The sequence below is a fragment of the Mya arenaria genome, chromosome 15 (genome assembly GCF_026914265.1).
Source record: "Mya arenaria isolate MELC-2E11 chromosome 15, ASM2691426v1".
NCBI lineage: Eukaryota > Metazoa > Mollusca > Bivalvia > Myida > Myidae > Mya > Mya arenaria.
Window position 1 is genome coordinate 46,618,021 of NC_069136.1, and position 58,533 is coordinate 46,676,553.

General features: G+C 34.7%; 2 protein-coding genes across 6 annotated transcripts; both read right to left on the reverse strand.

Annotated features, from left to right (window-relative positions):
• Positions 1 to 1,145: 1,145 nt before the first annotated feature.
• On the reverse strand, positions 1,146 to 10,122 carry LOC128219621 (D-beta-hydroxybutyrate dehydrogenase-like). The gene is made up of 8 exons (XM_052927499.1): positions 10,062 to 10,122; positions 7,012 to 7,139; positions 5,801 to 5,923; positions 4,574 to 4,677; positions 4,155 to 4,227; positions 3,099 to 3,160; positions 1,647 to 1,700; positions 1,146 to 1,300 (listed from the first exon to the last, which is right to left on the reverse strand). The coding sequence occupies exons 2-8, from the start codon at positions 7,070 to 7,072 to the stop codon at positions 1,208 to 1,210; spliced, it is 570 nt and encodes a 189-aa protein (XP_052783459.1). The 5' UTR covers positions 7,073 to 7,139; positions 10,062 to 10,122; the 3' UTR covers positions 1,146 to 1,207.
• A 31,991-nt stretch (positions 10,123 to 42,113) lies between these two features.
• Positions 42,114 to 56,468, reverse strand: LOC128219618 (protein toll-like). Of its 5 annotated transcripts, none has more exons than XM_052927492.1 (4): positions 56,433 to 56,468; positions 54,396 to 54,836; positions 46,234 to 46,388; positions 42,114 to 45,839 (listed from the first exon to the last, which is right to left on the reverse strand). In XM_052927492.1, the coding sequence occupies exons 3-4, from the start codon at positions 46,386 to 46,388 to the stop codon at positions 42,485 to 42,487; spliced, it is 3,510 nt and encodes a 1,169-aa protein (XP_052783452.1). In that variant the 5' UTR covers positions 54,396 to 54,836; positions 56,433 to 56,468; the 3' UTR covers positions 42,114 to 42,484. The 5 variants fall into 5 exon arrangements, with proteins under 5 accessions (XP_052783452.1, XP_052783451.1, XP_052783450.1 ...); XM_052927491.1 differs by lacking the exon at positions 56,433 to 56,468 and adding an exon at positions 56,318 to 56,423; XM_052927490.1 differs by lacking the exons at positions 54,396 to 54,836; positions 56,433 to 56,468 and adding an exon at positions 51,032 to 51,172.
• Between the last annotated feature and the right edge of the window lie 2,065 nt (positions 56,469 to 58,533).

The window sequence follows — 58,533 nt, forward strand, 5'->3', positions numbered from 1 at the left end:
AATAAGAGGGAACCGGAATTACCAATTTATCTAAGTTTCATTATGAGGGCTTAATGCCAAACTCGAACAAAGGCTTTTGAGATGACGCAGAATACTTCTTTACCCTCATCTAGAGCGAGGCAGAATGAATGATTAATAGATACAAGCTGATTAACAGTGGAGTCCTTAGGAACAAAACCTGACTAAAATGGTGTAAGGAAGTCGCTAGTTTTTTATGTAGTATGTATTCATTGTGCTGTTTGTGAAGTTTTGTGCTGTTCTTCAGTGTTTCTTGTTTGTGATTTTATGTTCTATGTCTTTGGCGTTTATCCAGTGCCATTAAACCGGGTTTATGTTTAAACCTTTTGCTACTGAGCATGTTTCTGTAGCTTTTCGCATAAATATTGACGTAAGAAATTGAACATGTATTTATGCAAAATTCTTTCTAGAACCTTACTTATAGCATTCAACAGGGATATTAGTCGGTAATTACTGACGTCTTTTGGATCTGACTACTTAAAAATCGCGCATACATGAGCCAGTTTCCACTGACTAGGTACCTTACCAGAACGAAGACCTTACTGCTGTTCCAAGTAGGTTAGTCTGTATATGAATACACTGATATTCATCAACGCCAAAGCCATCTCCAAGCTACCTGTTTGCATATCCAAATTATGATAATGGCGTCCTTAAAGGTTGCATGTGTTCGACAAAACTAAACGTAGTTGTTGCAAGTTGTTGTTATGTAATTTTCATGCAATTGATCTTATGTTGCAAAAAAACGAGAATGAAATTCGACTTTAATGGATGAGAATGTATGAAAACATGAGAACGGTTTATAGAAAATGTTTATTGACTGTACTGTAAAATTCAACGCTGTTTAAGACCCCTAGCACCGGCTTTGATGACGGTTTCCATTTTTTTTAATAATTACAAAGACAAATTAAAATATCCCAAAGGACTAGAAAACAAATTATATCTTTGTTAACCAATTCATTTACCTCAAGTTGTATACTTTAATGGATGGAAAAACACCCTCGGAAAATACCATGCACCAGTCCGTTAATGTACCATTCGTATCCACATACAATAACATGATAATAAATACAGACATATGGTTTAAATATCATACTGTTTATTTATCAATATATTTTACTACACGGGAATATGGTCAATAGTATATCTGTTGTAACGGGTGTGTTCTATCTAGTTGTGTATCCGGCGTTTTTTATCTAGCTGTGTATCCGCCGTCAATACTATGAGCTGATCCCGTTATACTTGCGGCCTCTTCGCTGCACAAGAACCCTACCAGAGCAGCGACCTATAATAATAATAATAATAATAATAATAATAATAATAATAATAATAATAATAATAATTATAATAATAATAAAAATAATAATAATAATACTTTACTACTACTACTACTACTACTACTACTACTACTACTACTACTACTACTACTACTACTACTACTAATCATAATAATAATAATTTGGAATGATCGTAGATGGACGATTACGATCGTACAATGCCTACTTTTATATACGTTCTCCGACAGAAGGCTGTCATGTTTTGTGCCGGACTTTGTAACTTGTAATTTCGTAATTTTTTTATAATTAGCTTGTAATTAATATATTAAAACTGTACAATAAGAAGGCGCTGACCTGCTCAACAGACACTGGCTTCTTGGTAGGATTGCTTCCAGCAAACCATTGGTCCTAGAAGATAATTAGTAATAAACAAAAGCAATACACACATGCCATTTTAAAATAAATATCATTTGACGAAACTCTGTTATGTAGAGACGTCGTATTGCACAAATCATGAACAGGATAAACGGTGTATCTTTCAGTCTTATTTAATTCATTTCGTAGTCTTGTAGACTGTGAAAATTCTCATTATTATGAATAAACATGGACTATTCGTTTAGGCGTAGTAATACATCAACACAGTTTGCTCTGTTTTTTGGTCCTCGAAATTAACGTAATACTACCAACAGTGTAAAGTATATAGGCGTTATTTGTTGATTTCAGTGTAAGAGAGTATTTTATTTCCCGTAGAAAGGATTGGTCTATGTTCACGAGTGAAAAGAAACGACCGTTCATCGAAATCATCAAATGTTCTATTTCTTGTATCTTTTTCATTTATGCCCAAATTAATATATAACTCACAACCGGAGCATCTGGAGAAATTATTTAAATCATTTTATAACCACAAGTTAAAATAGTTCTCCAGCAATCTAATGGTTTTATCATTGCGTGCTGTTTCATTTAAGACATTGTTTTTATCAGTATTGAAGAGTTAGTCTTTACTTATTATTTTGACAATCTCGAAACAATATAGTTAAACTGCGCATGGATACAAGTGGTAGCCATGTGACAATATCTATATTTATTAGTGGGGTTGCTAAAAGGTCAACTGAACAAAACATTTCTCGATTAAATCATTTTCAGGATTTATCACTTTCAGAACAATATCATGGTGCAGTTGAAACTCGTTTGCCTGCTGGGATCACACAATGCGGATACATATTACAAGATTACAATATAATTATATACGTTTCGTTGTAAACATTTGACGTGTTTCAGATAATGGATGAGTTATTTTTGTGTATTTATTGTTTCTTGTGTGTCTGTTGCCGGTATTTCAAAGTCCGACAGTTAGAAAATATAATACATGTGTAATTTTTCACCGAATTCATATTGAAGCTTTTCTTTTTGCGTTTCTAATAATACTGTACAATGCCCAAACGAGAGAAAGTTTTCGTGCAATTTGCTTTTTTATAACTTTTGAAATATAGGATTGCTATTTCCCTTATAAACGGTAAGTATTGTTTAGTTCCTTTTTATAATTAATACAAAAATAGATCTGTTTGAATATCAAATTACATTTTTGAACATTTATTTCCCGTTTGATTTGCTGTTATGACAATTGAATTAACAGTAATTCATAAATTTGTTATCTTATTTCATGATAAAATGCGATATTTCACAAAGCATGAACGAAATAGTATTACATAGTCCGACTTCTTTCAAAGTAAACAATAAGCCAATCTGTTTTGAGAAACAGATACAGACATTTTAGTGATGTTAATGATAATAGTTCGACAATCTTACCCTTGCTATCTCATAAGAGATTTGCTTTTCAGAGGCCATCTTCCCGATCTGAATTTTCAGCACTGTGAACAAAATGCTGATAATTATTTATTTTACAAACAATGCACATTTTCCTTTGGGCTTATTAGTACTGCGTTTTAATCCTGGATGTTATATTCGAATCATGTGGATTTTTGCAAAATCAGATTTGAATTAAACTCCATGATACATTACTGGTTTTAATTAAGGAATGAATTACGGGATTGATGTCATTATCGGGGTATGAACGCAATTGGGCTGGTCAAAGTGTGTGGAGTCCGAAGGACTCCACGCGTACTTTGACCAGCCCAATTGCGTTCATATCCCCGATAATGACATCAACCCCGCAATTCAGTACTAATATTTACACCAATAGTTAATTATTTTTATTCAAGAATAGTTTAAAAAATACTCATTTAGGAAAACCTTTAAGTAATCTTTTTTTATCCATTTTGTAAATAGAACGACCCGACTGTAACCGGAAACATTTTTTCAAATGACGTCACAATAACGCGGAAATATGTCAATCACTTAAGATCACTTTTAAACGTAAAATTGAAACACTTATGACAACAATACATTTAAAATAGAATAAATTAACACTTTCTGAAATGTTGATTTATATTTTACGGGACCTGCTTACAGACAATACCAAGATCAATAGTTTTCAGGTATATTGTTATGCGATGAATTGCGATCCGAACATATCCGAAGATGTTGCGTTCATCGATTGATAAACGCAATTGCTGAAAGGCAGTTCATTTAAGGAATGGAAGTTGAGGTGTAAATATTCATGAATAAGATAGACAATACCTTAACAAACTTCGCTTGGTTTATAAATGACCACTATTGCTAGAGCTAAGGTAATGTAATCGAAAATAAAATAATACGTGGCTACAAATACGTCAAATTCGCAATAACCTTAACGATTATGCGTAATGTACATGATTTGCAAGAAGCAAAGTCTTCACATGGAAGCATATTACTGATGCTATAAACATGCTTTTAAAACAAAGAATAGCTGAAACAATTACGTACGATCTGTCTCGACGAATCCAGGACAGATGGCGTTACACGTTACCCCGTATTCCGCTCCTTCTAGCGCTGCGCCCTGTGTTTTTTTATTGATATAAGCTATTAATATATTCTTTTATGAAGCATACAGTAGGCGACTACTAATATCATGTCTGGAGTTTTCTGAATAATAGTCTGTCAATAAAAGAAATTTGCAAATAAACATAAGAATATTCGGTGTGTTCAGAAACGGGTAAGCTCGTGGAGCTAAAATTAGTCGAGCATATCAAATAAATAGCTAATTAAGAGTGAAGCAAATTTATTACACAGAATACTAGAGAGGAATTTAGCAGATGAACTGATGAGGCACAAGTTTGTGTTACAAATGCGACCTAAACTAAGTATGTTTTATGTAGTACAATAGCTAGCGTGTATGTACGTACCTTGGCTAGGACAATGAGGCCCGACTTGGCACAGCCGTAGGGTACTTTACCAGGGGTACTAATGAGGCCCATCTGGGAGGACGTGTTCACAATACGACCCCAACCTGCAAAGCAATAACAGGTTGGCAAATAAATTAGTGATTTCCTAATGAATTTCCCCTGACCGTGCCAAGGCGGTAAATCGGAAATTCACAATTGACAATATAATGATGGGATGTTTTATGTTAATTATCTCCCTCCAGCATGGATTTGGGGCATCTGATTTATTTGGAATTAAATATAAAATAAAGTGCATTTTGAGGTTTTTTTTGGATATTCTATTTTGGAAAACATACTAATTTCATGCCACCAAAACAAAAAATCTCAAAAGAAAAACTTAAATAAGTAAAGGCGGAACATATATTCATCATTATTCATTGAAATATGCATACAGCGCACATGTGACCACGCTGACCAGTCGAAATTCGGCCAGTAAAAGCTGAACTGTAATCTAGGATAATAAACTTGAAAAACAAAACGTGCAAAATGTCATTTATCACAGCAAGCTGATCTAGACTATTTCGTTGTTGATACGTCAACACTTTCTAGCAAAAATAACATTAATGTTCAAGCCTTCGGTGGTCAGTATATGCAGTCACCGCTAGTCAAAGTAACATTCTGTTTAGTGCTCAGACACCACCTTGGGCTGTCAGTGTCACCAAAGACATCATATAAATAAAGTCTAGTGTTTCTCGCCTTAAAACGGTCAAAACATTATTTCTTCTACGAGCATAAAATTGAATGACTTGGTCAGCAAGTGAACTTAATAGACAAACTAGTAGCTAATTTAGAAATTACCATCATCAGTTCTGCCAAGTTTGAAAAAGGCATGGTTTTTGTAAATCATTACATGACACTCTATAATCTTTAGAAAGGCCAAAGAACACCAAAACAACCAGTGACTGGATGCTGAGTTTTGTAGCCTGATCTTCTACGACATCCCGAAAATGACACCGCAACAACAAAAGAAGCGGAGGGCAAGGTCACCCATAGACCGAAACCTGTCCCAGCCACTTATGGAAAGGGTGCGAAACAGTTAAAGACGTACTAATCCAAAACGTCCTTGGTCTTTGACATGTGACAAACATATGCAAGACAAAAACACCCAAGAAATATTTGCATAAGTGGACAAATTCTCCATATACGAATTACTATGATATGTGTTTGCTATATATATTTCATAGATACCTTTTTTCTTCATGAGCGGTAATGCCCATTTTGTGAGCATGAAGGCGGATGTAAGGTGCACGGCTATCATGCGATGCCACAACTCCATGGAACAGTCCTCTAGTAGACAGACCTCGTTAAAACCTTATATAAACGAAAGTTTTCAAATGAGTGTATGTCAAAGAACTGAAAATACGATTGAAACTACTGGAACAAGCCAGGTAACTCGTTTGATACGTTTTTCAAATCTTAAAATAGATATTGCTCAAATATATTAAAATCCCCGATACAACAATGTTATGTACGTTTAACGAATAATAAAAATAAATTATGCAAACATGAACGACACAGCAAACATATTCATGCTAAAATGTATGAAAATAATAGTACGATTTTGCTACTTAAAGGGACCGTCTCACGTATGATAAAATAGTGAAGAAAAAAAGAAGAAAATTGTCGAAAACTGACATTAACTTGGCATCGATGTGTACAATGCATTGAAACTTACTAACTGAAGTACCACATAGTTTACATAGTTTACAATTCATTTAAGTTTAGCAGTTATTTCGCATTTTCCATTAAAACAGATTACTGGGTATGTCTACCAGGTAGAATTTATTCTTTATGCGTGATTGGCTAGTCGGTGTTATCACATGATATTACCGAGGTTGGTGTATAGCTTAATTATGTCACCCGATTAGAACAAGCCTTTTTAGCACAGTGAGTAAGACGCTGGACCACAATTTTGGCGACGCGGGTTCGAACCCGGTCTCCGAAACAATTTATTTTTACATTTTGGTACTTTTTTACAATTATAATATCAAAGCGTAACACATTCTATTAGATAATTGTCCCGAGATTCGTTGCAAAAAAACCCTTTTTTTTTTGGTGCCAAACTGTGACACAATCCCTTTAAGCTATAAGGTTTCACCCATTAGTCGTTTTTGAAACTACGAGTATTTAAATATACAATATCTGTCATACTTAATTTATGTTTAGTTCTTAGATATTAATCTATGAGCATACACGAGCCATCTACAAAACTATTTTGTTTAAAATATTTAAATTTGCCCTCTAAAAGCACTCAATTTCCGCAATATATATGCAATGTTGCCAGATCAAAACTAGAGGCAGAAAAGATGTTTGTCAATGTACATAGCAACAGTTTTGATTTAAGCAATGAATGGCTAGTCCCTGTATTGTGTATATATGCTTGTATTGTTTTTTTTTACCTGCATTGTTAATGAGGATATCGATGCCCTTCGGGTAGAGCTTGAGAACTTCCATGCACATGGCGTCTATTTCATCTTCTTTCAAGAAATCGGCACCCGCAAACGAGATCTTGCAATCGTTATGTTGGCTAATAAAGGTAATGTTTATATATATTTCGGTTGTACATATATATTGTAGAGGGAAAAATAGTTCAATTTGAATATCAAAAGCTTGTTGTGATTATTTGTGATACAGAAAAATACTATCGACTAATTAGTTTTCCTGATCTGCAGTCCAGACGGCAACCTTAATATGAAACTGCAACCTATCTCTTCAAAAATCGGAGCTGCAACCTATCATTTTATTTTCGTTCTCATATCTTTTAAACTCATTTAAATATTCGTTCCCAAATGCATGTGCCTGTTATGTTTAAACAAAACTTAAGTGTTTTATGCGATTTCCCAAATTATAACCTCATTTTCCGCTAAATCCGAGCCAAAATGATAAATGGAACTGTAACCTACCAGTCGGATTTCGTACATTTTGGAAACATTGCAGAAGTGTTTTCGATAACGGTTAACGTTTCGAGGAAAACATGGATATGTTTATACACACTAGGTAGGTGGGCATATGATAGGCTATGTTAAAAGGTAAAGAAACTTTTATAATTATATGTATTACTTGGATTTTCGGCACGAGTCGAGCGTTTTGGTGACGCCATCTTGCACTGAAACCTACCATTTGGTCACGTGGATTCCCTGCCGTGTTTATTTACTAACAGTTTTACAAAAAGAATGTTTCGAATAAAAAAAATATGAAAATATAAATACTTGGATAAAGAATAATGCCCAAAATATTACCAAATATCATTTCTGATCCTGGTTTTTAAATGTCCACATACTTCAAATTTCATAACTATTCCCACTAAAGGTTGAAATGTAGTCCTCACAATAATTTACTTTATTATCAAACGTATATACATAGAACAAATAGAAAATTCTAGAAATATTATGGGAAAATGGATGATATTAATCAATGTAGTTCACTTTACAATAAAACTAAATAATTGAGCAATGAAACGTTGAATATCAAGCTTTAATATTGATTTGACAATAAAAAAAACACACCTAAAACAAATATCATTAAATCGACTATTTGTAGTATTGTAAGAAAAGCCTTTTCCAAAAAATGTAAGAATGAAATAGACATTCTTAGTTCCGCAAGAGCATCATCGATGATGTTTTGGGGTGCAAATCCATGAACTATGATGTCACATCCAGCCGAAGCAAGACGATGGGCGATTCCGAGGCCGATTCCGCTCGTAGATCCTGTTACCAAGGCGACGCGTTTTGTTTTTTCAGCCATCTTTAGAAATAAGTTACGGCATATATTTTTACATTCAACACTGGACAAACTGATATAACTTAGTTTAAAAAAGGCAAATACGAAGTGAGCCACTATCCAAAAGAAGTTTGTTATTATTTGACCAGTTTTGTTTAAATAAATACGTAAATGATTCTAAAGCAAAGAGTATTCTTACCTTTAAACGATAAATTTGTACTCCCCTTTACACTCAGTGTAAGTTACTGTCGTTTTGTTATCACAAACATTGATAAACATTTAAATCAAGTTTAAATAAAATATGTATAATCACAGTCACATATAGAAGTCGCTGATTGCATTGGTGTAATTCAATTTTATCTTTCACTAGGTGTTCATATATAAGTCATAAAGTAAGTAAGTATATTTTATTTCATTGGCATGTGTTATACACATCGGTACATGAAAGACAAAAGGAGAACACCCGGCCCCGTCGGTCTATATGTCACCATTATATTAAGTAAGACATAAGTGTACAATAGTGATCACTATCGTTATACGCAATACAGTTGATACGTCAATATGGCATTGTCATACTTTAAGCATATTAGCTACAACATGTGTATTGATGGGGAATAAACGTACCATTTTTTTCTATGTAAATGCTATTCTAAGATATATTGTCGAAGTAACTCATGGCATGGCAATAGTGAGGAATAGAAAAAAAATCAAATATAAAACAGAAATATGCGAGGGGCACAGTATCAACTGTAACTGAATCTGGTTCTTCGTTAATATTTGAGGTTATGACTTTATATCTCGCGTTGTTACAAATTCTCTATTATGCATACACCATATAAAATGTCAAAATTTACGGTTTTTTGGTTATTATTTTAAATTTATGACCACGAAAACTGCAACATTTTTGTAACGTTAGTTTTTACAGGTAGTTAAGCTAAATAATATTTCTTTATAGGAATATACTAATGCTATTGTCTACAATGGATGTTTTGGTTTGATGTGTATTTTTTAATATTTAGGGTATTTTGTAAAATGTTCCAGTTAAAATCAAACACATTTTGTAGGCTTTAAAACCCGTATTATTCAAACAATCCTTCGCACTCCTAAGCAAGATATTCATTCTTTGCGCTCCTAATTTTAATACTCATGTATAGAATATATGTTTTAATAACCAAACACAATGAAATCCTTAAGCACCGCTTTTCATTTTTTAAAAGCATTGGTTATTAAGCAAAGATTGCTTAAGATACTGAATGTACGCCGTGTCAATCGATGTTTCAGAACTGGTGATCAAGCTTATTTGATACTCACAAGCTTAGCACAGTGAAGTAACATTGCTAATAAATTTATACTTTACTTGTAGAGATATGTACTGATTTTGAATATTTAGAGTTAAAATTTCATTTCCAGGTCACCAGATCTTTGTTATGTTTTGATATGTTGTTATTCTTGTCGGAAAATAGCTCTTTGAGCTAATGTTTCTTGTTATCACATACCCGACTTTAAATAAAGATTCTTGTATCCGGAGATGAAACCAAAAACGTCAGAATACAGGCTGAACGTAAACTTCTTATTACAGATCATTTCGAAATTTTCTTATATAATTGGTGAAAATAAGATAGTCAAAAAGGAAGAATATATACTAATATTAGCACATCAGCTTTAACAAAGAGTAAAATGTTATTTTATATAAGTTCTTAATACATTCTGAAATAATAAGGATTCTTACTTTTTATGCGAACAATTTCGAAATTCCCTTTTCACGTTATGAAAGTTAATGTCGTTTTGTTTTGAAAGTTAATGTCGTTTTGTTTTGATATCACATAATCTGAATCAAGTGTTAATAAATTTATGTATACACACATTCCCATCACAGTTTTAGAGTTTATATCACACCGACCCAACTCCGACAAGACATGGAGTGATGAGTTAAGTGAGAGTGTAGTGGCATCCAGTGGTTCTATGAAACTACATAAAGTTACGATTAAATGTCTCCGGCTACTATTCCATTGATTGGTATATTTAAAGTGTTTCGTGTGAGTAAAATACATGTGTAGTTGATATGTGTGTTACCCTTCGATTTACAGTCAGTTGATTTATCACTTGACCACGATTCCGCCACATGACCAAGTATTACGCATACCCGCCGGATTCAGCGCCACATAGTTGAATTATTAACAATCACTCTCAGCGCAGCATAAATCCAGTATTAACCTATCACTAACTTCGTTGTAACTAACATTTTCATTACATGATCGAATTATTTTCCGATATTTTTTTTTCAAAACAGGTAAGGTTCTAAAAGTATTATTTATTTACTTTGGTGGCTAAAAGATTCGCTCTATGTTCTATCAATGGCATATATTTTATCATAAAACATGGCACCAGTCCACTTTGTTAAAATTCACTCTGAACGATTGCGTGGCTGTTAACAATCGGTACAAGCTGTTACTGAACGTAACGCTATTATTTTACTGAAGTTATCGTTTTATTTTTGACGAAGCTGAGCTGGTGTGTACATTATCTTTCGACCGTTTAACCAGGTAGCTGGGGGTATACTGCACATGGTATCTAGATAACGACAGAAATATTTTGACCTGATTTTGTCTGAGCATTCGCAAATTAACTATTCTTTTAACCTCTATACACATTGCGCCGTCCTATTATCGATGTCTAGGAATAAAAAAAGTTTATTTTAATTTGATAAATTTATGTTATTAGTACATGTCCTATGTTTGATCAAAGTTTAGGCGTTGTGGTGATAGGTCATGCGCTTATTTTATATTTATTCATCCATGGAAGCGTTTTGACTGGACACCGGAATATTCACATCACACCTTTTTAATTAGTTTCATTTATATGTATGTTCGAAGTAGGATGAAAAAACTAGGGTGCCATGGAGTCATTAAAAACAACACAGCAAATTGTTCCACGAAACATTTTAATTAAACTGGGATTTCTAAACTATTATGACGAAAGCAATCCGTTTATCCGTTTAACTGATATTAAACATACTACTAAGGACCTTCAACAGTGCAATCGTTGGCGGAAAAGGCCAACAATTAAGATATTTCAAAAGATAACAGTTGTGTAAAGAGGCCAAGGCATGCAGGGTTGTTTCACGGTCAATTATTTATTAGATATGTCTGATATGTTTTGCAGACCAGTCTTTGCTGTGACGCTTAACACTGTTGAACGCCAGGTGCTGAGTAAGTGAGGATGCAGAAGAGGTAATATCTGAATTATCTTTAGTTGCATGTGAAATATCTCTTTGTGGCAGTATTATGTCCATAAAATTTAGCTGTTGAAAGCAACTTTTTGGTTTAAACAGTATTTGTTTTAAATAACATTATAATGATATACATAGTTCAATATATTAGCATATTCAATATTAAATGGTTGATGGAGGTAATAATACATGAAAGATAGACAAATGAAATTTGCACAAAATAATTTGACAGAACTGAGAAGGAAGCTATGGTAGCTTCTACTATGCCTCGCATCTGTCACTCTTTTGAGCTGCCTGTAATCATGGTGTAAATGATGCAATTATTTGTATATTTATGAAATCGTTATAATTTGATGGATAATGCGAAAGGTGAACGTCAAAAAATAAAGTAGTAGGTGGTAAAAAGCGCTCGGGGTATGAAAAAGAGTAATGTAAAGAGCAGGAAGAGGGGGGGGGGGGTTGGCATGGATAGGTCAGGTCAGTTGTAAGGTCAAGGTTGTTCTGATTTATCTTAAGGAAATTAAAAACGTTTAGTCTGACGGATGTAGTGTTAAAGGTGATTTGTTATCGTTGAGTTTGTCTGGTCCTTGGCGTTTTTGGAGCCACACAATATAACTTGAAGTGACATAGACCTTATAGCAGGCAATTTGTCGAATAGGTGATCACTTTGTGCATGATATAAGGGACAGGTGAAAAAGAAATGGTAGGTGTCCTCAATTTCACCACATTGGCAATTTTGGCTATTGGTAATGTTTTTAATGATCAAATGTTCATTAAGATTACTACAGTGCATCCGCAGCCTTGCGTGTGTGACACTCAGTTTGCGTTCACCCTCATAGTAGAATTAAGGAACTGTTTGTTTATTCTTGTTAAGGTTGAACTTGAACGAGGGCAAGGGTGGAGATGAACGAACTGTTTCCGGAAGTGCATTCCACGACGATATTGTTGTTGGTAAAAATGAAATCGGTAACAGTTGAGTTTTACAAGAAATATTACGAAGGTAAACATAATTTCGAAGATTGTAGGAGGTTGTATCACCAACTCGGTACGGAATAAATGAAGTGAGATAGGCTGGCGTAAGGAGATAAACATCTTGTAAGAGTGTGAGTTTATGTTCTTCTCTTCTTCAGAGGTTCAAGTCCTGTTTCAATATTAAGATTAGAAATGGAAACGAGTCGTGTTGCTCCGGAGTTGTTTCGCCCTGCCTCATGCTGAACCTTCTCTAGGTATTCTTCATCAGCTTGCATCAGATTGTCCCAAACAACGCCGGCATATTCTAAAAGTGGCCGAATAAATGTTTTATATTGTACTTCTAGCGATTTGCGATCATGGACGTATTTGAATGATCGCATGAGGTAAATACGTTGCCAAGCCTTGGTTTTTACGGATTGAAATGTTCATGCCATGAGCAGTTATTGGAAAGTGTGACTCCCAGATGTTTATGAAAAGTAATTTCCACTATTTGAACATTATCCATAAAGATGGGTGGATGAGCCTGTCTGTTTGTTTGACTAGAGATAGGAAATGATTCAGTGTCGCCGGGTTGAATGATACAAGCCACCTTTCTGCCCACATATGGATCTTTTTTATGACACCATTTAATTGCAGAGTAGCAGACAAGGGGTCATCGACAATGCTATACATGGTAGTATCATCTGCAAAAGACGTATGGGTGAATTTATTTCACGAACGATATCATTTATGTATACAAGAAAGAGTAAGGGTCCAAGGATTGAACTTTGCGAACTGCGGCAGATATTGAAACCGTATCAGACATAGTACCAAACATGACAACGCACTGTTTTCTATCACTAATAGAAAGTTAATCAGTAAATCATAAGAGGGAACCGGAAATACCACTTTCTCTAAGATTCATTATGAGGGCTTCATGCCATACTCGAACAAAGGCTTTTGAGATGACGCAGAATACTGCTCGTACTTCTTTACCCTCATCTAGAGCGAGGCAGAATGAGTGATTAATAGATACAAGCTGATTAACAGTGGAGTCCTTAGGAACAAAACCTGACTAAAATGGTGTAAGGAAGTCGCTTGTTTTTTATATAGTATGTATGCATTGTGCTGTTTGTGAAGTTTTGTGCTGTTCTTCCGTGTTTCTTGTCTGTGATTTTATGTTCTATGTCTTTGGCGTCTATCCAGTGCCATTAAACCGGGTTTATGTTTAAACCTTTTGCTACTGAGTTTGTTTCTGTTGCTTTTCGCATAAATATTGACGAAAGAAATTGAACATGTATTTATGCAAAATTCTTTCTAGAACCTTACTTATAACATTTACCAGGGATATTGGTCGGTAATTACTGACGTCTTTTGGATCTGACTACTTAAAAATCGCGCATACATGAGCCAGTTTCCACTGACTAGGTACCTTACCAGAACGAAGTCCCTACTGCTGTTCCAAGTAGGTTAGTCTGTATAAGAATACACTGATATTCATCAACGCCAAAGCCATCTCCAAGCTACCTGTTTGCACATTCAAATTATGGTAATTGCGTCCTTAAATGTTGCATGTGTTCGACAAAACTAAACGTAGTTGTTGCAAGTTGTTGTTATGTAATTTTCATGCAATTGATCTTATGTTGCAAAAAAAACGAGAATGAAATTCGACTTTAATGGATGAGAATGTATGAAAACATGAGAACGGTTTATAGAAAATGTTTATTGACAGTACTGTAAAATTCAACGCTGTTTAAGACCCCTAGCACCGTCTTTGATGACGGTTGCCATTTTTTAAATAATTATAAAGACAAATTAAAATATCCCAAAGGACTAGAAAACAAATTATATCTTTGTTAACCAATTCATTTACCTCAAGTTGTATACTTTAATGGATGGAACAACACCCTCGGAAAATACCATGCACCAGTCCGTTAATGTACCATTCGTATTCACATACAATAACATGATAATAAATACAGACATATGGTTTAAATATCATACTGTTTATTTATCAATATATTTTACTACAGGGGAATATGGTCAATATTATATCCGTTGTAACGGGTGTGTTCTATCTAGTTGTGTATCCGGTGTTTTCTATCTAGCTGTGTATCCGCCGTCAATACTATGTGCTGATCCCGTTATACTTGTGGCCTCTTCGCTGAACAAGAACCCGACCAGAGCAGCGACCTACAATAATAATAATAATAATAATAATAATAATAATAATAATAATAATAATAATAATTATAAAGATAATAATGATAATAAAATAATAATAATAATAATAATAATAATAATAATAATAATAATAATATATAATAATAATAATAATAATAATAATAATAATAATAATAATAATAATAATAAAATAGTAATAATAATAATAGCATGCGAAGAGCATACTGAAAAGCAATATGATAGAAATGAAGAAGGTGATGATAATAAAAGCAATATTAGCGATAGCCATGTGTGTAACGTAAAACGAGCGAAGCCCCCTTTTGTTTAATGATTGTAAATACGATCGTACAATGCCTACTTTTATATACGTTCTTTGATTGAAGGCTGTCGTGTTTTGTGCCGGACTTTGTAACTTTTAATTTCGTGAAATATTTTGTATTAGCTTGTAATTAATATATGTAATCTTCACAATAAGAATACGCTTACCTGCTGAACAGACACCGCCTTCTTGGTAGGATTGCTTTCAACAAACCATCGGTCCTACAAGATAATTATTAATAAGCATAAACAAAGCACATATGACATTTTATAACAAATATCATTTGACTCTATTATGCAGAGACGTCGTATTGCACAAATCATGAACATGATAAACAGTGTGACTTTCAGTCTCATTTAATTCATTTCGTAGTCTTGTAGACTGTTTAACATTCTCATTGTAATGTATATATATAGACTATTTTAATCATATTAAGGATATATCACTGTCAGAACAATTTATTGTTTCTTGTATGACTGTTCCAAAGTGAATTTCAAAGACAGAGAGTAAGAAAATATATTAAAGTTTTTGTGTGTGTGGATTTAGCTTCTATATTAAGGCTAAAAAATTAGATTGCTATTACCATTAATAACAGTAGGTATCGTTTAGTTATTAGTTTTTAAATAATATAAACAAAGAACATCTGTTTTTAATATCAAATTAAATTTGGAAAATGTTTGCTGTTTAATTTGCTGTTAATGGAAGGGAAGAAGAAACTCATCAAATGTTTACTTAGTTCATGATGTAACGCAATACTTTACTCATCAGCATGAACGAATCAATATAACATAGTCCGGCTTCTTTAAAGTGAACATTAAGTGAAGCGGACCTCTTGATAACATGTTAAGCATGTTTTAGGATAACGTATTTACATGCAGTATTTTCTCGATACAGCTATAAAAGACGTGAATTTTTATAACATCATCACAAAGTGTTCCTTGTCAAACCCGGATACAGACATATTAATGAAATAAATGATAACAGTTAACAAATCTTACCCTTACTCTCTCATAAGGGATTTGTTTTTCAGACGCCATCTTCTCGATCTGAATTTTCGCCATTGTGGATAAACAATGAACAATTTCTTATTGGCTTTGTTGTTCTGCGATTTAATCCAGGTTGTTATATTCGAATCGTGGGGATGTTTGCACAATCAGATTTGAATTAAACTTCTGCAAACTCCATGAAACATGAATTTTTAAATCACAAATAAGACTATACTATAACAAACTACGTTGAAATGACCCACGTTTGTTCTGAAGTCGATTTAACTTTGTGCAATAAATTATGACGTGACGTCGGCAGAATAAAAAACGGTAGAATTGCCGATTATGTGTACTGATTCATGATGCATAAAAATACACATTTTATTGCTAAGTTAAACGTCGTTGCTTCGGCTTGAAGAGCCAGGGACTTATACAGTATTTGATGATCAGGAGGGCGCACTTACGGGTCGAAGCTTAGAAAGTGCGCTTTGGTTTAATAGTTGCCACTATTGATAGAGCTTGGTAATGGAATCGAAAAAAAATATACTTAGGCTACAAATACGTCAGGTTCTCAATACGAATATGAGTAATCAACATAAATTGCAAAAGCAAGTCTTCACATGAAAGCATATCATTGTTGCTATAAACATGCTTTTAAAACCAAGAATAGCTGAACAATTACGTACGATCTGTCTCGACGAATCCAGGACAGATGGCGTTACACGTTACCCCGTATTCCGCTTCTTCTAGCGCTGCGCCCTATGTTGTTTATTGATAAAGCTATTATTATATTATTTTATGAAGCATACAATATGCGACTGCTATTATTTCAACTAATGTTTGGTGTTTTAACTAATCTGTCAAACAAATGTGCAAATACACATTAGAATAATCGTTGTGTTTAAAACGGGGAAGCTCATGGAACTAAATTATTATATTTATTACAAAGAACACATTACAGAACTAAACAATAAGTACTGATGAGGCATATCTGTGTATTATAAATACGACCCAAACTAAGCATATCTTTATGTAGTAAAATAATTAGCGCATATGTACATACTTTAGCTACGGCAATGAGGCCAGCCTTTACACAGCCGTAGGGGACGTTACCGGGGGCACTAACAATACCCATCTCGGAGGACGTGTTCACAATACGACCCCATCCTGCAAAGCAATACCAGGTTGGCAAATAAAATAGCTAAATAAAATATATCGTATACTTTAAAATTTAAACCCAAATGATTGCGTTATAAATTACCCCTGACCGTGCCAATGCGGTAAACCGGAAATTAACAAATGACAATATATATATTTTGTGTTGTGTAAGTTATATCATCTCAGCATGGATTTGAGGCTCTGTAATCTCTTTAAAATAAAATGTAAAATCAAATGGATTTTGGATTAATATTTTGGATATCTATTTTTGAAAACAACTAACTTCATGCCAGCGAAACAAAACTCTCAAAAGGGAAACTCAAATACGAAGAAATAGCGAAGGACAATTCACCATTTTTGTACACAGTGCGCGCTGAACAGTCAAAAACCGGTCTGAATATTTCGGCCAGTAAGACCCCACAGACAAAGTCTCGGAGAAAAACGTGAAAAAGGTCATTTTCAACAGCGACCTGTTCTAGAATATTTCATTTTTGATACACCATCATTTCCTAGCATGAATTTTTGAGCTTTCAGTGGTCAGTATATGCAGTCACCGTCCTTTTCCGATCAGTTCAACCCGGCTAGTCAAAGTAACATCCTGTCTAGTGCTCATACAACACCTAGGCTGTTAGTATCATCGAAGACATCAAAAAACTAAAGTCAATGTTTCTCGCCTTGGAACTGTCGGAAAATAATTTCTTAATCGAGCATAAAATTAAATGACTTGGACAGCAAGTGGACTTGCAATTGACAAACGAGTAGCTGATGTAGAAACTACCACTGTCACTTCTGCCAAGGTTGAAACTAAGCATGTACAAGTTTCTTGAAAATCATTACATGACACTTAAGAAAAGGCCCAAGAACACAAAAACAGCATGATATTGGATGCTGAGTTTTGTAGCCTGATCTTCTACGGCATCCCGAAAAAGACTGTTAAAAAACACCAGCAGCCGAGGGCAGAGTCACCCAGGGACCGGGACCAGTTCTTGCCACCTTTGAAAATGAAGAGTCGCGAAAAAGGGAAACAGTTAAATGCGTAATCCAAAACGTCCGTGGTCTCGACGCCACCAGCATGTTATTTTACAAGGCACACAGGTTGGCCAATATCGAAAGGTCTGGGAAACACCGCCCTATTATAACATATAAATGTTCACTATTTTAATGATCGTGAACTTGTCCGCCATACGGCTGTTTCTGAACAAATGAGGCATCTGTGTCAGGATCTAACAACAAAAGGAATAACACGACGCGCGAAAGAAACTCTATCCAGATCTTCAAGCTAAAAAACAGGAAGGATATGAAGTGAGATTTACTGGTTATAAACATTACGTCAAAAATAAAGAGACCACACACTAAGCTCACACAAATCTAAATAAAGGGATCAGGAAGACCCTCTAGACAGACATTAGTTCCTAGAATATGAACGGACCGTGAAGAACAATAGCGGATCCAGACTGTGTGGATCTAATTGAAACACACAATATTTGCTTTTTCATTGAAACGATTCAAGTTAGATATACATGGTAACTGTGATGATAATTTTGGTAATAAGTCACCGATTTCCAAAACGCGTCGTTGTTCTAATGGAATATCCATTAACTTAAAATCTGAATTAAGTGATAAAATTAGTTTTATAAAGAAATTGTAAAGAAAAATAATTGTAGATCTCGTTTTCATTTTAATGATAATATTTATATATGATGTACATATATTCCACTACATGACTTTAAATGTTTAAGTAAAGCTATTGATATTTTTGAGGAATTAGAAATAGGCGTAGAAAATAATAGGGAAAAAAATCATAACTGTAGTCCTATATAGTCGAATTTCAGTTGGAAATAAAGACCATATGTTAGATATCTTTGACAAGCGACAAATACAATAATGCAAATCAACTAACATTTTAAGAGGCAATGATAGATTGCATCATATACGGATAGTGGCGAATTTATATGTTTAAATACAAACGGGTCAAATGTCGTAGATTACTAAATAGTAAACAGTCTTGTTTTGTAAAAGTTAGGCTTTTGGAAGTAATGGAGCCTTGCGTTTCATAAAAACATACGAAAAAGAAAATTTGGTTAAATGGAATGCTTTGAGACACGCAAAACATTTAACAACTCCAGAAATAAGTTTTTACATAACTTGAACGATGAAAATAAACTAATACTTCTTGATCAAAACAGAAAATATTATAACATTAAACGCATTTAAGGAAAAATCCAATTTATGCGCAATGAGGGCGACTGTATTAGTTAACTTTCAAGGAAGATTCAAAGTTTTTTTGACAAATATAAACGGATACATTAAATACAGAAATTGACTCATAGATAGGCATTAAAATGGGAGACCCTGCTAGCAGCATATCGTGTCTTTTTTTCTAAAACGACATTCCAGATAACAAAAACGACAGCTTAAATTGTATTACAGACGTTGACGAACTGAAAATAGTCTTTCTTTTTATTCACTAAGTCGTGGTAGTTTCTGCAATTGACACAGACACTTTACAATTAATGTTGAATAATTACGAATATTGCCGAAAAATACTGTAATACTCGCGTCTGATTGCTTTACAGGATAAGGCGTTTACAAATATAACTAAAGGGTCGGCACAGTATATTTATTCAAATGTTTCAGTGTATATCTTCTAAAATGATGGAAACTGGTGCCGCAACTCGGCAAAGATTAGCATAACATGCATATTTCTCACTCCATTATCTTTTTGCCGTTTACAAAAATTTAGATTTTGCCATCGGAAATATTATTGAATTGTTTAACTCGCTTATGTTCAACTTACCATTCATCCTGGTGTAGATATATGAGATCTCCATTGAAGACCTGATGTTGAAATCATACACACGAAATTTTGTCTGAAATATAAGGTGTGCGACGTCATCCTTGTTGTGAAGCTCTTTCTGATGATCTTTGTCGAGTACCCGTATCAAAATACAAAAAATCTATATGATCAAGTATTAGATCAAATTGATCACATAAAACGAAATCACTATGATATATAAAACGTATACTATGCTTAAATATGCCACTGGTAACTGGACATCTGAAATAAAACACACTCTTACATGATTCCCATTTTGAACGTGGTCGATACACAAATATACCAAGATCTAAATAACTATGTTACAACTGTAGTCAAAGTATGATTAAAATCATTTTGTGTTACGCCAATAACATTCAGACTTTAGAGCCAAATATTTAAAACCACATGATTACACATTGAAACAATGGAACACATGTCAATTTACTATCTGAAAAATCAACAAAATCTCTGAATACTCTGTCAAAGTTTATTATGCAATCATCTTAAGAAACTAATTAATATTTTTCCTTTATCAATAATACTATAAGTGTGCTATTCTGTGAAACAAAACATTACAATTTTGCCTTTGTATCAGTTTTATTTGCACAAGCATGTTTATATGTTATATCGAATTAACTGAGTTCAGTGTAAAAAATATTGCTTTGTAACTAACGCGGCCTTAATCGTTATGTCTTTACACATGAATAGGCCATATCTCCATTGTTTTATTTAAATGTTTTCATTAATTGGGTGCGCGCCAAATGTCATGGATTTCATAAATTCCAGACTAATTTCCTTTCAAATGACGTATCTTTTGATCTGACATGTGTCATAAAGTTGCAATATTGTCAATGCCTGCGACGGCAAAATGCCACCACAAAAATCTCCAAACAAATATTTGCAAAGGTGGACAAATTCCCCTTAGACGATATACTATGATATGTATTTGATATATATATTGCATGCATACCTTTTTTCTTCATGAACGGTATTGCCCATTTTGTGAGCATGAAGGCGGATGTTAGGTGCACGGCCACCATACGGTGCCAGAGATCCATGGAACAGTCCTCTAGCTAACAGACCTCGTTAAAACCTTAATTTAACGACATTATTCAAATGAGTGTATGTCAAACAACTGAAAATACGATTGAAACTACTAGAACAAGCCATGTAACTAGTTGGACACGTTTTTATGCCCCCGAAGGAGGGCATATTAAAATCGCACCGTCCGTCCGTCTGTCCGTCCGTCCGTCCGTCCTTCCGTCCGTCCGTGTGTCCGGCTCAATAACTCGTGTCCGGACTGTAACTTTCCCTTGTATGGACAGATTTTAAAATAACTTGCCACATGTGTTCGGCATACCAAGACGACGTGTCGCGTGCAAGGACCGTGTCCCTACCTCTAAGGTGAAGGTCACACTTAGGTGTTTATTCACAATGGAATGCTGCATATAATGACATAAAGTATAGGTTGTCGTGTCCGGACTGTAACTTTCCCTTGTATGGACAGATTTTAAAATAACTTGCCACATTTGTTAGGCTTACCAAATCGACGTGTCGCGTGCAAGAACCGTGTCCATACCTCTAAGGTCAAGGTTACACTTAAGTGTTTATTCACAATGGAATGCTGCATATAAGAACAAAGAGTATAGGTTGTCGTGTCCGGGCTGTAACTTTGTATGGACAGATTTTTAAATAACTTGCCACATGTGTTCGGCATACCAAGACGACGTGTCGCATGGAAGACCCGTGTCCCTATTTATTAGGTCAAGGTCACACTTCGTGTTTATTCACAATGGATTGCTGCATATAACGACATCGAGTATAGGTTGTCGTGTCTGGGCTGTAACTTTCCCTTGTATAGACAGATAATAAAATAACTTGCCACATGTGTTCAACATACCAGGACGACGTGTCGCTTGCAAGACCAGTGTCCCTACCTCTTAGGTCAAGGTCACACTTAGTGTTTATTCACAATGGAATGCTGCATATAAGGACATAGAGTATAGGTTGTCGTCTCCGGGCTGTAACTTTCCCTTGTATGGACATAATTTAAAATAACTTGCCACATGTGTTCGACATACCAAGACGACGTGTCGCGTGCAAGAACCGTGTCCTACCTCTAAGGTCAAGGTCACACTTAGGTGTTTATTCACAATGGAGTGCTGCATATAAGGATACAGAGTATTGGTTGTTATGTCCGGGCTGTAACGTTTTCTTGTATGGACAGATTTGAAAATAACTTGCCACATGTGTTCAACATACCAAGACGACGTTTCACGTGCAAGACCCATGTCCCTATATCTAAGGTGAAAGATACACTTAGTGTTCATTCACAATGGAATGCTGAATATAAGGACATAATAATGTAGGTTGTCAAGTATGTGTGGTATTTTTTATGTTCAGAGGCAATTTAAAATAACTTGCCATATGTATTTGTTTGATCTTTAACTTTTCATGTACTGACCTTTTTCATAGATCAATATCACATTCGGGGGCATTCGTCACATACTGTGACATCTCTTGTTCATATCTTAAAATAGGTATTGATCAAATATATCAAAATGTCTGATATTCAGTCTAGGAAATACGACAAAATCAATGGTATGTACGTTCAACTGTCGTGGCATCCGATTAATTAGATCACGAAAAAGACAAAAAAAATGCAAACATGAACGACACAGCAAACATACTCATGCTGCTAAAACGTTTGATAAATGTAGTACGATTTTGCTATTTAAGGAATATAGGGATAAGTCTTTGAAACTACGAGCATTTAGATATCCACTTTTTTTGTTTACCCGCATTATTAATAAGGATATCAATGCCCCCAGGGTAGAGCTTAAGAACTTCCATGCACATGACGTCTATTTCATCTTCCTTAAAGAAATTGGCACCCACAAACGAAATCTTGCAATCGCCATGTTGGCTAAAAAAGGAAATAGTCATATTAAGCGTGGTTGTATATATAATGTAGACGGAAAAGACGTTAAATTATGAATAGTTTAAAATCAAAAACATGCTTGTTATGATAATATTTGAAATAGAAAAATATCATAAGATCAATAAGTTTTCCTGATATTTGTCCATTTCTACGCTATGTATTTCTTTATAAACAAAAGCAACAAGTTGTTTGTTTCCGTTGTTAAAAAAAAATAAAAAAATACATTTATATACTAACAGTTTTACAAAAATATATTTACAAATAAATACTGTGAAATTGAATAAAGAATAATGTTGAAAATATTACAACATATCATGCCTTATCTTGAAATTGTTAATGTTCACATACCTCAATCATACAACGATCAGTGAAGTTTGCCCTTATGTATCAATGAAAATATTTCAGAACATTCTACAAAAATCTTCCAGGACTACCTTTCAAATTCTACAAGAATCTATTTTTTTCTGAAAGTTTTATATATAAAAAATCTAGAAAACTATGAAAAATAGATTAATTTAACCAGTCTATTGCACCTTACGATAAGACTAGAGTATTAAGCAATGACACTCATATTAATAAAACACTGATATCCCACCCCCTAAAAAATATTAAAAAAATAAATTAGTAAAAACATCAAAAATGGATAATAATAATAAAACACACACACACACACACACACACACACACACAAACACACAAACACACGCACGCACACAAACAAACACACGCACGCACGCACGCACGCACGCACGCACACACGCACACACGCACACACACACACACACACACACATTCACGCAAAAAAGTACAAAAAAGAACACAACATCCAATCGATAATTCATATTATTGCTAACATGCGTTCTATAAAATAATGGACATATTAAATGGACCTTCTAAGCTCCGTAAGAGCATCATCGATGATGCTTTGGGATGATAATACCTGAACGATGACGTCACATCCAGTCGAAGCAAGACAATGGGCGATTCCGAGCCCAATTTCGCTCGTAAACCCAGTTACCAAGGCGACGCGTCTCGTTCTTTCAGCCATCTTTAAAAGTATGTAACGGGATACTTTAAGTAGTTTAACATTGGACAGATTGAAATTACTAAGGTAAAAAAGGCAAATAACCAGATTAGAAAGAAGATAGTAATAATTTGACCACAACTATTTAAATAAATACTTAAATGATTCTAAAGTAAAGAGTATTCCTACGTGAAAACGATGAAGTTGAACTCCTCATTCTAGTTTATGTCGCTCTGTTATCACAAACATTGATAAACATTGTATATATCTATGTACATATTCACTGTCACACATAGTATTTTTTTTCTTTATCGCATTTTATGTCTTACTAGATGTGCATGCTAAGCATGTGTAAATAAGCTAGCAAGTAATACAATGAATTGGTTATTACCGTGAAATGTGTTATATGCACCAGTAAATGAACAAAGAAATACACAAAGAAAACATCCGGCCCCATGTCACCATTAGACTAAGTTAGTCATAAATGTACTGTTATGATCACAATTTGTATACGCAATACAGCTGGTACGTAATATGACATTGTCATACAATAAGCATATCAGCTCCAAGATATGTATTGAAACGCAAGGGGAAGAAACTTACCAAAATGTTTTCCTATGTTAGAGTTATTCTTACATATAGTTGAATTAACACATGCCATGGCAATATCGAGGAAAAAAATAGAAAATCAAATATGAGAAAACATGCGAGGGGCACAGTATTAATTGAAACTGAATCTCGTCCTTAGATACTATTTGAGGTAATGAATTCATAGTTCGCGATGTTATAAAATTCACGTTATTAAATTAATGCATACAACCGTATAAAATGTCAAAACTCATGTTCTTACCGATTATTTGTCAAGCCCCATCTATGTCCACGGAACGGAACATGCAACACATTTGTAACGAAAGTTTTAGCAGATAGAAAAGATGAACGATAAAACATAATATGGGAATGGAATATTGATATTGTCTACCAACAGAAGTTGTGGGTTGATATGTGCTTTTTTAATATTTAGGACATTTTGTTAAAGGTTCCAGTTAAAATCAAGCATCTTTTGTAAACTTTGAAAAGCGTAGTATTCAAACAATACTTAGCACTTCTAAGCTAGACATTGTCTATTTGCGAGGACAATTGTATTCATGTATCCTTAATAATCGACTTACATTTTCTTTTATAAGCATGGGTAATAACGCAATGATTTTCATAAGAAAATATACATATAAAATACATATGCTCTACTTATAGACTGTTATAACAATAAAAACCTATGAAATGTCAACCTAAACCTACTCCAAGTTGTCAGAAACACGTGTATGGAGTTAAAGTATACGTAATAGTAGTATTCTAAGACAGTTAAAATCTACCCATTCGTAATCATAAACATGTTACTTCATATCGTCTAACTATTGCTTTTATTTGAAAGCATATACACAATTAAGAAATATTGCAAAGAAGGTTATACTTTACTTGTGAGGAAACTACTTGATCTTGAATATAAAAAGCATTAATGCAAGACAACATGGCTTACTTCTGGAAATGGCACAAAACACGTCGGTATACAGGTCGGATGGAAGCTTCTTACTTCTAGAAATGGCACCGAACACGTCGGTATACAGGTCGGATGGAAGCTTTTTACTTCTCGAAATGGCACAAAACACGTCGGTATACAGGTCGGATGGAAGCTTTTTACTTCTCGAAATGGCACAAAACACGTCGGTATACAGGTCGGATGGAAGCTTCTTACTTCTCGAAATGGCACCAAACACGTCGGTATACAGGTCGGATGGAAGCTTCTTACTTCTGGAAATGGCACCGAACACGTCGGTATACAGGTCGGATGGAAGCTTCTTACTTCTGGAAATGGCACCGAACACGTCGGTATACAGGTCGGATGGAAGCTTCTTACTTCTCGAAATGGCACCAAACACGTCGGTATACAGGTCGGATGGAAGCTTCTTACTTCTGGAAATGGCACCAAACACGTCGGTATACAGGTCGGATGGAAGCTTCTTACTTCTGGATATGGCACCAAACACGTCGTTATACAGGTCGGATGGAAGCTTCTTACTTCTGGAAAGGGCACCAAACACGTCGGTATACAGGTCGGATGGAAGCTTCTTACTTCTGGATATGGCACCAAACACGTCGTTATACAGGTCGGATGGAAGCTTCTTACTTCTGGAAATGGCACCAAACACGTCGTTATATAGGTCGGATGGAAGCTTCTTACTTCTGGAAATGGCACCAAACACGTCGTTATACAGGTCGGATGGAAGCTTCTTACTTCTGGAAATGGCACCAAACACGTCGTTATATAGGTCGGATGGAAGCTTCTTACTTCTGGAAATGGCACCAAACACGTCGGTATACAGGTCGGATGGGAGCTTCTTACTTCTGGAAATGGCACCAAACACGTCGGTATACAGGTCGGATGGAAGCTTCTTACTTCTGGAAATGGCACCAAACACGTCGGTCTACAGGTCGGATGGAAGCTTCTTACTTCTCGAAATGGCACCAAACACGTCGTTATATAGGTCGGATGGAAGCTTCTTACTTCTCGAAATGGCACCAAACACGTCGTTATACAGGTCGGATGGAAGCTTCTTACTTCTGGAAATGGCACAAAACACGTCGGTATACAGGTCGGATGGAAGCTTCTTACTTCTCGAAATGGCACCAAACACGTCGGTCTACAGGTCGGATGGAAGCTTCTTACTTCTCGAAATGGCACCAAACACGTCGTTATATAGGTCGGATGGAAGCTTTTTACTTCTCGAAATGGCACAAAACACGTCGGTATACAGGTCGGATGGAAGCTTCTTACTTCTCGAAATGGCACCAAACACGTCGTTATACAGGTCGGATGGAAGCTTCTTACTTCTGGAAAGGGCACCAAACACGTCGGTATACAGGTCGGATGGAAGCTTCTTACTTCTGGAAATGGCACCGAACACGTCGGTATACAGGTCGGATGGAAGCTTCTTACTTCTGGAAATGGCACCAAACACGTCGGTCTACAGGTCGGATGGAAGCTTCTTACTTCTGGAAAGGGCACCAAACACGTCGGTCTACAGGTCGGATGGAAGCTTCTTACTTCTCGAAATGGCACCAAACACGTTGGTATACAGGTCGGATGGAAGCTTCTTACTTCTCGAAATGGCACCAAACACGTCGGTATACAGGTCGGATGGAAGTTTCTTACTTCTGGAAATGGCACCGAACACGTCGGTATACAGGTCGGATGGAAGCTTCTTACTTCTGGATATGGCACCAAACACGTCGTTATACAGGTCGGATGGAAGCTTCTTACTTCTGGAAATGGCACCAAACACGTCGTTATATAGGTCGGATGGAAGCTTCTTACTTCTGGAAATGGCACCAAACACGTCGTTATACAGGTCGGATGGAAGCTTCTTACTTCTGGAAATGGCACCAAACACGTCGTTATATAGGTCGGATGGAAGCTTCTTACTTCTGGAAATGGCACCAAACACGTCGGTATACAGGTCGGATGGGAGCTTCTTACTTCTGGAAATGGCACCAAACACGTCGGTATACAGGTCGGATGGAAGCTTCTTACTTCTGGAAATGGCACCAAACACGTCGGTCTACAGGTCGGATGGAAGCTTCTTACTTCTCGAAATGGCACCAAACACGTCGTTATATAGGTCGGATGGAAGCTTCTTACTTCTGGAAATGGCACCAAACACGTCGGTATACAGGTCGGATGGAAGCTTCTTACTTCTGGAAATGGCACCAAACACGTCGGTCTACAGGTCGGATGGAAGCTTCTTACTTCTCGAAATGGCACCAAACACGTCGTTATATAGGTCGGATGGAAGCTTCTTACTTCTCGAAATGGCACCAAACACGTCGTTATACAGGTCGGATGGAAGCTTCTTACTTCTGGAAATGGCACAAAACACGTCGGTATACAGGTCGGATGGAAGCTTCTTACTTCTCGAAATGGCACCAAACACGTCGGTCTACAGGTCGGATGGAAGCTTCTTACTTCTCGAAATGGCACCAAACACGTCGTTATATAGGTCGGATGGAAGCTTTTTACTTCTCGAAATGGCACAAAACACGTCGGTATACAGGTCGGATGGAAGCTTCTTACTTCTCGAAATGGCACCAAACACGTCGTTATACAGGTCGGATGGAAGCTTCTTACTTCTGGAAAGGGCACCAAACACGTCGGTATACAGGTCGGATGGAAGCTTCTTACTTCTGGAAATGGCACCGAACACGTCGGTATACAGGTCGGATGGAAGCTTCTTACTTCTGGAAATGGCACCAAACACGTCGGTCTACAGGTCGGATGGAAGCTTCTTACTTCTGGAAAGGGCACCAAACACGTCGGTCTACAGGTCGGATGGAAGCTTCTTCCTTCTCGAAATGGCACCAAACACGTTGGTATACAGGTCGGATGGAAGCTTCTTACTTCTCGAAATGGCACCAAACACGTCGGTATACAGGTCGGATGGAAGTTTCTTACTTCTGGAAATGGCACCGAACACGTCGGTATACAGGTCGGATGGAAGCTTCTTACTTCTGGAAATGGCACCAAACACGTCGTTATATAGGTCGGATGGAAGCTTCTTACTTCTGGAAATGGCACCAAACACGTCGGTATACAGGTCGGATGGAAGCTTCTTACTTCTCGAAATGGCACCAAACACGTCGTTATACAGGTCGGATGGAAGCTTCTTATTAGGAATCATTTCGAAATGCACTAGTGGACAAACTGAAATTTTCTAGTAGGCAAACTAGAGACTAATATTAGCGCATTAGCTTAGTTTTTTCACATAAAAATGAAACAAAAAGTAAAAAGTTATTTTATAAAAATTCTTTATTGATTATTAAATAACGAGGATTCTTACTTTTATACGAACAATTTGAAAGATTTTATTTCCCTTTTTAATAACCTTGTGATATCGTTTTGTTATCACATGATTGACATTTTCAGGAATGGATAAATTATGTATAATCACGTTCCCATCACAGTTTGAGAGTTCATATCACACCGGCCCGACTCCGACAGGACATAATATTATGAGTTCAGTTAAAAGAGAGTGTTGTGGCATACAGCGGCTCTATGACGTTACATGAATTTACGAAAATATTTGTCCGGCTACCTTACCGTTGATTGGTATACGTAAAGTGTTCCGTATGGATTCAAATAAATGTGCGGTCGTTATGTATGGGGGCTGAAGCCACGGGGACCCTCTGTTTAACGTCTATAATGTAATATTAATAGTTTATTGATGACTCCTGTTACCAAACCTTCTCTCTTTGATTGACTGCCGATTGTTTTATCACTTTACAACCATTCCGCCAAATGACCAAGTACTACGCTTACCCGCCGGACTCAGCGCATTAATACAAGCGAGCTTTGACGGAGCTGGACAGCTATTCATTAATTTAGAAGCTAATTCCACCATAAGGGAACTTACTAATATATTTGTTTGTAACAAAGAGAAATAACTGGAATAACTGAATTCATTTATGTCTAATTACTTAAGAAAGTTAACGGAAATTAGCGAGTATAAACAAAAAGTTATCGAAACGACTTTTCATTGTCCTGGTCATGGCCGTGTACACTCTCACGGCTAGTATAATTAAACGAAAAGAGTGTTTGCGAACGAGAAAACAATATGTGTACCGAATTATTGAACTTCCCAAAATTAAGAAAAGGAATATTTTAAAGGATGAAATATGTTATATTTTTGAAAACATGACCAGAATTGTTTGTATTTTCTGATTAAAGATCTTTACCGTGTTTATGCAACTCCTCATTACACTGAAACATGTTGCAACGGATATATGTATTATGCCTTCTAAAGAGTAAACCTCAAAACTAAATAATAAAAAAATAATAATCATTATGTGTTTAGGTCCTTCAAACGATGTTTGCATTGTGGAAGGCCTTTAAAGATAAATATCAACCATGCATATTAATTAGACTAATATTTAATGCATGTTCATGTAAAATTATCCTTATGTTAATATTTTCGAGCAGTATTACATATGTTAAAGAGACTCGCTCATGGTTTTGACCAACAATTGGGTTTCCCAGTTTGCATCATTCATTTTCTCTATGATATCGAAATTCCAGAAAATAATACAATTAACGTACGACCAAATATTTCGGTTTAAGTTGGATGCGAACACACGCCAGTAAAGTAAAGAACAAAATAGACAACCGCCGGCGCCTTAACCGATAGGCCACACAGACTTTAACAATAGATATTTCGACCTTTTAGCAAAATATTAATAACATCAGGTGATAATGTCAATCAACCAATCACGCAACAAGGATCTGCTGAATCATTGACAATCGTGGTATTCAAAGACGATATTTGAGCAAATTTCAACATTTGCTGAATGGTTCTACCTGTCAGCATCCTCTTTTTAACCTTCTAATGATTTACCTCACTTCACGTCGTAATAAAAAAGAGTGCATTTTACAAACCATACGCTGTCCCTAAAATAAATGTATAGTGATGCATGTGCGGTGTGTCCGTGTTATTCTGTATATTGTGTTTTTTAGCCTAAGCCTTGAAGGCATTCGTAGAGCGTTGGGTGCTTGGCTAAAATGTGCAGTTAACATTGTATAACTAAACTATACAGCAAGGTTTCATATGGTCACGACCATGTTTTATATTGTCAGTGTTGTTGATAATTCTCTACTTTAACTGCTAGTGTTACATACATATTTTCTAATGGCATTACTCGAGAACAACATTTATTTCATGTGCTACATGGTCTTTGATTAATACCTAACCACTCCGTATGTTTGACACAATACGTCGGCATTTAATTATTAGTGTCTTCATTCCTTTTATGTTTAATTCAAAGGTAAACCTTTATCCCGTAAAGTCGTATTCAGAACATGTACTTCAGTCTTCAAACAAATAAAAGGTATTTCTTAAATGTAGAAAGTATATTGTTTATTTAAGCGTGCTAAAGCTATTTTTCCTATTCTGTTTCAATAAAACACACATAAAACCACCTTTGCATATAATCAAACCAGGCATTCTACAATAAATCTAAGCTTAATATTTCTCTTAATGGTAAACAACAAAAAATCTAAGTAGCAGCGCTTTTGTATATTTTTAAATATGCCTTCCCTTTTTTAGAAGTTTGCATGAAAGGTTTGAAAACATTTTGATGTTGGAGAATAAATTAATAAACATCCCTTACTGTTTTCCTTGTATTATGAACCGATTTTTGTTGCAAAATAAGTTTTGATCCTACATATATATATATGCTTGAAGATTTATGGACCAGACATTTAAAATCGTGAAATTTCATTTTAATCTAGTCTGCTTTCCCTTCAAAAAAGGTAGTCGCAGTGCATGTAAAATATGTCATAATATGATCGCCTAAACGCTAATATAATGCACGTGGATGAACGCAACCGGTATGCATTTTTCTGCATTGTTGTATTATAAAATATAATTTCACTACCGCTCCAGGTAATATAAATGTCATGGCATTAATAAATGGTAGTAATATCATATTTTTCATAGTCATATATCATTAAGTTGGCTGTATAAAATGTAAAAGTGACAATATAGCATGCATTTTGGACTGTGTGTGTAAAATTATCATCATATGCTTAAGTTGATGCTCCGAACGTCGTCAGAGGCACAATTAAGTCACTGCAAAGTCATATTCGCATAGAAAATTAACCGTGATTATAAATGTATTGAGACAATAATGCAATGTAAAGGAATGAGGCATATGGCGCACTTTAAAAGATGAAACTGAAGTCGTCGATATGAATTGGGAATATTTGAGATGGCCTTACAGGTTTTAATTATTCATGTGTATACTTGTTTATATCTACCTTGTCCCCAAAGTCGTCGATCTGGATAAAAAATAACGTTCACGCATGCGTGTTTGTACTAGCAGTACGCAACACTACCGCAAGTACTCGCGCTTATTAGGAAACGAGTATCGGAAAATACACTGATTAGGTTGGATAGTCTTTTATACGAGTTCGATGCAAAAGTCGGACAAACCGTTATGATTTATATTGGGTTGCTGTCACAAGGAAAGGTTCTGCAATATAATGTTGAATGATTTATAATCATTTGCGTGTTTTTTTTAAATTTAAAACGCATAAATAAAGAAATAAAGTAATAGTATTATCACTTTTCATTTTCGAAATTAATTTCAATTTCCAAATTACGTCAGATCACCATTAATATTGAGCTAGAACGTGAAAAGGCAGTCATTTCGATATTCGACTGTAGGCGATTAAACCTAAAGCAGAATAAATCATACCTTGACTGATTTTGGTAACTGGATATAATATTCCCATGGTATTAATTCGGTGTTTTATATTATTAAAATCCTAGTCTATTCAAAACAGAACAGTTTCCGTTGCGGGCAAAATCTTTCGTATTCAATTCATCATCAAGGCCCAAGGGGGTCACCCTTAGTATGATTTATTAAATAGAAACGTTAGCCATTTATAAACATATCACCTATGATGAATGTTAAGGAGCATAATTCATTAATCTAGCTTCCCCATGTCATATTTTTCCATTAAGAACCGTTTAGGGCATTTCATCAACTCGCTTTATTGGCCATCAAGTTGTATATAAAATCAAGCGATTGCCGGTTAGGTGATGTTGAAGCTATAAGCACGTTATATGTCGTGCAAGTGTATTTTGCGTTTTAAGGATCATTGAAGACGGTTGTCGAAATAACATTTTGTCTGTAAAAAAATAAATGTCTAATGAAACCGGATCAATAAACAATAGTTCGAATGTTGAAGGCGGGTATTGGACGTTTGAACGTCTATACACTACAACCGCCGCGGCGTACATTCCGATGGTCATTTCAGCGTACTTTGGAAACATACCGATCATAAAGATAATGCCAAACCGTGGTCCTCAAGCCTCCTCAACCGGCATACTCTTCTCGATATTAGCTGTGATGGACATTTTTATAATAACATTCGGACCATTGCGTTTCTCAATTTCAATATTTTTAAATGTGTCTTTGTTCAACACTGCAAGAGGATTAAAGATTGCGGAATGGCTTATTACGTGCGCTCTAACAATGTCAACGTGGACACTTGTCATTATTACCATTGAAAGAATAATAAGTGTCCTCTTTCCGCTGAAAGTGAAAGGGATTTGCACTGTTAAACTCGTGGTTACCTTAGAAATCATCGTGTGCTTGATACTGTCGGGCTTTAACGCGATTCGCATTTTCACTTTTATATACTTGAAATATGTGGAAAAATTTAAAGGCTTTATGATTTTCGAAAAGTTCCAAAACGGTGTTCATTATTATCACTGGACGGAATTTGTCTTCAACTTTGTCATTCCGTTCTGGGTTCTCAGTGTTGGAAGCATCATCATTTTAATCAGATTACGGCAATCGGCGCCTGGGAATGATACAACGCGACGTCAAACGAGGCTTGTGTCGATAACACGCAATCTCGTTGGAGCCAACATCACCTTCATCATAACAAATATTCCCTTCAGAGCGATAAACTTGCTACGGAATGCGGGGTCCCTTGAACACATGGGCGGACTGGAGCGGATGACAGTTGTAATGCTATGTATCTATGTTCAGTTTCTGAATCAGGCTCTTAATTTCTACGTATATGTGCTTAGTGGACAAACATTTAGGGAAAGTGCAAAAAAGATTTTGTGTCGGTGTTCAAACGTCTCAAACCCTAATTGATAGCGTTTGGTTTTTGGAGGTCAGTATTGATTATTTAAGGCTTATAGCGAATTTGGTTCCAAATCCACTTGGTTGATGCAAGCAAACAAATAAGGACCAGCAACAGCAATTATGTAACTTTTTTGATAAAGAAAATACTTTTTGTGATAAATCTAAGTGTTGTTACGTTAGCCGATTCAACGTTTTATTGTGGTTAGTCTTAAGTAAGTTCATAGTTTGTATGACCTTTATTAATCCAGCAATGCATAGTTTTTTATATTTGGGTATGCTTATTTAAACCACCATTTGATTTTGTAACTGAAAATATGTCTCTGTAAACTAAGCTATGTTGCGTTATGATCATATATTGTTCAAGCCGTTTACATACTAACCTACTGTTGAGCTGTGACTTACAAAGCTTTCATACCAAACATCTACTCAAAACAATAGTTTGATATTTGTGAAATGTGTTTGTATGCTTATTACGTTTTATGTTTTGTTTTACGTGTCTGTTTAACATTCAGCTGATTGGCTTTACATCTTGTTTGACAGCGATTAAAACGCATGTTAAATGTATTAACAATGTATATGAGAACTCTGAAATACACCTGTTCTGGTCTATCAATGACTCTTCACATGGTGTTAGTAGTATTGAAAGTAAAGGGTTTGTTGCAACCACGCCAATTTCGTCTTAGATTTTTCAACTCTCTATACGTCTTTTTCTCAACATCTATTTATTCAAAAATTTACGCACCTAATTTAAAAAAAAACAAATGTTCGAGAAAATACTACATTAACTATCTGTAAATGGAAAGGAAACATAATTTAATAATGCTCAATTTATTTCATATTATTAACACATGATCAAAACGTTTGTGAAGTGCTTTGTTGTTTACTTGATGATTCATTCATTAAATTCGGCAAACAATTTGTACCCTTTGGGTGCTAATTATGCAACTCTACTTGCATATTTATTTTTATATTGTTATGAGAGTGAATGCATGCTCAACATCTTTAAGTCTAAGGAATTCAAAAACACGTCTACATGTTCTTAGTGCATTGATGAGAAATTGACCATCAAACTTGAAATCAAGCGGGATGATTTTAACTTTAAAAATTGTAAATTGTCAGTCTTCAGATGGCGATGTTCCAATGTCCCCGTTTTATGGTGTATTCATTGTCGCAATTAGTAAGGATCGTTAGTATGTTCGGACGTGGATGAACTTTGTTCCTGTAATAAATTAATCACTGCTTAATTGTTAAAGCAATGATCTAGATATCGGAAATTGAGGAAAACCTTTTTTTATAATATTTGATTAAGCATTACGACAAACTCTTTAAATACAACTGCAGTCTTAAATTCCGGATTATCAATTGCAATACATGTACTGTAAAAAAGTTTTTGTAAAATCAAAATGTTTCCTCCAATAAGAAGACGGTATGTTGGTACTTATTTATGTTAATCATGGCTTTTAGTATTAAAAAAAGATTTTCTAGCAGATTTAATTCATGTTTATCTCAACTCCTTGCGACGGCATTAATTGACTTACATTTATAACGCGTATGTCATTTTTTCTTAAAGTCTCCACAAGCAGTGCTTTTAGTATCTTCCTCTTTAGTTTCAATTAACCTTAACTCTATTTACCTTTTTTCCGATATTGAAATATTTCTCAAAACCGCTTACGCTCGAGGTGAGAAATCTAGTGTGCGAATGGTAGTCTTGAAGTTTGAAAGTTATTTTTAAGACCATTTGCTCTTTTTTGGCTAACACATCTGCCTCATTTATGAAATAGTGTTCGTATTTCGTAATTCATTTCGTTTTTCCGTCTCGAAGACATAAGATTTCTAAATGTGTATTGTTTTTATTTATATTGTCATTGTGTTTTTGCTCCTAAGTTGTTCAGTTATACTTTCATTATAAGATTAAATGAAGGCATGACTTTAAATCTTGTTATGTCGAGCTATGTCAGACAGTTGTCTTAAAATGATTTTATCGTTACTCTTAATTGCTAGCACTGTTGCTTCAACATGGTTTCTTCTTTAACAAGTGAAGATGCTAAGCAGTCGTTGAGTACTTGAAATTAATTTATCAGTTTATATGTTGATTTTGGCGTTATTCTTCATTAGAATCAAGTTAATGCATGCTCTGATGAGGTAGAGCAGTTTTGAAGAGGGTATGGTTTGTTTGTGGTGTGTAAATCCGTTTATGTGGTGTAAGTTTGCTTTTGTTGTTTTTATTTGTGATGTTAATATGTTTGTGGCTGTAGTTCATATAGAAACAAGCTCAGTAGCAAAACGTTTAAACATAAACCCGGCTAAATGGAACAGGCTAAACGCCAAAGACATAGAACATAAAATCACAAACAAGAAACATAGAAGAACAACACAAAACTCCACAAACAGCACAGTGTATACATACTATATATAAAATACTAGGTATGTTTATCAAGAATTGTTATGTTCCGCCTTGTTTATAAGGCCTAAAAAATAAATTGTTTGGTTAGGGTAACATCCTTTTCAAAAATAGGTAGGGTAGGTAGGTTTTTTTTTTTAATATAAGGCTTTATATTAGAATGTAATTTTCATCATTGGAAAACGTGTTAAAGTTATCTTCTGAATATGCATTTAAGGTTTTAGACTACATATTAAAAAGCCTTTTTTATTTTACTTTTTCAAATCGACTATAAAAACGGTAGGGTCGGCGCCTATTCCGTAAGTAGGGTCAGGTTACCCGAACCAAATGTCTTTTTTTGTAGGCCTTATATACATGACAGGCTTAAATCAGTAAAAACACTTAATAACATACTACATTGCATTTTATTGACGCACTGATTTGTTTTATGACGTCATTTTAAAATGGTGCAATGATGCTTCTTAGGATTTAATGTCAGTAAAGTTAAATATAGACCGTATTTGTCTAGTTGGAATACGGAATAATGTATTTTGTCATACACATCTCTTGCATATTTTTTTATTAACTTTTGTATATATTATTACATCAGTAAATATTATATACACATAATACTGATAAACGAGTAACATCTTACTAATGTCCATGTATATATATCTGTGAATACTGAACAAAATCTATCGCTGTCAGCTTTGTAGGTAGAGCTGCTATGTACATTCATGTATATATATTTTTAATAATAGAAGCAGAGGGTATGTTTTGCAAAGAAAAGGTTTTATGTGGTAATTCCAAAACCAGTCGATTCCATTTTCTATTATGTATGTTCAGTTTGTTTTTAGTTAAGGCTATTGTTGCTTCCATTTCTTTACTTTCTTTAACGAATTTAATAAGATATTCGTATTTAAGTTGAGATTGGTTCACCTTACACTTGTAGATATAGTATTTTACTGCTTATATAATGAAATTAGTTATTACTGAAATATCTGTTTTGGGCTGTACACCAAATTATATTGTTTCATAATCAATAAGTTCTGGGATATTATTTTTAATGATTAGTTTTTTATGTTTGACCAAAAAACTTGAATTTGATGGGTCCCCCTGAACAAGTGCTTTATTGTTTCGATATTCATGTTACACATACTACAAAGGGTATATTGGACTATCCTATTTGTGTCTATAGTACATTTAATGGGATTTAAATATATCGATTTCCAGTCGTTTACAAATACATTATTCCATTTATTTTGAGGTTATTCATCACTCCTTTAATGGTTTGTTTCATATAATGCTCATATACATATTTGTTTGTTTTTTATTCCTATTATTTTGTCAATCAATTTGACTTTTGGACCCATGTTTGTACAGTTGCTTTTTAACGTATGTTTGTATTTATCTGGTATACTTGAAATAAGTGAATGATATTTTAGAAAATCTATGTTTGGCATAATATACTTTATTCTAAGTTCTTTAAATGTGTAAAATTGTTTTGTCGTGTTATTAAATAAATGGGGTATGTATATGACAAAATCTGTATACCATTCTTTGTAAAAATAGGTGTTTACATGTGTTGATATATTCATTATACCAAATTATTTGCGTTGGAATATGTTCTATTTTCTCAGTAAAATGTAATCTTGCCCAACTTGTAAGTATATCTTTTAGAAATTTATTCTGTTTAACAGGTAGGATATATTTCGGTGAAAATTTTCCCTCAAGTAAAATTTTACCACCAAGTTTATTTATTTCCTTTAGAGACGGTACTTTACAACTACAATTGATGGAATCGTCAAATATTCTTTTAATCCAGCTTGTTTTTATTGTTGATATAAAATCGATCATTTTTAATCCACCATTTTTATAATCCTGTGTTATAATGTTTCTTGCTATCTGTTCTGGCTTTCCATCCCATAAAAAAGCTGTAAAGGTGTTTTACAATGGATTTAATAATCTGTTCTGGAGGGTTTTTAAGAACCGTTAATGAAACACAATTTTTGGAACTGCAAACGTTTTAATAACCGTTATTTTACCAATCAATGTTAAACCATGTTTTTCCATCTATTCAATGTTGAATATAGTTTTTCAATTTTACATTTGTAATTTAATTCTATGCGTTTGTTTCTATCATTTGTAAATACAATGCCTAACGTTGTCGCTTGATCCGATGTCCACTTAAATTGCTTCATTTTGCAAAAAAAACAACAACATATCAGTGAAGCGTTGTGAACCAGCCCTCAATACTATAGACTTATTCATATTCAATTTTAAACCTGAGCTATTGCTAAAATCGTTAATTGTGTTAAGAAGGGCGTAAATAGAAGCTTCAGTACTATTAACAAAAAAGTTGCATCATCAGCGAATAAAGTGTTTTTGAATTCTTCATTATCTTTGATTATTCTCTTTATATTAGAATTGTTTCTTATTGCTATGGAAAGCATTTCTATACTATATATAGTATTATAAATAAATAAGGGGATAGGGAACAACCTTGCCTTACACCGCGTTCAATCGTAAAAAAAATCTGATAAATGACCGTTGTTAGTTATACAAGCCTGTATATCGTAATAAAATAATTGTATCCATTTATTGAAAGAGTTACCAAAATTAAAATATTCTAGAATTTTAAACATGAATTCATGATCAATATTATCAAAGGCTTTTTCACACATCCCTTGCATATTTATGATAAGTGTATTATGAGTGTCTTATCGTACGCGTCTGTTGATAATAATTTGGCCAAGTGTGAGGTTTAGATTTTGGAGCTGATCCTTCTGCCGTTAATCACGATTAAAGGTCGGATTGCCCCTGATGCTTCAATTATTGTTAATGTAGGCGTTTGTTTGTTCTGTTGTATGATGCAAATGCTGAATGAAAGGACCTTGTATGTATACACTTAATCAGAAAATTTCAGTTATATTTCGAATACCATTTAATGTCATGTTTCACTTCTCAATACATAATGGCAAATGTTTCGAATTTTGCTTCATGTATGCAAAGCATATTTGATACAAATAGTTTACTGAAAAAACCGCCATATGATATTTCTTTTTAGTGATATGAATTTGAGCATCACATATACATTAATAGTTTACATAATAAGGTGTACCTTTCTTAAGAGGCATAAAGTACCTCATCAGGAGGAAGGTAGCTGTTAGGTGTCATCTTGTATCACACATCAACCGGAAACTTTTATATTGGCCCAACACATAAATGACCTGTAAGACGGTGGTGAAAACATGCATACTGTGGCAAATATAAAAGGAATTGTTCCATTTTTTGAAAATAAAATTCTGGACGAGGTAAAAAGAGGATTTGGAAGTGAACGGCCGTCCTCTTGTTGAATGCATCGATCTGATAAAATCTATCGTAGGCACTTATCGAAATCATGTAAGGCAAATAACAAAGTAAGAATAAATTGCAGCCTAACGTGTATGAAACTAACTTGTATGGTAACCGTGCGAAGAGAACATGCCAAAAGTACAAAAAACAACAACATGTTTATGTTAGTGCACGTGTTAAGTATAAAAGGTATGCATATTTCTATTAAGTAAAGTCGAACCCCGTTGGCTCGAACTCCTAAATTCCTCGAGTGTCTGAAAATCCAAGCCAAGCCGGATTGTTAACTTTCAGCTTAAAGAAATCTGTCCTTGATATCTAGAGCCAACGAGGAATTCGAGCCTAGCGAACTCGAGGCAACGGGGTTCGACTGTTCTTGTGATATACGGGTACTTTAATGTTTATTAAGTGTTAATAAACTATTACTGTTATCGCAGTCAATAATTGCTAATTCTAAATAAATTTCCAATCTAGATGGTTGTTTGTGTTTGCCTTTTATTTGTTGCTGCTACTACTGTTGATACATTTTAACAATACACACATTTAATAACAAGTGTCGTTTCTAATAGTTATTTTTGTTGCATTGTTGATAAACAACATTCACTCCATTTATGTATTGCTTTGTATTTTTCATATACATTTGAAATTATTTTCTCAAATATTTATGCAAGAAAAAAAGAAACAAGCTCAGTAGCAAAATGTTTAAACATAAACCCGGTTTAATGGCACTTAGTAAAAGCCATATAACATAAAAACAAAAAATCACAAACAAGAAACATGGAAGAACAGCACAAAATTCCACAAACAGCACATTGCATACATACTATATATACAAACTAGGTATGTTTATCAAGGATTGTTAGGCACCGCCTTGGAACGGTCAGCAAAATGTAAATTTACTGGGGGTTTAAACCAGTTTAAGTGCACAAACCTCACTCTTATCCCAACAGTCCTAAATGAAGAAAACACGCAAATCCCCAAATAAAAATAAGGTAGTTATTGTAATGCTTTTATGAAGCAGTCGCTTTCTTTATGACATTATTAGATGCAACTCCAGCAATTATCACTACTAGTTGCCAGGAACATTTCTACGTGTGGATGCATTGGAAAGGGCTACACGTCTTAACGATGACTGTTGTCTTTTAACAAATTCGCAAAATAAGTCAAGAAAAATGGTAACAATAGAATGCAATGTACACTATTATGGGAAAAGCAATAAAAGTATATTACTTCAAACGTCGAAAGTAAATTAAGATTAAGGAAATATGTGATACAAATGTGATTTAACTTAAATTTCCACAAGCACGAGTAATATACGTTAATTGTATTTGTAATTGATACCCCTTCCACATGGTTACGACATTTGTCGATAGTTTCAACTCGCTAGTAATAACCGCTGAGTTGGATTGAAGAATTATTTTGACACGGCAAGTTAATGGTTTTTTTTCCCATAGACACGAGCCTGTTGCAAGTTTGCATGCGATGTATAAGCATTAGTATCATTACTTTATAAAATCTTCGAAACTACTTTGACATTCTACGGCAATGCACGAGAACAGATATTTGTACGGTATGGTTTGAGTGCTACGGCTTTGTACTAGATTATGTTGCTATTAAAATTAAAGGGACAAGTTAGAGTGTTATTTAGCATGATCTGACCCATCCCGAGTACTCATTGAGAGTTTGTATAACTCAGTGATTTTGGTAATATATAAGAGTCCTTCAAGATAGTTCATGAGCTCCTTAGACATTTTTCCATATTGATCTGGGACTAGTTAGGTTCAAGTCTTATTGGAACATGAGAACGGTATGAACACGACTTTATCCGATATGCCGGTAGGTCTGTACGAGTTATTGACAACAGAAAGGGACGCAAACCATACAATACGAAATGTAATCTTCATTTTAGCTATTCAAGTTTGTGTGCGTTGAAATGGAATTCTGAAAAAGATGCAACACCTCTCTCGTCTATTGTGCTCCCATGTGTGGTACAGCTGTCGAATTGCATAATTACATAATTGCGATAATTGCATGCTAGGTCTGTGAAAGGCATAGTTTGAAACAAGTAAATTCATGAAGGCACTTGCCGATAATTTGCCGGAACAGACGGTGCTTGTTCATGGGCATAACATAGAACATGTAACGAACACTATAACTCTCTATACTCTTTATATCGTACCTTATTGTTCGATATGTCACCCAAATTTGGCCAAAACCCGGCATTTCAAATGGATTTTTGAAAATATTAAAATGTTTTTCAAAACTGATATTATATTAGTAAAAACGCCTTCAACTGATTATGCATAACAAGTTATAACTCCTGCCTATAATCAGTAAAAAGCATTTTATCAACCATACGCTGTTTATGTATTGCTAGTAGCTCATCTTTGATGAATATAACATTTGCACAATTACAATTTAATTAAACCAAATTGATGACCTCTTGCATATATTTCCACCTTTAATAATTAAACAATAGCAAAAAAAGTTTTGCATTTAGTTGTAAACATGGTAAATTTCTCTGTGCTTAAGAGGGATACAATTTCATCCAACTTTTGGCCAGTAAGAGCTACTGTTTGTACTGTGGTATAACAGAAATAATGCAATTAAACGAAATGATTATTGTTGTCCTCACAGTAGTGTTGCTTTGATCAGGAGATATTAAATCAGGTGCGATTTACAATGTTTTCTGCAGCCATTAGCTTTCATGAATTTAATTGTATATCCATTTTAACACTTTTCACAAAAAATATATATTTCGTATATGAAGCGAATGTTAATTAAGGGTTTAAAGGGTCCCTCACGTTTCAAATGCTAAAGCATCGACTTTGCAATGTCATAATCCGAAATGTGGACAAACTTCAAGTTCATTTAAGAGGTTTGTTAACATGCCGAGCTCCTGCGAAGTACATACACCTTGACTATCAGCAAACTAGGGGATCGCCTTTGTAAAATCTTCCTCCAAACATGCAACCTTCCCTGGCCGCTAAACATGTATCAGAAAAATATAAGAACAAAGACAGAATATATCACATTACTTTTGCCATGCAAGAATACCATATTCATATAACAATATATCATGAATAATAAATACATCCTACACCTATAGTTCTGTAACTAAACTCTGTATAGGCAATATACCACATGATTGTAAAGAATGAGAATATTCAACACAATGCAGTAACTTATTTTCGAACCATTTATGATTTTCCTCCAGACAAACATAACTTCTAATATAATGTTTGATTTCGTTGTCCCGAATATCGTTGCTTATATCAACATCATTTCTGATCACTACAATTAAATGGTTATATGTTTCGCGAAGAGATTTTTCGTATGCCGCTCTGAATGTGAACAAACACCATTCATCTATTATGTACAAAGACGATAAAACCAACACTGTGTGTTCGGACGATGCAATAGAATTGAGAATGTTTTCCTCTCGTGATGGCCCGGACAGAAAATCTCTGTCTGGAAAGCACACAGCATAGTTATTTGATTCAAACAACGATAAAAGTCTGTGTCTTGCGAAGTCCATATCTGTGTCGTGGTATGTTATGAATAAATCCGTTGTACAAGTACTGACCAGTTCAGCGCTTTCTGCATACTCAATGGTCAAAGATGATGAATTACTTATCGCGCGTGATACAGTACTCGTACAATTAAATATCGACCCCCCGAAAGATATACCCGAATCTGATTCACCTTTACTTGCATTGATGGTGTTGAGATATTTCTGATTCATACATTTACCAGGCATATAATAAAGAAGTTTATTTGTAAAAAGAAGTTCCTTAGAGTCTACATAACGTCCATGCTTTAAATACGCTTTCATATCTTTGTCTTCTATGTTATGTTTCTGAATATTATGTGTTACAATAATTCCAAAGCTAGATTTTGTGCTTTTAATCTTCTCTTGAGCAATTGACCAAGACATGGCAACGTTTTCAGGCATCGAATTACCGGTTACAATTATTATCATTCTTTTACTGCGCACAACAAGGTTGCTCACGTTTTGCTGGAAAGAATAACCAACAATGAAGTCTCTGTCCGAATCAACGACAGTGTAGTTGTTGTTGCAATGTTCTAACGGTTTAACGACTTTTTCGAGAACCCAATCATTGTCGGAACTCTTGTGAATAACCATACAATCTATTTCCTCAGCATTATTTCCAGTGTCGTTATCAAGTGGATGTAGTCCCCAGTGTATAAACATCAACACTTTAATTTCAGTTCGAAATGAATAAATCAATGCAATTGCTATTATTACTAGACACACTGTTACAAATGTTGCAATGGAAGGCAACACAGCGTGTTTGATTTCATCAAATTCATTTAACGAACTTTCTTTGCAAATAAACTCGGCGTTACTGACTTTCACTATTATATTGCCGTCATTTTGTAAAGTATTACACGTAACCATATCCCAATCTGTAACAATATCCTTGTTACTTGTAATCCAATTCTTCAACCAGACAACATTGCAATCACACACATAGGGGTTGCCTGAAAGCATTATTGACTTGGCGCCAAGTCTGACCAGCGTTTGTGGTAGCCGTATGAGATAGTTAGATCTTAAGTTCAGAGTTTCTATCTTATTCAAATTTTGGAATACACTAGAATCAATGGTCTTTAGGTGATTATGACTAATGTCAAATATCTTCACTCTTCCAAGGTAAGCGATATTTGCAACATGTGTTATGTTGTTATGACTGAGTCTCAGCTCTAGACTTCCAACAGGCATATTGTCTGGAATATCATTCAAATTAAAACCAATGCAGTCCACAATTATATTGCCAGTCAACGTTCTTTCATAACATTTACAAGGAATTGGACAAGTTGATACATTGAAAGCGCACAATGTCTGATCCATTTCTATTTCCAAAATATTTTTTCCATACAATTTCTCAGGTGACTGACAAATCCAACTTCCAAATAACTCTTGTACGTTTCCTATACTGTTGTTTTTTATGAGAAAATTTACAAATGATATAATTGGGTTAATGCGGCAATTACATCTGACTGGATTAGCTGTAAACTCTAGTTTAAAATGAAGCAATACGAGCTGCAAAGATGTATTCAGAGTAATGTTTTCCTGGTCAATTTTAAAGCCCAAGTTTGTGTTATTGCTATGCCCAATTTTGACCAAGCATGGGTCATTTGATTGTTGATAAATATCTGAACGATCTGGAGTACTTGCTGATTTGACAACACTTCTCAGAACCCTGTTCATGTTCATGTTAAGTAAATAGTCTGTAAAATTCTCGAAAGCAATATGGGTACGTTCAAAACTGGCAATTTTGAGACCACGTACATAAAATATAAAAGATGGTAAAATTTTGATCGGATTTTCATCTACGTAAATCTCTGCAAGACTCAAAGATTTTATTGGGAATGAGTGTTCACTTAATGTTCGTATACTATTAGCCGACAAGTCCAAAATCAGTAGTTCTTGAAGACTGCTAAATGAGCCATCTTCAATGAACTCTATCTTGTTTTTTGCTAAGTTCAGGCGGTGAAGTGACGTCAAAGGTGTAAAATCATCCTTGTGAATAACCGACAAATCGTTTGAGCTTAAGTCTAGTAACCGCAGCTCTGAAAGCTCAAGAAAAACTCCTATAGGTAAACTATGTAAATTGTTAACACTGAGATCCAAGTTTTGAATCCCTAAAATTTTCGAAAAGGTGTTTTCTCCAAGAGAACGAAGACTGTTGTTTTGTAATGAGATCATATGTATCAATCCATGAAATTCAAACATACTCAGATCGGTAATATTATTCTTTTTCATGTCCATAGATCTTCGGAATATATCAGTGGGTATGCTAAGTGATTGTGAATCAGCATAGTGCTGGTGCATATATCCGGTCCTCGACAGGTTATTTGGTAAATACACTGTATCCTGAGTCCAAGGAAAGTTTGAATGTGGAACCTGTAAACCATTGTTGGGCAAGTCTAGCGTTTGAAGATTGGGAAATATGGACGATAGATTCTCTGGTAAATCAAGCCAGTGTGTGTTGGTAATAGAAATTTCCGCCATATTTTCAAAAGTATCCCTTTTATCAAATAATGACCATATACTCTCATTTGTAGATCCAAAATTCACAAACGCAAAAGAAACAATACTTTGAAAACTATCGCTTCGAACATCCTTTAAACTGGTTAAATCCGCTCCTGTAATTAGCGAACCTAGGAACGAAAACGTTTTAAACTCTGCTAAAGACGAGATAGCGAAAATGCTGGATTTGTCAAAAGCACATCCTGTTATTTGAAGCATATACACTTCTCTTTCTGGTAAAGGTTTTGGATGCGAATTAGGTCGGATGACGATAGGCGTTGGAAACGTACATTTCAAATAAATCGCTGTATTTTCAACTTCATTAGCACTCGTAAAATTTGCTACGATTTGTGAAGTGTTGACGACGCATGTAACCTCCAGAGTGTTATGAACCACTATGATTCTGAAAATACAGAAGTAGATGCCTATATAGACTCTTAAATATGCTTAGTTTAAGGTTTGAATTTCTGTAAGGAACATTATCATTTGGATAAAACAATGTTGAATGTTTGGAAGCTATGGTTTAGTTTAACAATGAAACGTTACGGTTTTTAGTACGTCTTGTAAGTATCGTACTTTAAACAATTGAAAATAATTTTACTTTTCTTTGAGAATGTAAATAAACAATCAAATCATGTTCGACCTAACAGTGAATATAAATACCACTTGATACAAAAAACAACAACATTTCGTAAGGAACGCATGAGTGAATCAAAATACGTTTCAATTTATTGTAAGCAAATTACAATTTAAAATGGTATGTATAATGTCATATTTGATATTCGGTTCAAAAATACCTCACATCCATCTCAAGTGGCGTTTCCCCACTAGCAAACAGCGGTGGTATATTGTTGTCGTTGTCCAGCTGTACCTGACAATCCGGCGGTTCTGTTACCGTTGATGCCGGAAGTAGCAGTGCAATGAAGAGAAAAAACTTCGTCTTCGAAGACATCTGAAAAACGTGAAATAAAACTAAGACGTGTGTTCATAGTACTAATATTTCGAAAACAAATAAACCAAAGTCTACAAGTGTTTTCGAAGTATACCTGCGTATGCTTATGTCTGCGTGAGTGGGTTTGGCTTTTGATGTTCTGATTTAGATTTAGTTAAAACCATTGATTAACACCTCTTTATATTTGTATTCAGTCAAAGCAAACGATAGGGAATATCTCTATTATCTGTTAGTTTTTGTATATTCCAAGTGTAACTCTTCCTTCTTCTGTCATTATTCTGTTGAGCATACTCATCTTGGATCTTAAAGCGACAGTCCGCAAAAGTAACCGTATTTCAAAAGTTTTTAATAAGTTCCACATTGATTCAGACCGACTGAACCGCAATTATTTTTTAAAAAATCGCTTTAATAACTTAGATTTAACAAATTGAAAATTGCCGAAAGTTGCTATTTTTAGACGGCAAAAGAGAAAGTAGGTCTACGGTTTTTCCGACTACTCTTGGGGGCGATACTATTTCCCGGTCCCGGTCTCATCCGGTCCCGGTCTCCTCCGGTCTCTGTTTTATAGTAGCTATCGGGCGTGATCAAAAAGGTGTTAATGACCGCGGGGGGTAATAGGATTACAAAAGATTACAGTTGATTAAAACATTAGATATTTGATGATAATTATGTCACTATTTATTTCAAATGTTATATCAATAAAACATAAAATAAATTTAGGCAAAGATAAAAACATGAAATATGCACATGTACTGAAATTAATGTCATGAATAACAAACACATTGAGTGTGTGTTTTTTTCATATTAAATTCAGTTATAAGTATACTATTGATAATATTAATACAAAAAATAACAATGCTTGACTACATGTAAATCAGATATGAGTCGGATATGCAAACATGGAATTTTTCAATTGTAATCATTTATGCTTAAAAAATTTTATGTCGTGGGGGGGGTAAACATAAAAGGAAGAACAATAACATAACATAACATAATTTGAAAGGTGCAATTCTAAGTTACTTCATACTCTAGCCGTCCTCAATCTTTTATGCAAAAAACATGAGCATTTGTACTGCATCGCATCTTTCTCTACACCTTTAACACGAATTGCATAAATAGTGTATACCTATAACAAATTGCATAAATTAAGACATAATGTTTATATATTTTATACCATTTTGTTACATATAAAAACAAATAAGATTGTCAAAATCGTGTTATAAACATCAGCAACACAATCCGTTGCCTGGGGCCATAAGTTATGAACCGGGAATTATGAGACCGGATGAGACCGGATTTTACGAGGAGAGACCGGGAAATAGTATCGCCCTGCGCATGCGCAAGAACTTTGGAATCCCACTGTTTTTTCTATTTATATAACCGTTAACTCTCGGGGGCCGATAGTTAAGAAGAGATATTGAAAATGACACGAAAAACTCATTTCTAGGTCGATTTGAACCAATTTTTTTTTGGATTCGTCAGTCAGGAATGCTTATCAACACATAGATGAATTTTATTTTTTTTCATGGCTAATTTGCCCGATTTGCGGACTGTCGCTTTAATATGATTAACACATTAAACTGAAATTATTTAAAATCAGCATAGGGTATGATGCTTTTACGAGCACTTCTGGACGGTAAAATACTTTATTCATAAACATGAAATCATACATTTTTCCGTGTGGGTGTTGTCAGTTCATGCCTTCTTTATTTCTTAATATTAATATATATGTAGCAAATTTAAGATGATAAAATTGTATCTAACAATATTGCAAAGTCATAAATGTATGTGTTAAGGATTAGTCCAGTACATCTCGTTATTGAATGCAAGTTAAGCGTACAAATATCCCCCCCCTCCCCCCCCTCCGCCAATATACCTTTTAAGTACGTAAACGTTAGTGGAAACTTACTCTCTGTGTCTAAATTCATGTATATTAATCAACATATTTTGAAAAGGTAGAGGATATTTAAAAAATGTTTTATTGTTATATATACACCAACAAGAGCTGTCGTAGGACTGCGCATTCAACTATACGCTTTTGTATTGTAAATGAATAAAATAATGATGTAATTTGTGCCTGTCAAAAGAAACAAAAGAGTCAAATAAAAAAGTACACACGAAACACCGCAATGCGACAAAACCAGGTTTTCAATGCTTGACAGAAGAAACTCCACCCTTTGTTGTTAGATTTATATTCAAATTTTGGTTTTCTACATTGATAACAGTAATCTAGACCTTTACCCTAGGGGCCCAAAACGCAATCCAATGGCATTCCTTCATAAACTCTTCCTATAAACATGTTTGGTCACAATATGCCCACCCTTACGAAAGTTATTCAGTATTAAACGGTTATCTGTTTTGTTTAAACCTTGACCTTAGGGGCCCTAAATGCAATCCCATAAAAGGTATTCAATAACTCCATTATACGGTGGTTCGGGTATATATTATTCTATATACAATATGTCAACCTTAAGTTAATTTATTCAGTACTTACCGTTTTTCTATTTTTGCAACAATTACCATGACTTTAACCATGACTATCGGGGCCTAAATACAATTCCATGAGAGGTATTCATAAACTCCTCCTTTTTATCACGTTTAGTCGTAATATGTCAATCCTAACTAAAGGTATTCAGTGCTAACCTTTTTCCTATTTATAACTGTGACGTTGACCTTGCACTTATGGGCCCCAAACGCACTCCCATGTACTTTCTCTATTGACTCTACCTATATACCAAGTTTTGTCACTATATGTCAAAACTTAATAAAATTATTCGCTACCATATGTGAGTTTGACGCCGAACTCCCGCCGGCTCGCCCGAACTATGACGCACGTTATTCCAATCACCAGGTTTCAGTTCGCGAAACCCTGGTTAAAAATATAAAAATGTGCCTGTCAAAAGCTATAATGTTTTAAAAATGTCGTTCAAGGGTCATAATTTGTATAAAGGGTTAAAATGGAGTTATGTTACCGAATTGTTAGAAAGTTAGAGTTGTTAGATTGTGTAAATTATTAAGGCAATTGAATGAAGTGTATAGAGATCATTATAAAAAATCCCAGACTTTAACGTGACACAATGTGTGCAAAATCAGTGGCCGTTATTTATATTTTGGATTATATGGAGTTATGAAACTTCATTGTGTGCTTGTTCTCAACAAGTGTGTAAATTATTATGTGAATTTAATGAAGGGTATTGAATTTATAAGTGAACATGCCAGCTTGGCCTTAAGCTTTAACCGGACGCCGGGGCGAGTAGTAAGTCCTCCTTATTCTTCAAATGTTCAAGCTAAATATGCAAGATCTAAGATACATGATTGGGGGTTATAGAATGATGAAACTTGCTCTCCATTATCTGACCGACGACGGTGGTTGCCAAACACGTAGTATTTGTTTATTCTTTAGATAACCTGAAAACCTGAATTGCCCTCTATTTGTTTACGGATGTTTGTACGAGTGTTATCATCGTTTCGTTTTAAACAGGAACAAATACGGTGATCATGGTATTTCTTACCTAGTTTATGCGAAAACATATTTCAAATTATATTTTAAATGCTTTAAATTAGATTGATTTTATTTGTGCTTTTATTCATACAAAAACACGTGTGGTTTGTAAAGAAGACCAATTTCGAACCATATGGTGATTACCTCCGTATTTTGATAACCATTAAAGTAATTAAATATTCGTAAATGATATACTAAGATTGATGTTATTAAAATATGATATAATTTATAATTTTAAAAATTTAGATTTTCATGAATTTTCGAAGCGTTGTCGCGCGGCTAAAATTCAAAGACTTATTTGTAAATGATGTAAGATTTTTCCTTAAAATATAGAGATACTGTCAGATGAGTCTTTTCTCAAGGAGGTTTTGAAGTGCTGTCGGTCGGCCACTGGTTCTATTGGAAGTTGTAAGAATAATGCAGTCGGAACTACAGGGTTAAGCCCGATTGATTCAATATTTTGGGAGTCCTTCTTGGGCTCGATTCCCGGTCTTTTCGCAAGTGCGTTTTGTTTGTGGTTACCAACCCGGGAGGTTGGGTTTAATGCGGGTACTCCGATTTACCCCACAACAAGCGTAACACCGTTCGAACGTGAATAATTCATATACTGTTGTTATAGCTTGTTTCACAATCGTTGTAAAATAGATAAGTTTAGACAATGCTTAAGATTATAAAACAGTACTTCACTTGTGATTGAAACTAGTTTATGAAGAAGACGTAGAAAGAAGACGTACACAAGAAGTATCCCGCTACTACCAAATTACTAAACTAAGAGTGCAAACATACCTTCGTATCAAGTACTGGCATACGAAGCGTAATTATATGCACAACCAAGTAAAGCTAAACCTCAACGTTTGAGAAATCAAAATATTTCACCGTTGAAATATTCTTTAAATACACTCTGAAGAAGATTGAATAGATATACTTAAGTTTTAAAATGTTAAAGTCACGTACGTACAATTTGTAGGATACATTTTAAGAAACTGAAATTATCAATGAAATGCCTTTCAGTTGAATCAATTTTTTTTCACCTTTAAACACATTTAAGACACCTCGATGCTTGATTTAAGACGCTCATGAATGGATATAGATTATTTTTCCTTTAATTAAAACATACATAGTAGTGTAACGTTAAGCTTACCTTAAAAATGTCCAGTATGTGTTTTACATGAACACTATGATATATGTTTACTAAATTAAATGTAAAGCGTCTTTCACCAAGGAATTGCAATGATATAAAAATAGATAAAACTATAACTACGGGGAGATCCCCTTGATAATAGTTGACAGTAGTGTAGCAGTTATCTGAGGTTAAATGCTTGACTGACTATTGAAGCGATGTATTCTCACATGTTATAAAAATGTTCGTAGGATTTAGTATTTTGTTCTTGCCTTGCTTGTAGTATTACAAGTTTAATTAGGACCATACGTGCGTGGAAATAGGTCATTAAAATTGTTTAGTTTGTGTTGTTTAAAAGACTTGTGTAAAGTTTCCGGACAATACTTCTTCAATTGTTGACTCAATATTTTGCAGTCAACAATATTATAACCAGATCATGTTTTGGTTATTATCTTGTGGTTATCTCCCTTGATTTTGACTTCATATATCAGATGTTTTTTGTATCTTTGCAATGTGTAGGTTATTCAAACCAGCTGTTGTACAACGAAAGACCTTTTAAACACGGATTGTCACTTAACCATTATAAAGCACAACAAAGTATTATGAGATGTCTATAAATAGGAGCACTTTGTTGTATAATCCACTGGATTACTTATCTAACTCAAACAAACTACTTTTGACAAGTTCCCATTCGCGTCAAGGTAATTGTATTGACGGCTACAGTAACATGAATAAGACAGAACTATATAAGAGGTTTATTGAAATTTCCTTCATGTTGTTTAAATACGAGTATGTGAACATACTTCTGTTTCCACTGTTTTAACAGTATCGGATACAAATATTAAAATTTCTCATTGCAAGTGGTAAAACAAAACGAATGCGTAGTTGTTTTGTGTAACCTTTCTAAGAGACATTTTATATATAAATGTTTTTTTTTTCAAATTGCGTATGCAATTTCTCATTTCTGAAATCTGTATACAATCATGTTCATATTAATAAACGTGTAGTTATTATTGAATATTGGCACCCTATAAATACCCAAATTCAGTTAAGCCCCCGTGTGCCAGCCCAATTGGTAACCCCAGGTTTAATAAAAAAAACAAAGAAAAGAAAAAAAATATCAATAATAAAATCCAGGCAAACTTACTAAGGCATAATGCTCAGTGCGAACCAGCACATACCGCCCCTGTCATTGATAGGGGAGATTTAGGAAACTAGCTGATAAGAAATCCTTCATTTTAAAAATTTTGAACTAGCTTGTTAATATAATAACAAGGATACGTTCTATCTAAACATATATATGAAACATTCATATTAATTGATTCTTTTACTATTTAGACCTTTTTTTATATAAATGGCTGAGGCTAAAATGTTTGTATTTTTTATATTCATAGAGTATAATTCTTTCAAGTAGAATCTCTATTTATGTATTTGAATTGTTCGATTTTAAAATGTATGTGATAGAATCATACGATACTATTTTAATATTTAACTTTTAACCGTAGATATTTACACTTATTGTGTAGAATTAACATAAACATATAGTCCTTAGCACCCACGCTACGATCAACGAAGATAAAGAATGTTTTAAAAACGACTGTTAATAGATCTCTTTGCTAAATACATGCGATTCAGCTTAAATACAAAGTTCGTTAAGTACTTCCTGGTTTACAAAGTGAGTTTATGACGAAGGCTTTAACAATCCGGTAAAGATCATGTTAATTGAAGGTAAACAAATCGTTTCTTCTCACTAACTAAACCGAATTTACTTTTTCCTACCGACCATAACGTTATTTTGCGATATAATTGATTCCGTGTGGGCGCCAGTTTTTGCCTTCCTTATTTCATAAACAATTAATATGAAGTATATAGAAAAATGATAATATGTATCTAGCAATATTGCCAAGATATAGATGTATACGTTTAAGGAACTAGTCCAGTACATCTTATTAACAACGAGTTAAGGGAACAAATTCCCCCTTTTCCCCAATAAACCTTTTCAGCAAAAACAAACAATTGCTGTTGCTTTTTTCTTAATTCAAGAATATTAGTCTGCGTATTTTGAAAAAGTAGGGCATATTTTTGCAATTTCGATCAAACGTTTGCAGTGGAAAAGCAGAATTTGTTTATAAATGGGTTCGAACGCCCACCCTGCAAGGTTTTGGAGACTGACTAAAAGCACACGATACGTGTTTATCGCTCGAAATATTTTCATGATGTTCAGAACTTTTTACTTAATATAAATAAACATTGCATTATAAATGTGCTGTATTGTTGTTTTTTTGTTGTTTTTTTGGGTGGGGTGGGGGTGTGTGGGTGGGGTTATATCATAATGAAACTCTTTCTTCGATACCTAAACGACCCAAAGTATTATTAGTTTCCTTTAGAAACATGAATAGCAATATACAATATTTGTTTACGGATGTTTGTCCAAATGTTATCCTTGTTCCGATTAAAACAGTAACTCATAAGGTAATTATGTGACTTTTTTGCCTAGTGAATGCGACGCAATAATTTCAAACCGCGTATGCGTCTATTTTCAGCTCTTAGAATGAGCCGGATAAAGGCTTTGCACCAGTTTCTCGAAAATACTTATGCTATGACGCAAACACTAATTTATCTAATTTTTCCACTTTTAAATACCTCACGATTCAAAATATTACAAATGATCACCCTGCAAGAATCATGTTATTTAATAGAATATCTTTATATAGAGAGTTGGAAAAATGAACACAATGTTCAGAGCAAGATATATACATAGTAATTACTAAATACAATTTGTGAGATGTACTTAACTGATCCGTGAACATTTCATGACCTTATTAAGAATACTAACTCATCATGATTGCATAGTAGTTTGAAACACTCGGCATCTGCTTGGCTTGAAGCTCTTGACTGAATCGTTTTGTACTTGATGTCAGTTTATAATTTGATTTGACTGCTGCTGTCTTATTCATTTTAAACTTAACATGACTCCGATAAGGCGTATGATTTTATGTGTGCTCTTATTTATACAAGGAAAGTGTGCGGTTTAAGTTCAAGACCCAGCTTAACCCATGGTGATTTCATCCTTATTTTGACGGCCTTTGAAAATGATTATTTGTAAATAATCTATTCAAATTGTTGTGATTAAATTTTAAATTATTATTACTTTTTCTAACAGGAAGCTTCGAAAGAATGGCGGTCGGCCAAGGAATGGTAATTGAAACGCATATTTGTAAATTATCTATTTAAGTTTGTTTGTTAAAGCATAATAATACTGACAGTCTTTTCTCTGGTCGGTTTTAAAGGAATGACGGCCGGCCGCGGCTTTGTTTGGAAGTTGAATGAATAATACAGTGTGAACTACAGGGTCAAGCACAGAAGAGAAATATTGAACGATAACCTTTTTTAGAGGCACAAACTTCAATATCTAGGTCCGGTTAGCACAGTGGTTAGCGCTCTCGCTTTTCACCAAAGCATCCCGGGTTGCCCGTCCAGCGCAGTGGCTAGCGCACTCGCTTCTCACCAAAGCGTCTCGGGTTGCCCGTCCAGCGCAGTGGCTAGCGCACTCGCTTCTCACCAAAGCGTCTCGGGTTGCCCGTCCAGCGCAGTGACTAGCGCACTCGCTTCTCACCAAAACATCCCGGGTTGCCCGTCCAGCGCAGTGGCTAGCGCACTCGCTTCTCACCAAAGCGTCTCGGGTTGCTCGTTTAGCGCAGTGGCAAACGCACTCTCTTCTCACTAAGGCGTCCCGAGCATATAGTACTGGCTTGGGTGCATGTGAGTTTTGTTTGTGATCACCAAGCCGCACAAGTGGGTTCCCTCCGAGAACTCCGTCTTCTCCCTCAACAGAAAACAACACTCTCACTTTACTTCGTGTCAACGAGAGTGATTAATATAATGTTGTTATACCATATTTCTCAATCGTTGTAAAATAAATACGTTTAAACTTTAGGTCATCACAACAGTTCAGTTGTGATTTAATCTAATTGATGAAGAACATGAAGACGAAAGAAGTACCAACGAAGTATCGGGCTGCTTTTGTTGTGAATAAATCATTTACAGTTAAACACCATTAATCCGAAATCGTATGGACCCAACAAATTACTTCGGAATAGCGATGTTTCTGATTAACTATTTTCCGCAAATGACAGCGTTCGCGAATTAAAAATGACGTGAATTACTAAGTCTTTAAGATTGCAATGTCGGTTACACTCTACCAATACGATACACTCGGTTTGAGTTGTCTTTCCTATACAAAATATGTATTGATTTAGTGTTTAATAATTGACAAATATGTATTCGGAGCACAGTTCAGTTCTTCCGGAGAGATATAGCGACTTTATGTGCTCCTTTTGTTTGAGCCATGTGGAAAGTGGGCTCATCGGTATGCCATATGCTTCGACGATTTTTGATTTAGATTTCATTCCACCCTCCACTTTTTTTTGCTTCATACTTCTCCTGAAAGCTTTTCGAATTGTGGCCCCGTTTAGCACCCTTCCCTTTTATTACCGATACAGATATCCGCCCGGATCGGTTGCCGGGCCTTTCTCCGGATTGTAAGGTAGCGGGTCGAGTGAGCAATGCGGCGACCAAATCAGATGAGATAGACATTTTCGAATGATATTCAGATTGTGTTAACCAGCAATTATATTCAAAATCACCAAAATGAATCGCCCATTTTCTGACATCGCTGTTTGTAACATACGCGTGATCAATGCCATTCTTTAACAAGCGCTAATTGTGCTCCATTGTCACCTCAAGCCGATGCCCGTGTGAATTTGCTGTATGGTGTGAAAAACTATGACACGATCGAGTTCGAAATAAGAATTGATAAATAGGTCTGAAAAACCAAATCGGGACCCTAATATTTACTTCGGAATAACGATTATTTCCGAATAGCGATTTCGGATTAAAGAGTAAAATCGGGACCGAAAAATCATTTCGAAATAGCGATTATTTCAACGGTGTTCAACTGTAAATAACAACTGTCACTACCTAAATACTTAAATGTTAAAACATGGTGTCAAAATGCTCGTATTCGTATCGAGTCTTTCAATACAAATCATACTTATCAGAAAAACCACGAAAGGCTAGAGCAAAACATTTAAGAAACCTAAATGTTAAACCTACGTTTATACAATTTGAAGGATACATTTTAAATAAACTTAAAATCTTAATGTAATGCCTTTCCGTTGTATGAATAACTCCAGCTTTAAACATTTAAGACACATCGATGCTTGATTTAAGATATTCATAAAATGAATCTTAAATTTAAATCCTATAATTAAAAAAAAATATAGTAGTGTTGAAATTTAAACTTACCTTTAAACAGTCCGATATGTGTTTTACGTGTACTATATGATATATATTTATTAAATTAAGTGTAAAACGTCCTTCACAAAAGAATTGCAATGATACAAAAATAAATGTAAAATACCTTTGGGTATTTCCCCTTGAAAGTTATCTGTAGTTAAGTCATTATCTGAAGAATGAAGAGGTAAAGTGCTTGACTGACTATAAAAAGGATCAAAACTCACAAGTATGCATTTAGCGCCTAGCTTTAAGTATAACAAGTTTAATAAAGGGCCAGCGTGTTTTGAAGAAAGGCTAGTAATTAAAACGTTTTAATAGTTGTTTTATTTAGTTTTGGGGAAGCAATATTTTTTAAAGTGAAACATATGTCCTTTCCAAAATATAAAAGGGTAATAAGGACTTGTGCAAATTTTTGTTTGTAACATTGTATAGCGAACGAGCCCTTCTTCATCACTAAGACTTTAATTCAGGTCATTTAACTGGCTTTGAAAACGACCTCATTGGCTTATACATTGTCGACGCAAAATCTGACGCAGGGATTGTATATCAGATGAGTGGCAGTGGGCAGACCTTTAAACAACCGCGGAAGTTGAAATTCTTAATGTTTAGGCCTAGTACTTAATGTGTGACTATCTGCAATTTCATTGGCTGTGTGTGTGTGTAACTGTGTATGTGTGTGCGTGCGTGTGTGTGTGTGCGTGTGCGTGTACGTGCGTGTGTGATATATGTGTGTGCCATTCAGGTGTGAGTAATTGATGCGTGTGCATAGGCTACATACTTAAATCATAATTATGATATTCTGCGAACACATTTTCAAGTAACTAAACATGGGCAGGTGTTTTTATTTGATTACTTATACTAATACTTTTATATCGCGACTGCCCAATTTATTTCTAATTAACGATACTGGTAGATATTGATAAATGGGGCATGCGTTTAACGTAGCTTCTGTGCATTTAATAACTGTTATACTGTCCATTTTATGGCTACCGTTTTAAGCCGGGTTGGGGCCCCACATTGCTACAATGAGTATTCATTTTCATTTACATGCATTTCGAATCGATATTGAAGCGTTTTGAAATCTAAAGCTAAACTAGGCGAAACTCTCAAGTGTCAAATGCGGCAATATGAGGTATCGGCTAACTGTTTAAAAACAGATGTAGCTGACACATCTTGATTTTTTGATATTTTTTTTTATCTATTGAGTTAAGTTTTAGGAAAAGTATAACCCTTCAAATATAATTTTGCTAGATTTTTATTTTTAACGACATTCACGGATGTTGGGTATGTCAAAAAATAAGATCGTTCATGTAACTACATTTTTTCATATGGATAGAATGCTATCGTTGCAATTTTCATTACTGTCAAGGAACTGTTTCAATCAACCCAAGGCAAATGTTTGCATTTGTGTGCATGTGCTTCCCAGGGATTTCTCTGTGACTGTAGATACCAATTAATCCTTGTCTGTTGTTTTTATACTTAAGATGAATTTTAAGGCTTCCCAAAGATATCTCAGGATTTATATACATGTACCGATCGAGCCTAGACTGTTGTTTCATACTTAAGACGTAGTGTTGGATTCCGAGGGATCTCTCTCAGGATATATATACCAATCAACCCAAGGCTGTTGTTTACATACTTAGGACGTATTTTTGGCTTCCCACACTTTTAAAATATCATTTATCCTGACTTAAAGTGCATCACGCTTGTTTTGAACACCAAACTAATACCAAACAACCAGAAAATAACTGAAAAAAATAAATTTAGGCCACTTCACACAGAACACTTATTCTTGAGCTAAGAGATATGCCGCTAGTTAAGAATAAGAAAGACCAAGCATGTTTATACAGCTTTAGTGCAAGTTATATTATATATGAAATTGGGTTAGTCTTTGAAATTAGTTAATGTACATAAGTATTATGTGTACTTTTACCAAACAAACATACAACATGTGAATAATAGTTTACTTTATCTTCTCAAAGTGAGTAATACAAACTATAATACATTAAAAATGTGCACAAAGATAAATGAATTGCCCTAAGCTAATTCCAATGGCAATGCGCATTTATATCGAATGGCCTTAACTTGCAATCAACATTCCACAATACATTTAAAATGTTTATAACCTTATTCGACGACTTACAGTAAGAGCAGACAAAGCTGTTCATATATGATCTTAGATTATAGTAATCAAAACGTCATATTATGCACAAAGCGTTGTATTC

Excerpts from the sequence above, each read along its gene's own strand:
- LOC128219621 (XM_052927499.1), bottom strand. The coding sequence starts at position 7,072 with ATGTGCATGGAAGTTCTCAAGCTCTACCCGAAGGGCATCGATATCCTC. Across the intron at positions 4,228-4,573 it reads GCCTCATTGTCCTAGCCAAG|GGCGCAGCGCTAGAAGGAGC; the intron begins GTACGTACATAC and ends AAAAAAACACAG. Across the intron at positions 1,701-3,098 it reads TCTCTTATGAGATAGCAAGG|GACCAATGGTTTGCTGGAAG; the intron begins GTAAGATTGTCG and ends ATTATCTTCTAG.
- LOC128219618 (XM_052927489.1), bottom strand. The coding sequence starts at position 50,697 with ATGCCAGTACTTGATACGAAG. Across the intron at positions 46,389-50,676 it reads TGCCAGTACTTGATACGAAG|ATGTCTTCGAAGACGAAGTT; the intron begins GTATGTTTGCAC and ends CACGTTTTTCAG. Across the intron at positions 45,840-46,233 it reads CCACTTGAGATGGATGTGAG|AATCATAGTGGTTCATAACA; the intron begins GTATTTTTGAAC and ends CTGTATTTTCAG.